Source organism: Hippocampus comes, unplaced genomic scaffold, assembly GCF_001891065.2.
Source record: "Hippocampus comes isolate QL1 unplaced genomic scaffold, H_comes_QL1_v1.1 scaffold82, whole genome shotgun sequence".
NCBI lineage: Eukaryota > Metazoa > Chordata > Actinopteri > Syngnathiformes > Syngnathidae > Hippocampus > Hippocampus comes.
The window spans coordinates 3,297,183-3,368,839 of record NW_017805135.1 but is presented as its reverse complement, the minus strand read 5'-3'; the positions used below and the strand labels follow the sequence as shown (position 1 = coordinate 3,368,839).

Genomic DNA, 71,657 nt, shown 5'->3' with positions numbered 1-71,657 from the left:
TTTTCCCTTGGTGACCTGTTTTTCATATATATATATATATATATATATATATATATGTGTGTGTGTGTGTGTGTGTGTGTGTGTGTGTGTGTGTGTGGGTGCTGCGGCTTCCTGAGTCAATAAGGTTCATTTTGACAATTTTTTTTTAACCGCTCCCCGAAAAGTACTACAGAAAATAAACGGAGTGTCTCGCTCGATTAAGGCACAGATAAGCCAAAACAAACAAACAAACAATCTAGCAAATATGATCATTTAAATAAGAACAACAATAACATTCATAAGGCCAAAAAAGGTAACAAATAAGTCTGTCGCGTGTCAACTTTTGGTTTTGATTCAGTGCCTTGCGGGAGATAACAGTCGACGTTGCTGAAGTCAAATGAATGCAAATACGAAACATCGTCTACTGGTACATGTATCTAATGATGTGAAACGACTTGCGGACTAATTTGATATCAAGTACTTGCCCCCCCAAAAAAGCCTTGCTAAGTAACAAGAGTGATGCAACAGGGTTTAAAAAAATAAAAAAAACCCGTCATGTCTTGGGAATGGCGATAATTGCTGAAAGATTCTTGGGAGTATTCATCAGATAGCCAACCAGTGCCTGAGCTGAGAGATGAGAAAAAGAAAACAGAAAATGTTGGTCATGTTTGCAAGAATATTGGAAAGAACAGCAGCCACTTTTTGGCAAAAAACAAAAAAAACCCAACTTACTTTAAACTGCCGTATGTTTCCCTCGGCCACTAAGTGATGCTCGTGTTCAGGAGTGATGCAATAGGCTATTTTCTGCAAAACAATCCGATGACATGGTTGTCAACAATCACAGCATGTACAGTATATAGTACACAGTGAAACCTCTTGGAACTCAGGAGGCTGTTCAACAATGAGATCAAAATTGGAACATTCTTATCCAAGTGTAAAATTATATTCACTGCTATTTCTGTTTTTCATAAATAATACAACAAAAAAGAAAGAGGTTAACCACTGTAAACCATAAAAACAACAAAACATTCTATCTACTATGTAGCTATCTTTAACCCCCCCCTTTTTTTTTTTTAGAAACAAGTCATACTATAAATTAAGAATCACAGACTCTACATAAATAAAGCTGTATTGTTTTGTATTTCCTTAGCGTAGCTCCATCTAGTGGACACATACTGCAACCGCAGCCACTATTGTGGCTTCGGTGATTCATAATGTGGTGCGCCCTATATATGAAAAGTTTTAAAACAAGCCATTCATTGAAGGTGTGCCTTATACTCTGAAGTACCTTATAAAATACGGTACTTGGACACTGATGATTCTCGTTCGTGCAACCACTTGAGGAAATAAATCTGAGTAAATTCAAAAAAGCATTTTTTTTGTCAAGTTTTAAAAAAATGCTTTATCCTTGTATGAATGTAAAAATGTGACTTTTTATGATGAAAAAAAAAAAACAAAGTTAATGATGGATTTTTTCATTCATTCATTCATTTTCCGAACCGCTTGATCCTCACTAGGGTCGCGGGGGGTGCTGGAGCCTATCCCAGCCGTCTTCGGGCAGTAGGCGGGGGACACCCTGAATCGGTTGCCAGCCCATCGCAGGGCACACAGAGACGAACAACCATCCACGCTCACATTCACACCTAGGGACAATTTAGAGCAGTCAATCAGCCTACCATGCATGTTTTTGGAATGTGGGAGGAAACCGGAGTACCCGGAGAAAACCCACGCAGGCCCGGGGAGAACATGCAAACTCCACACAGGGAGGCCGGAGCTGGATTCGAACCCGGTACCTCTGCACTGTGAAGTCGACGTGCTAACCACTGGACTACCGGGCCGCCCCATGATGGATTTTTGCTTGGGAAAAAAAAATAAGGCCAAGAGCATGAAGGAGACAATCAACCCCCATAGATCTACTACAAAGTACAATCATAGATCTTTTGTTTATGTTTCAAAGGATATCCATAGGGTTGATTGTCAGGGCAGGATGGGGTGACACACAAGTTTCTCTCCTTTTATGCCCGTAGCAGCTCATGACGCAGGGGAATTTCTTGCAGCATAAGATGGTGCATTGTCATGCAAATAGATGACTTTGTTTCGCAAAGTTCCGTTCTTAATTTTGCAAGAAAGTAATCAGGCAGAAACTCCACATAGTTTTCTGAAGTTATTTGCACACCGAAAAGGGTCGACCAGCTCTTGCCCTATGATTCCTGCTCAAAACATGACTCCGCAACTTCCCTGCTCACGTTGCAGCCTCGTTGGGACATGGTGGCAATCCAGCGACCGACCATCCACTATGCCATCCATCTTGACCATCCTCATCAGTGAAAAAAAATCTCACGTTGCAAGGAATCCGTCTGCATCACTGACTGTGAGACGCTCAAAAGTGGACACACACTTGGGGTGTGGCCCGCCATCCTCCCATGACCTCACCCTCAAAGATCTATGAGAGTGGGAGGCAATTCACATTTGCAGAGACGAACAACCATCTACGCTCACACTCACACCTAGGGACAATTTTGGGTGTTCAATCAGCCTGCCATACATGTTTTTGGAATGTGGGAGGAAACCAGAGTACCAGGAGAAAACCCACGCAGGCCCGGGGAGACCATGCAAACTGCACACAGGAAGGCAGGAGCCGGGATCAAACCCATGACTTCTGCACTGTGAGGTCGACGCGGTAACCACTGGACTACCAGGCCACCCATGCAAAAATAAACAACGCTAAATTGCAATTAATACGTTTCATTATTTCTCATGGAGAAGATTTATTTGAAATTAAATCAAACTGACGGCCAAACAGACTTCTGAAGCTTTCTTTTTTTTTTTTAATCACACCAAGTTGCCTTGTGTATGAAATATGCTGTAGATATAAAGCTTCTTTGCCTTGCCTTGGTGGAAAAGGAATGCAATCAATCCTTCAAATGCAAGCTTGATGCTCCCATCTTCAAACACTCCCATTATCACAAACGGCGGATGTATTTAAAAGCTGATAGCGGGTGATAGTGGGAGGAAATGACACCTCTGACAACCGGAGAAGCAACCTTTGAGTGCAACAGGAAGTGCCAATGAGGATATTACCGGGATGCGGGCGCTGTTACGGCAGAGTGACGTTGACACAGAAGGGATGAAAACAAGCCTCCAGTACTTTGATGATTGCCATCGTAAATTCTTGTGGGCTTCATTCCGAAAGCGAAGTGGTTATTTTGGACATGTTTTTAAGGGGAAAACATCCCCTTTCCAGCTTCAAAGCATAGCCACAACAGCAATTACGCTAGCTGCCATTATCTAACTTCTTTTGTAATGTGTTCCGTCACAATTGGCATCTATAAACATCACATTGGCTGCCCTCAAATGAGTCCCTTACTCTTTACCTTACTCAAATGAGTTTCACTGACCTCTCTGAAGGTTCCAGGGACGCTGCAGAACTTGTACACGGCGTAGACGGGTACAAACAGCATCGACGACATGGCCACGCCCCATCCCAAGACGTTGGACCAATGGGGGAAGACGTAATCGTCGTACTTGAGGCCCGAAGAGGTCACCGTGCTGGCGACCACCACAAACTGCCAAGGGAAGTACAAGGAGAAAAAGACTTGAGTCAATGCGGAATGCAGAATTAAGGGTAGACTGAAAGTGCTGCCATCAGTAGAATCGAAATGTCTAAATGCTTCAAATCTCAGCGTTTATTGTACTCTTTGCAGCACAAACCATCCCAGATGGGTTTCAAAGTGTGTTGCAGAGTCAAAGTTTGAGCTAGAGCCAGAATTCGTACTTCCAGGAAATGATATGCCATGTTGAGCTTTGATAATATCCTAAATCGCACATTCCAAATCTGTATGGGAGCCAAAAGTGGAATCGTCAACAAATCGTCGCTGTGTATTTCTTTCATCTTCATTTACCCACGTAAGACAATTGAAAACAGATTCTCATTTGCAATTTCAACACGGCTGCTCAGAGCAGAGTAAAGGAAAGTCAAATAAAAGAAAATACAAATACTGTACATCGATTTTAGTCATACACTTACATATGACAATGAAACAATCAAAAATATAATTGGATTACCAAATGTTTACGGGACGCTGCGGTTGATGACTCATCTTAAAGTATAGAGAGTCCAAAATAAATAAACCTGCTCGTGAGGTGTGCTCTCATTGGCTCTCTCAAATTGGTGCATGAATTGCTAGTAATTAATTTGGATGAGAAAAGCACCTAGAAGCTAGAATAACACACCTCGATGTTGATTTAGTGCACTTTTATAGCCAAACTTTGGATTGTGTGGGGTTCTCCATATTGGCCGCTAATTGGACGTGACGTTATGCTCCGCTAATCATCACGCTAAGATTAAGGTTTCAGGTATCCAAGTTGATATTATCCTTTTTCTCAGTGCTTCAATAACTGTCCACTTGCTACTAAGTGCTTTTGTTTCCCAGTAGTTTGATCCTTCGAAGGACGCGGCCGATAAATGAGTTATGAAAGCGCTGGAGCCGTGCTGTGTCAGCCTGAGGCAAGTTGGCTTGGCGACAGAGGTGGCGGCTGTCATGTTGGTGTGTGTTGACCTGGGCATTGTCAAGGTGTTAAGTACATTCGACAGATGGGATGGCTGGCAAGAGCCTTCCTGGCGTGTCCATTAGCGTCGGCTACGGTTTGCTCCCAATGACATTGTTCATATCAAAGAGGAGCGTGAATGTCATACGGAATGCATTTTGTTTCGTGTGAGACGCATCGGGCCGCTGGAGAATGGACCAAATCACCTGTACACCATCGCCATCTGATAAAAGTTAAAATAAAGGGCAAATTGAGAGCTGCAAGCAGCAATGAGGCGGCACCTGGATGTTGTGGGTGACCGTGAGACTAAGTGAAAATGACAAACATTTGAAGCATAAATTGCTGTTACACTCCTGTGAGGGAAATGAAAAAAAAAAAACTAAAAAAAACAAACAAAAAAAAAAAAAAAACAGTGGCCCATGTTCAGGAATGAATGAAAACTAGTTGCGCAACAGTTCCGATAGTTTAGTCCGTGTCACTCAGTGTGCGGCGTGACTAAAGATATCTTAAAGTCATGGATGGAGATTGTCTTCCAATGTTGAATGATAGTTTTCCTGACCTCTCAGTAGAAAAAAAAGGGGATGTTTGAGAGCGGTCCAAAATAAATAAATAAAAATAAATTTCCAAATTTTCAACTTCTACTCTTAGGTAAAAACTTTTGACAAAATGCTGAAGAATGTCTGGGAATTTCTGGCCATCTGATTCAAAAAATAATTCAGATCGGACATTGACATTGCACCAGAGACCCATGCTTGTAAAGTGCATTCTAGCCTTTTTTTAATTTTATTTATTTTTTTAAGTCCTTGGCCATTTGAGTGGGGGTCGTAACTTTTGGAGCCCACTCGGTTCGAGATCCTAAAAGCACAAAACCGAAAACATTCAAGCCAAGTCATCATGACATTCATCTCTGGACAATGACTGAAGGAGGTAACCTGATGAGCTTCATCATTTTTTTTTAACATCTGCTACAACGCTTTCATTATATTATGCCCGACATAACTTTTTCATTTGACAACCAGTGAAAATGTCAGGAACCACTGACATTTATCCTAACAGTCAAGTGACTCCAACGGGCGCTAACAAATGAAACGGTGGTTAAATATTTCTCAGTATTCCTCCATCCATCCATTTTCTGTAGCGCCTGTCTTCACGAGGGTCACAAGTGACCCGGAGCCATATTTCCAGTGAGAGGCGCAGTTCTTTAGATTCTAAAAGTCATCTTAAAAAATATCAACATCACAAGTATGTTTTGCCTTTGGTGTGAGTTTTGCTGTGATTTCCACACCAGAATGAATGGAAAAAAATGTGGGCACACCAAAAATCGTTTAGCAGTACTCCAGTTCTGGCTGCACCGTACAATATAGCAGCAGGTAAAAAAAGATCTCCCTGAAACTGAAAAGAGTCCTTCTGAAAGCGCTCCATGATGTGATGAGAGTGGCTGCTTTTACAGCAGCTCCGATACTTTTTGTTCTTCTACTTTCTTCCTTTCATAACTTTGCTGCTGTAAATTAATGTCTCCAGTGTAAGATGAATAACGGGTTTCTTATTCTTATTCTTATGATGTTGGACGATCTCTGAAACAAAGAGGTGGCGGTGGTCAAATGTGAAGCACTGTTTAAACAAGGTCCATCTACTCCATGTGTTGTATATCCACATGTCGTGTATGTAACACAGGTGTGTGTATCCATTGTATGCAGTGTACGGTATTTCCCTTACCAAAAGAAAAGCAGGGCTGACAAACTTCCAGCACAGTCTCCAGTAAAGTCCTGGCTTGAAGCCCATCATCCGCTCAATATCTTCACTGAAGCGGTCCACGCCTGAAAGAAGACGATACGTTTTTCAAGCCAACTTGCATGTGCTCCCATAAGACAATGCTCACCGACCGACTTGTGCCAGATATCTCGAAGAAAATCACCAATTCATAAGAAACACAATTTTATTGGCCAATTCTAATACAGTCATACCTTGGTTTTCGACCATAATCCGTTCCAGAAGGCTGTTCGAAAACCGATTTGTTTGAAAACCGAAACCACGCTCTTTAAAAAAAAAAAAAAAATCTTTATTGAACACGTCTGGTCACAATGGAACGCTACACGAGGAAGCGTCACTTCCTCGTGTAAGGAAGGCGAGAGGAGTCAAGTGGCGCATTCAAATGCGCTCAGTTTGTTCGAGAACCGATTTTCGGTCATCATCCGAGGCATAAAAAACTCGAAATTTTTACACTGTTTATTTACTCCATACTTTATGTTTTTGAACAGTTGAGTATTTTCTTTGAATAATCCCCCCCAAAAAATAATGACTTGCATTTTTCCATCTGGGAAAACTTTTTCAATCCACTGTGTTCGTCAAACTCAACTATCCGGAGAAAAAGAACTTTGAGTGAATTCCCAAATCGTATTAAAGAACGCAGATTTCTTATCTGGCAATGGAAAATGGCAATTTCCTATCCAATCTCCACGAAGGGTCTCCATTAAGCCCTTGCATGTGTACTGCCGGGCCACACCCGGAGGGTCACACAAAGGTGACCAATCTAATATGCTGCAAAAAGAAAGCGGATTAGGCAAATCCAATAGCCAATTGGAAAAACAGCAAAAGAAGCAGGTTTAAAAAGGCTGATTAGATTGAATCGTTATTTAATTACAGAATCTACCCAAGTTCGCCAATAAAAGCCGCATCTGTTTCTGAAATCCTCGGTAATTCATTACAGTTATGGACATCCGGCATCAAATCATCGCAATCACGTCTACTCAATGGGAGGTAAAACGCATTTCACGCGGCTCTTTCATGTCACCTTCCATTCAAAGGACAAAACGCTTTGTTGTTGTTTCCATCGACACTTGCGCTCGGCTTTTCCATCGTTACGTTTCAATTAACAAGACGGAGGACGTGGTGAGGTTGTTTCAAAGGCGGGGACACGGGGTCACAGAAATTCCATACCATAAAACCACGACACGCCGATGGCCTCAATCAGCACGGCGAAAAGAATGGATGTCCCGGCGGCGTACTTGTCCAACAGAGTCAGCACGTAGATTCCCCCCTGAAGAGGCAAGGACATGTCTTTAGGGTTTTTTTGTTGTTGTTTGTTTGATAGCGAAATCAAAACGTTGATTCGATGGTCTCCCTTTGAAAGATTTAATTATTCACCAGCGGATAAGTGAGTCCTCAGCGGTGCATGTCAGCGGTCATTTTAGTGAGTAGGCTCTTTGACTTGTACTGTATCTCGCATTCCAAATCTCATGTGAGGGAGGAAGCAGGCGGAGGACATTAGTCCACTTTTCTAATCATTTTACAAATTTCTTTAACAGAAGGCAAACAATTCATTTTGCTACCATCGGGAAGGCTTGCAGAAGTTGGGGAGAAGGGAGCAGATCTCGCATCCTGGAGGCCTTTTTCATGACATGCTAATCGGTTAATCTCACTTCGGCTTTTGATCGCTCGATTTAAAGGAGCGTCTTTGATGTTTCCAGGCAGCAGGAGATATGACGAGTTCCTTGGAGGCAGCGACACCTTTGATGCTATTCCACCGTGTTTTGATACGCGCTAGCAGATCTTAACGCATCATCGATGACTGAATAGGTCAATGTTGAATTTTGATTCTTCATTTAAGGATTCGATGATGGGCGGGGAAAGAAAAACAAAAACAAATGGACATTTTGGGTGCTCATAGTGTACAAACAAGGCATGAGCTGAGTCTAAATTTGTAGGCTGGGTCCTTCAAAGGCTCCTCCTCATGTAGCCTCCTCAGTTTTTTTTTTTTTTTTTTTAAATATCTAATGGCCGCTTCGTTTTATTAGCCAAAGATTTGTTATAAGTGCGACCTCAGACAGTGTCTGGCCAATTTCATTGGTCAGATTTGATGAGACTGTCGGTCAACATTTTGACGTCAGGAAGCTTGTTAGGAAAAATCCATCAATTAATCAATCGTGTGACATTTAAAGTCGCAGGGTCCAAATCGTGGAAAAAAAAGAAGCGGTTTGTAGTCTGAAAATTAGGGAATATATTTCCTCAGATAATGGTTAAAAAAAAGTCAGGGTTAGGGTTTTAATTTCGGGTTCAGGTTTTTAATTTAAATACACCTTTTAACCCTCAGGATTTCAAAGGAGGGTTTCAAAATAGAGTTTGAGTTTCAAATTAGGGTTACCAAACTTGATTTGGGATTCAAGCCAGGCTGAGGGCTTTCAATTCGGGTTTCTAACTGGGGTGAGGGCTTCACTATTGGTGTTCCAACCTGGGTCAAAATTTCAAGAGAGGATTTCAATGTACTGTTGGGCTAGGGATTGAAAATATGCCTTCAAGGACAAGATTAGGGTTTTAAAATAGAGTTTTAAAACATGGTTAGGGTTTTACCCTTGAGTTACAAGACAGGGTTAGAGTTTCAAGTCAGCCCAGGCCATCGTGGTTCAAGTCTGGGTGAGGATTTCAAATTACGAAATGAACGAAATAAAAAATTGTTTTGAAACAGTAGTATGACTTCAAGAATAAGCATCAAATTAGAGTGTGCAACAAGGCTTGTGGTTTGTGGTTGTGAGTCTGAATTGAAGCCTTGACTTTTGAAGTTCCCCTCTCAGTAATCGCAACAATTAAAGCTTGTTATAAAAACAAGACAAGCACGTGTTTATTTAGGTAGTGAAGCCCAGATCATGGGCGAACCTTGTGATACTCACATTCGTCACACAGAGCAGCGCGAACAGGAAGGTGCCAAAGGCTGTGGCGAAGGTGAAAAGCTTCCTGTTCCTCTTGAGAATCTTGAAGTCGTCTGTCAGGCCTGTGATGACGGCCTCCATGCCGCCCATCTGATGGACAAAACACACACAGATGGATTGCTGCATGACTTTCATCTGCACTTTATAGGGATGAAGAACAGATCCTGGGTCAGTTTTTATTGGGTTGTGGATTGTCACTCACAAATAAAAGAGGGAAACAAAATGGAATGATATTTTTGTTCTTTTTGCGTTTTTGTTTTTTTATTTTAACATATTTAATTTTGAATTGAGAATTTGTTTTTGTATTAAAATCTTTAGCAATAGCTCACACCATTTGTAAAATAATTATTGTTCATTGTTTTATCAATAAAAGTCATATGACAATAGCTCAAAGCATTGTATAAATAACGTTTGGCTAATTCAATTGTTATTTAAATATGATATTTTAAATATGATGACATATTCCTTTGGAAGCTGTGACGTTTGAGTTTGTGACTTACCGAACTGTCAATGCCGAGCGTTAGCAGCATGATGAAGAACACAATAGCCCAAAACGTGGAACCCGGGAGGGTAGAAATGGCCTCCGGGTAGATGATGAATACCAATCCTGCCCCTGTGTGCGCACAAACAAACATGTAAAGACATGGTGTATGGATCCAGATGTTCATTTTCTTTCTCATACTGGGCTTCGGGGGTCTGCAAGTCGTAATTTATGCCTCGGCAAAATAATTTGCATCATTTAGTCACTTTTTTGGGGTGCTTAAAGAAGTCACGGCGTTTATGAGAATAGCCACCTCCAGGAACAGCTACTCCATAACATATGACAAACCCTGGCATAGAAGACGAAGTTCAGAACATTCCAAGGGAAATGTAAACAATCCCTTAAAAAAAAAAAAAAAATCAGTTGTGCATTTTGACACATGCCCAACACGAAGTAGATCATTACTGAATTCTAAAAATTAGCCAAATAGCAATTCGCGATTCTTTGGCTACATTGAACACACAATCAGTGTTCAATGTAGCCAATTTCTGCTCCGGGAAGTTCATCGTTAATTCGCATCCCTCCGATTATACTGTTGGTGACAAATGCAATTGAGAGGAAACGATGTATTGATTCACCCTCAGTCGCCACGTCTTCTATTTTCACTCCGTGTTTGTAAGCCATGTAGCCCAGCACGGAGAAGATGGCAAACCCTGAGAAGAAACTGGTGACGCAGTTCACAGTGCTGGTCAACAGAGCATCCCTGGAGAGACAAAAAAAAAACACATTATTGTCAATATTGTTTGTTAACAAGTGGGTGAGTCAGTTCAGTGTGGTGAGAGATCATCACGAGTGACACAGGAAATCATCCGTTGTCATTGCAGTTGTATATATTAAGTCGGTTTCAAAGCAAAGCGCAATTTCACAACACTCTTGACTCAGACGCACTCGGTAAGCCTCAGAGATGATTGGAGTAGCACCTTTTTTTCTTCTTCTATTGTGACGTCAGGTGAGAGCTTGCTGGCGACATCTTGGAGCTGTCGCCGCTGCCATGAGTGTTTTCGAAACACTGAGATAGCGTATTAGTAAGTCAGTCAAATCTCCCTCGCCAAAGATGACGCTGTCCTGCATTAGACTCACTTCACAACATCTGTCGCTGACAAGAGTGTGAATAGTGGTTACTTATTTCGAACGCCCCCTTGAAACTTGACCAGCGAGTCTTCATATCATTTTTTTATCTGCGATATCAAATGACACTGTCCACATAACGATGTCATCGAAAAATTCTGTTTGGACATTTCTTCTCTTGAATCGCCTCTCGTTCTATTGGTTAGGTGTCCCTACTCAAGCGTCCTCGTGGTGTATTTTGGAAACGTAAAATTCTATCTTCGTCAACTGTTTTGGTGGGCAGCTGGCAGCAGACATTGGACTCCAGGAGCTGCAACTGTCTAACGGTCCCATGACACAGGCTTAAACATGTAAAGAACGTCAATCCCACTTCTCAAAAATCAGTCTCTCAAGAATGAAATTCCCCTCCTGTGACACCATGTGCAAATGTTTATAGCTCATATAGTGTCATAATACCACCCCCACCCCCCCAACAGATTTTTCCGACCATGGCTTGTTGTACGTCTGCAGTACAACTGTAACACTATGTCAAATCCCAAAGGTATGCAGAGCTGCATTTACTTTTTTTGGATGCACATTTTCGGCTTAGCGAACAGCATTTCCATCTTGGCATCTGATAAGTGCCGCGTACTGAAACGCTCGGCCAAGTTGTCGACGTGGGGGAGGAGTGTATTTGTGTTTGGTGATGTGGCCCCTACATGCGCCACATGCATGGATCCAATGTACTAATTGACAGGGGCAGTCAACTTCAAATTCATTTTACAATCGTTGCTGAACAAGTCGCCCCCTCTAACTTCTTACACGGACATCATGACAGTGTAAATTGGATCAGCCCCATCCAAATCAAGATTTCAACCAGGATGTTAAAATTGAATGTGAAATGCGACTAATTATGCGGCTATTTTGAGATTGAGTTGATATCGGGTTAGAGGCCGGTCGCCAGTCAATCACAGGACACATTTGGCAAACACCCACTGACACTCATATTCACACTTTTGGGTAATTTAAGAGGTGTCAATCAACCTAATGTTCATGTTTTGGGCATATGGGAGGAAGACGAGGAACCCGGTCAAGACTCAAACCAGCTCAGGGTGGAACAAACAAACTCCAGACAGGATGACCTGAGCCGAAATTCAAACCCAGAGCCTTTAAGATCTTTAGGAAGTATGTAGGTGTACAGGACGCTTACCTGTAACAGTTATTGTCAAATTTGTTGTAGCTAGCAAAGGCAATGAGCACCCCGAATCCTGCTCCAAGGGAGTAAAATATCTGCGTGGCTGCATCGATCCACACCTGTTGGCAAAAACAACCCAAGACAGCTTTTTATTGGTTCGGCCAATAAAATAAATAACACAGTTTTACAAAATCCATTCCAAAAAAAAAGTAAAAAATCACCAAGAAAATACACCTCAGAAGCCATTTCCCCTCAATAAGCACACCGAAAGAATTATTGTAACTCCACAGTTTCCTTTCGGGTTTTTTTGTAACGTTACCGCAGGAAGGTGCTGGTCATGGCAAAGGTGTAAACGATGATGGCCATCTTGAAAATGGAACTTCTTAGAGACATAGCGATCGAGTAGCAATAAAAGTACTGCTGGCGTCGCTGTGCTAGCTGCTAAGTACAATATGGCTAGGGCAAAAGTGGAAGCTTACTCGCAGAAAACCCACGCGAACAACAAATTCTGGAACATTTACACCACACGGCCTCCCAACCACATGCGTTTATCTGCCCCGTGCATGTTAATTGCTCTTTACACTTGATGATTTGAATCAAATGTCCAAATACCACTTTGAAATGAAATGTCCACTATTTCCAACTAGAAAATCAAGAGCATTCTAAATTTGACCAAATGAACACGCAACTATTCTTCTGCTTATGAACCTTCATAATACGAACATTCATAATATCAAGTTGTCCCACAAGTCAATTCTATTTATTCCCACAAGATTCTTTTTTTTTCCTCAAGTTAACCCAGCTAGCAAGAGATGTTATCTTCACGATGTAATTGGAAATACGCTTGTATTATCCCGAGGTCCTGATTCATTACCAAACAACTTTGATTAAGTCAGACAGAAAGAAAATGTCTCGACAGACTCTATTCACAAATGACATTACATAAGTAAATGAGAAAGAAGCTTGTGTGCAAATAAGAAACAATTGCACAATCAAGTCTGTGTCGAGGCTCCCTGACAGTTTTCTGTTCAAGCTTGTAAAATGTGTGTTTGACCACCTGTTGATTAGCTGCACATTTTGAAGACTAAAAAGTGACATATTATGGAAAATGTAATTGTTTGTACGGGTCTCTGGAGTGCCTGCTCAACGATTAAGGGTGAAATTTAACCACTCGGTCAATCTTTTATCTGCCTGATTTGGAGAATGTGTCTATGACGGAGCGGTCTGCATGTCTGCCGCACTTTTAAGGAAGGGGGTGGGGGGGTTATGTATGGTTAAATTAGCCAGTGGTGGCTTTGTTCATGTGCCATTCATTTGCAGTTTGGACATCCAGGAATTAAGATCCCCTGCTCTGAAAGACGTCTCTGAGTATCTTGAAACCTCAAATGACATCTTAAGTTGCAAACTGATGGGAATTTTCCATTTCGGAAACTGGATTTATGTCTGCTTGTCTGCTTATGATGAAGCAATATAATTGTATTTCTTCTTGAATGTGATAGCCTTCCATTCAATTACTCTCAATTTCCAGTTCATTCCTTCAATTCCCATGGGAAGCTGAGAATGTGGAAAATTTCCCAAATTCCCTATTTGAACATATATTTACTGAAAATTTTTTTGAATTTGACCGGAAATATTTCATTTCTTCCCAACCCTAATAACGCATCCAAAAGTCGCGACATTTTTTTTTTTTTTGGGGGGTGTGCTAGTGGTGGGGTGATGAAAGTGTTTGATGGGTTAGAAATGTGCTCAATATCGCAACAAAGCTGAGCCGATTTAGCGGATCTTAAGTGTGTGGTGATTCTATGCGTTTCTGTATTTTGACTGAAAAATCTCTCAAATCTTTTATTAGGACCCCTGGGAACAGTTTCAAAATGTGAAAAAAAAATTACTAATTAGAGGAATGTGTAGTGCTGCTCCAGATATGAACAAAGGAGTTTGATTTGAATCTTCAGTGACTGGCGTGGTGTATTGAGTCCAAACGTTCCCTTTGGGCACATGTCCAGCAGAATGAAGATGAAGACTTCTCCGTTAGCTTCTCACATTAGCCGTCGGCTGGCTAGAGGCCACATGCTTGTCACCATTGATCACAATATTTGTCATTAATGTGGAGAACACGTATAAATCAGGGAGGGGCAAAGTACGAACCACTTTGTTTTTCAAAACCGGCCCGCCGAGCATTTACATGATCAAGACTGTGAGAATAGAGCTTGCATTCATTCAGCTGTTTTATTTTTTTTAATGTGTACAATAAAATGCCTTTTGAACTTTTTTTATTCATCTTCTATAAAAATCTGAAATAATTGTTTAATTATATTTGTCTTAAATCATGATAGAGTGTCAAAATCAGTATTTTCTGCTTAAAATTAAGTATTTTACATTTATATTTCAACTATTTTAACCTCATCTACAAATGACCTGGCCCAAATGTACATTTAAAAAAAAAATCATTCTTGTCATTGAATACAAAAGATTGCCTACCCTTTGTTTAAAAGGTTTATTGTTTTCTTTTCCATTAAGGGGAGAAAGAATGGTTAAATTATGATTCTACTTCTATGGATGACAAATGGCCGGGGCCTAAACTCAGCCTGGATAGGAAAAAAAAAATGAAAACAATCAGACTGCTGCATCTGGAAGTGTAAAAACGGTGTCAAACAAATCATGCCAGTGAGTCACTGTGTCATTCCAAGACGAGATAAGCCTAAAGTCTCAACAACAACTGCAGAACAAAATCCGACAAAATTCCAACAAAAACACATTCTAACTGATCTCAGTAGGAAAATGACATTAGTATTCAATTAGTGCATTTAGCTGGTGTGTCTTTTTGCTGACCTCCAGATTGTTGAGCCTCTTAAAGTCGATGTGCAGGTAGGCCCGGATGCCATCCATGGACCCCGGCAGCGTGATTCCTCGAATGAGCAGCACAAAGAGGACCACGTAGGGCATGGTGGCTGTGATGTACACCACCTGAGGGGAAAACCAGACCCATTTGAAACGGAACCGTGCGCTAGTAGAGCAAGAGCAAGGTGTGGGCGGGCTCCCACCTTCCCTGAGGACTTGACGCCTTTCCACAGGCTGAAGTAGAGGATGAAAACCACCACCACCAGGCACAACGACAGCTCCAAGCGGGGGAGGCCCAGGTCCTCGATGCCTCTGCTCTCGTGGAGGTGCAGCACGCCGCGTCTGCATTGGCACAAATGCACACAGGACGAACTGCGATCAAGCAATCCAGTCTTTCAGCAATAATTGTCCCCGTCAAGTGAGAACTGGTTTTGAATGAGACTCGGCACAAAATGACGAAGACGTCGAATGTCAAATACAAAATCAGTAGAGGCTTGCAATTTTCCACCAATCGTCAAGTTGTCATGTATCATTGGACCATGTCAGAGAAGAATCCTATTTATTTTGAATGAGATATGACACAAGATGTCGTGACGTGGCATAAAGTTGTCTGGGACATATTCCAAATCCATGTATAAATTCTTTCCAGAAGGAAGCTATCAAAACCACCTCTTGGCTTCTTTAACTTCTCACGTGCGCAAGTGCCAGATTTCCTGTTTGGAGAGTCGCTGGAAAGCTGAACAAGAAGAAAGAATGTACACATGGCGAGATATAGAAATTGAAACGAGATGGGTGATAACACTGTCCAGTTTTGTCAAGATACATCATGACAGTATGCTATTGAGTTTGTATGCAACGACGACAGAATATTAATCTGAACACACTATAAATACGTTAAATGGGACATATGGACTTCATAGAAAAATGGCAGATACTTGGAATATAATGGCAGGTAATCTGTTTTGTCCATGGGGTTGGCCCGTGATAACAATTCCAGCAGGAAATATAGTAGATCACCGTGGGAGGGGTTGGGGGGGTGGGAGTGTGGGGGGTTAGGTGATGGAATTCAGCTGAGAAAAATAGATTCATATCAGACAATAACTGTCGTAGAAGTATTGAAACAAGGGTTTATTTGCCAGCGGTGCACATATGTATCTTTATTATAGACTGTCTGCTCCAAGAGTTGGTTGTGGGAAGATGACCAAAGTAGGATGTTTTACAATGACATGTATCTTCTTTGACTTTTTTTTTTTTTTTTGGTGAGGTCATTATTGCCAGAGAATGGCTTCATGCGACTTGTCCTCCATCAAAAGTATTTGAGAGAATTTGGAAAGACACTTGGATACCTATCTACCTATCACCTGCTCACGGTTGAAGGAGAGTTAGAGTCTCACGCTGAGTTTTTAACATGACTGTGAATTTTGCAGGGCCACTATCTAAATTACAACTCAATTCTATAGCCATTTTTTCCCCCAAAATGCTTTTTTTTTCTCATAATGTAGAAACCTATAAAATGGAGAAGCTGGCATTTTTGGCTATAACAGACAATACGATACACTCCTCCATGTTCTCTACTCGCTCTCTCTCTCTCTCTCTCTCTCTCTCTCTCTCTCTCTCTCTCTCTCTCTCTCTCTCTCTCTGTTTCTATATATGATATATACCCTGAAATCCTAAATTGTACTTAAGTACAAAGGCAAAACAGTTTTTTACTCTCAGTTAAGTATTATTTGTTGGGAAAAAAATGGCAAAATTTAATTGTGTGTGTGTGTGTGTGTGTGTGTGTGTGTGTGTGTGTGTGTGTGTGTGTGTGTGTGTGTGTGTGTGTGTGTGTGTGTGTGTGTTTTTTCCACGGCTGGCACAAGACAATGGGTCTTATTTTCGTTCTTGGCGCAAGTCTAGCGCAAAGCGCAGTCTAATCGTGCGCATGGAAGGGATTTCTCTTTCTTTTTGTATGTTGCTTGACTTTGCGCCAGGGAAAATGGGTGGAAACGTGGCGTTTGCGGTATTGTGGGATGGAAGGTTGTGTTTTCCGGACCAACTCTCGCGACGTCTATCATTTTATTTGTTTATTTGAGAGGGACAGTTAAAAAAAAAAAAAAAAAAAAAACACAAACTGTCACACAACTGTCTTGTGAGTGCATCGTAGTGCTAAAAGCAAAAGCTAATTTGCAGCATGTGTCCCTGGATGGGATTTTATTTGCATCGAAATCAGGGCGGTACAGAATGCATGCAAATGAGACTCACTGGAGTTCGTGCATGAAAACGTAAACTTCAGTAGCCCCCTTTCAGATGATGTGTGTGTGTGATGTGCAATTGGGGACCGCCTTAATTGCACCCCGCGCTCGTGCATCCATGTGTGCCTCCTTGGGGGGTGAGGCAGAAATGGCCAGCGAGGCTAAGCGTGTCTACCAAAATTACAAACACACTGAATTAGACCATTGACCCGGCAGAAAAATGATGTTTTTACTCCGAGCGCAGACTACTTTCTGCCACCGAGCTATCAGGTGTGTTGTCGGCGAGGCTGCTTCATGCGCAGTCACACTCCATACAGGTGCAATATCGTCCCAAAAATGCAAGCCTGGATTCACAGTGGCACGAAACGGAATTTTCGGGGCCCAATGTCTTCGGCAGGACAACATTTCTCAAAAATAAAGCCGTGGATTAGAAATGTCATATTTTATGTTTTATAAGGTGTTGCGTCATTGTAGTCTACATTTCGCTTGTCAGTCATTAATCAAATCACTGACCAATCAATCATCAATTAATAATTCAATCAGTAAAGACCTCAACTGCAGTGATTCTACCGTTCTTGATTTACTTTTTTTTTTGCATGATGTCATCATCTGTGGAGGATCAAAAAAGTAACAAGCCTATTAATTCATATAGTAGCCAGTAGAAAGGAAAGCTATGGTCCATATTTTCAAGCACAGGGAGTACAAATAAAAAGTGATCTGAAGAATAAAGGATCAAGTGGAGGACAAATACCCCGCAAAATCTACTTAAGTACGGTAAAGAAAAATTTGTACCCCACCCCCAAAAAAAGTTTGACACTCATCGACAATGACCCTTTCTGATGGTCCAAATGAGAATGTAAAGCACCAAGGACCGACTGTGTTTGACTTCAGTCTCTTTTTCTGTCTGTTTCCTGTCCTCTAGATTTAATTGAGGCGGCATGTGATGCTGTCCTGATAAACGGTGAAACACAACACAACATCCAAGCACAAACAAGACATGCAAAGCAGAACCACATCCAGGCAAAGGGATCTGCGAATGGCCACTTTTATGTGGCCTTATCTGAGGGCTGATAATATATTCAAAGGGGTTTTTTTTTTGTTTTTTGTTTTTTTCGGGGGACTTCTGGGAGCCAGATAGCCACTGGAGGACACAGACTCATTTGGAATGAAAAATGTACAGCCAACGCTCTGACCTGGACGCTGTGTGTCGGTGTTGCAGTGCCCTTAGGCCTCCTTGTCCAGCTGATAGCGTTTGATAGCGTGCAGCCTGTAAACGCTCGCTGGTAACATCAATCCAAGTCCCTTTGGCCCAGTTACTCTAAGCACATTTTCCCTTAAACAGCGAGCTTGTTCTGCTGCTGTGCTCGCTCCCCGATGATGGCAGTGAGTCGGGTGTATGCAGGCTTGTCTCGGCGGTGATTAAAAGAGCAATGAAACAAGAAGAGCACCTTCAAATGAAACGCTGAATGGAGTTACATGAAAACACGAATGAGACATTCGATCCGATCTGACTGGCATGATTCAATTGCTGATTTATTTGTCAATCGAGTGTGTCTAATCCCTCTAATCTCTGAAAACGAATCCTGTCTTTGGTAATCGGGTCAGACTTGTTTAGTTATGCCACCACCACGAGTGAAAACGGTAACCTTTTCAAAAGGTCAACCAGAAAGTATCTCGCTGAAGTTGACATCAAGTTGCTTCAAGCTATCAAATATGTATGGGATGTGTTTTCAATGCACTAATCTTTGCTACCTTTATCTGAATCTAAACATTTCCTTTGTCACCGGTATTTTGTCATAAATTTAGCATACCCTTGGAGGACTTAATGCTGGGGTGGAGCTAAAAGAACTATCGGCTTGGAGAGTCACCAGTGTAAGTTGAACTTCCACTGAGTTCCCATCACGGCAGCACCAGCACACTTAGCAAAGCCCCCTCTAATTTTCCATGTGTCTGAGCAATCACACAAACTTGCTGAGCATTCCTTGGACCATGGTGAGGAACATCAGAAATGCACACCGCAGACAAACCAGTACCACAAACAGTAAGTACCAAAACCTAAGCTCAAAATACATTACATCATGCGGGTATGTTACAAAATAAAAAGTCAAACCACCACTATATTGAAATTGAGCATGTCATTGAATAGAGATTTGTGGGACGATTAAAATTTGCCTGAGACTGTAAAAATGGATAAGATATAAGCCACTTTTGATGTCGTGACATTATGCTATCTTGGAATATCAAAACTATGTGCATACGTGATGTCACTAGCCGTTCTGTGTTTATTGTTCTTGAATAAACTCGTGACTCGGGATTAGTCATTCAAGTAAAAAACGATGTCAACTCCTAGGTTGCCAGTCTGAGTTTTATAAACGCTTGCAAAAACAATTTCATTTGTTATATATACAAGTGAGGTCTCCATGAAACAGTGACATAATGAAAGGACACAGAATTGAATTGTTGATGAACAAGCTCGTTCAGAAGAATGAATTCGGTCTACTCAAAATGGTGTACGAAAAACGGACTTACTCGTAATACTCTGCTGCTGGGGTGATCTTGTACTTGGCGTACGAGGTACCATTGCCCAAGACCGAGCCATTGATGGCCTGGGGGTTGGTGCAGTTGGGGCTGTTCCAGGGGTTGTCACATTTCAGCCACGGCAGCTCGCGGGTCATGGAGGAGAACAGGTAGTGGAGTGACCAGGCGATGATGACATTGTAGTAGAAGCCCACGTAAAGGGCGATGACGATCACTGTGTAGCCAACGCCTGTGGGGCAAGGATATATGCAATAACTACAGTTTTACCTGCATTAATATTACATTTTATTGCATTTATTGTCTTTTTACTGTTACTTGTATATTCCTTTGACATTAGGGACTCTATTTTCCATGACCTGCAAAAGTCCGGCACAAAGTACAGTCTCAATCTGCGCAGGGGCGGGCTAGACTTTGTTTTGGTATTTTCACACAGCTTGGCGGAGTTTAAAACGGCACCCAATGTGGCTGTGAACACAGCCTAAGTGATTCGCCGCCAATGGAAACGGCTCCTCTCATTCCCTGTAAAATCAATTCCCCTAGAGGTGGACGGTTCTTGACATGGTGGAGAGAGAAAAAAAACAACAACTATGAACTAACATAATTATGTTGCACCACAATTTTTTTTCCCATTGGAAGCTCGATAGAGTCTTTCGCCTTTCTCAAGAGAAAAATTTGGGACACTCCTGTTGTCTTATTGCCATCTTCCATGAATCAGGAAGTAACCTGATGACTGAGAAAACGATGGACAAACACAGGTTGCACTGCAAATTTTTCACTTTCGTTCATTTCTCACTTTTTTTCTTATGCATCACGGTAGAACCTTTTGCCTTTCTCAAAGTGAATAATATGGTACAGTCGAGCCAGCCCAGCCCATCATCATATTTCCACATTGGCGGAGGTCAGTGTTCTGATCAGGGAGTAATGTATACTTTACTGTTACTGAAATTATCTTTCAAAAGGCAAAGTTTGGTATCATCAACATTGTTTTTTGTTGTTGTTGTTTTTTTTTTTTTTGTGAGCAGTGTGCGGTGCAAATTAGAGTTCACCTTTAAAGATGGGGCAGATCTTCCACACGGTGGCCGCCCCCTCCCTAGTGTACTGGCCCAGAGCCAGTTCCATGTAGAACAATGGCATCCCCGCGATGACCAAGAAAAGAATGTAGGGGATCAAAAAAGCTCCTGAAAAAGAGAAATAATTGCGTTTGGGAAAAAAACAAGACAATCAAGTGAGCGTAAGCACCCTGTGGATGTGTGACATAACGATGTGGAAATGTCACAGTGATTTGGTGGACAATAGAATTAAGTAACTAACGGAACAAGACCATTAATGATAATTACAGGCAACAGGTTGACGGTAGAACGAGCCTGAGGACTTTTATGTTGAAGAGAGGCGGCCATCTTGACATTCGAGGAACGCTAACACGTGCATGCGCGCATGAAGGGAAGACTGGCACGCGGCACGAGGAAATGATCTCCAGTAATTGGATTTTCCCTCATTTTGCAAACGACACATTATGTACAGTAATAAATAGCTTTTTGCCCTGGGCTAATATGATTGGCAGGCCAGTGCAGTAGCGGAGCGACGACATCTGTCCATCCATCGACCAGGTCTACCCGTACATCAATTGATCATGTGACCAATTTGCCTTCTTTTTGTCATTCTATTCAGAAATCCATCATACTATCTGTCCAACCGTTCATCCATCTGTCTGTCTGACCATCGATTGAAACTATTGTGCATCTACTTCAGGGTTCACCAATGAATTCCAATTTTCACTCATCACTCACACTGACTAAGTGAGCTATATTTAGAACAGGCCGTCAGGTTACTCAAGTAGTCCTGGTGGTCATAACCTGGTTCCTCTGGATACCAGGTTGGTGACCCAGAACCAAAGCCAATCTGTCCGTCTAGTTCCAACCATCCATCAGTTTGTCTGTCCATCCATACATCAGTTCCAAAGTGTTTTTTTTTTCTCTGCCAGAACATGAAAATCCACCATCTATCTGTGTCAAACCACCTTTCATGGAACCCCATTTCAACTTTTATTGTCCAGACAAAGTTTTTTGCTTTCACTAGAAGGGGATGTTCGTATAAGAAAACAGCTGAGTTGTAAAGCTGTCTCTCTCATGGAGCCCAGGGGAACAAATCCTCCAGAGCATTTGAAGCCAACCAAAACAAAGCCCGGTGTTCAAAAGGAGGCACATGTTGCCGGTTAAAAATCTTTCAAGACATAAGACATAAGCCTGAATAAAAGCAGCTGTTAAATCCCTCAGGTGAATCTGTCCACCGTTTGTTATCTCGAACCTGCTGAGTGAACCACCGGCTTTATGGGACCTTCAAACATTACAAACTCATAAAATCAATCCCAAACTTTCCACGAACCATCACACTGTCCTGTATTGATACAGAACATGTTGTAAGCCTCATCCTTTATTTTCCAAGTGATTTGAAATGTGGACGTTCCCATTTTAAGCAGAAGTACAAGACTTAGACTTGGAAGGCAAGAATCTGTTTGCCTCTCACGTGCAGCACTTGTTGCTTTTTTTGTACTTTATCATGAGTGAGGTATAGTATTCGTAAGGATGTGTCGAATACTGCACCACACTGAAGGCAACCACGCGCTTGTCTTATTGGTGCGCGGTTGGCCTACTTAGTGGTTTTAAAGACTTGTCACACCCACTGACATGAGCATGACCATGACATTGGCATGTTTGGTGAAATCCAGTGTATAATAACTCCTCCTTCGAAGACATAATCGTCTTCTACAGGTCCTGCAGCTGTATAGTAAACTGTATACCGAACCATCTCAGGACCAATCCAGAGAAATGAACAACCCCGACAAAGTGCAACCGAGAATCTAACGGGGATTTTTTTGTTAAACACTGATAAAACTAAAAAATTAAACTTCCTCTGCCCGTGCCACTGCTCATCAATGTCCAGTCCCTCAAAATGAAAACCAACAAGCTGACTGTCACAAGTACATGAGCGCCTGCATGGTGGCACAGAAACATGATTGGAAAACATCTTGTCAAGTGAGGTGGGACACCTTCAGCTTTTCTGGACTAACCCGGACACAACAATCGCAAAGAAGCCTAATGGGGTTAGGGTCTGTCTACTCAATCGGGACAAGTGGTGTTGGACAATGGAGGTGAGAGTTTGCGTATCCCTGATACTGAAATTCTCCGCATCTCCCATTAGCCTTTCGATCTGCCCAGAGAGCTCCGTGAGATATCTTTTCCTGTCAAATATGTACACCTTTCAAAGACAAATTTTGACAGGGCACTGGTTACTATTTTGAAATTCTTCCTCAAAACTTGAGTCACCGTTTCCTATGCCCCGAATTTTATCTTCGCAGAAGTGAATAACTGTCCTGTGAAAATGTTCTGGCGCACGTTATCACTCTGTAGACTGTTTTTCGACTTATGCTACAAAACTGTCAAAAAAGACAACCTTCTCTTCAACATTGCTCTCGCCACTCAGGGGCATCTGGCCATAATGTGGTTTATCTCTTACGATAATGTTTTAGAGGCTCCTGAAAAAAAAAAAAAAAAACAAGCCCCAGGAGTGTGCAGTTAAAGGATGGCATAATGACAGTATCATGGCCTTGCAGGTTTCTTTTATCTACACAAACTGGAACGACGCAGTCAGACACACATAACCCCCCCCCCTCCGCCCCCCCAAAAAAAAACCCAAAACACCAGTCTTTTCAAACGACAAGCCCTTACCCTCCAACAAATTGAAGCATCTTTAAAATATATGTGCATATTGGAATCAGGATGACACAACCAAAAGGAACAGGCAAAGTACAAGGAGAGTTACAAGCTGGATAAATACAGCTACACACAGACGATTGAGGCAACCTTGGTGTCGGGGCAACTCCCGTGAGAAATGTCAGGGGATCAAGGCCATGACCAGGGTCCCACACAAGGACAGAAGGAAACCATCCTCGATCCCGTCTGGAGATAAGGAACTCTGAGAAGAGCAACAAGGCGGAATCATGCTGCCACCCCTTCATCTGTCCTAAACACCACACAGAGTCAGATAGATGTCTTTCACCATTTTTAATTGCTGTCAGAGAAGGCCTTGGCAAAATCTGTGAAAATATACTATAAGCAGTGTGCAGAACAGTAGGCCGCTCCATTCACTGACATAATTAACACCTTTCTTTAAATCTCCAGGGAGTCACTCGCCTGTGTAAATCATCCACAATTGCATCAGTGCCAAAACTGCCAAGACCCAGCGAGTTCATTGACTTCTGACGATTAGCGCCGACATAACTGGCCATGAAGTGCTTGGAGCGTATCCCAAACTCACAATCTTATGGCCCGCCTGGAATTTGCTTGTCAAGGCTCCTCCATCGGCGGTGGATAATGCAATTCTGACATGTACCTTTTGCACCATCGCCATGAGAAACCACAGCCTCGTTCTAAGATTGCAGCTGGCTCATATCTATCTGTTGTGAGAATAACAGCCTCCACAAGAATGTTTTATGTCCATTACTATAAATTCAAGCATCAGCAATTCACAAAACACCCATGAAATTAAATACGGGGGTGACACAACTCTCATGATCCTTCTCAAGAGCTTGGGGAGGGAGATCATGCATCAGTTTCAGTCTCCTTTACAATATGGTTCCAAAAGTCACACTCTATTTTCAATACCAATACAAGCAAAGAAATTAGTTACGCAATACGAAAATCTCGGCATTGCACTGGACAACCATCTTGAATGGAACTCGTGGTCTGATACTTTGGGCACTACAAGAATAAAGAATGAACTTTTTAAAGAAATGTCCAGTTTCAAATGTCCGATTTCAGTCAATTTGTCCAAAAATGATTTGGAATTGGGTGCTTTCAGAAATTCACTCGGATGCCCTGACGCCACGATGAGAGCCATAGCGCGCTCCCCTCCCATTAATTTCTGAACACGGCTGATGTTATAAACCAATCAGTATCTCGTGCTTGAACTGTTTCCATCACAAGTGCCTGACCGTGTCACCACCATGTCCCCATTGGGTGCGCCGAGAGCATATGCCGGCATTGCTTTTTTTGGGGGGTGGGGGCACTCTTACATTTCTCTGAGTTTCCGAACAGTCGAATTGAAGCGGTGTGTGTTCAGAGCGCATTTCCGGATTCACCCGATATCTGCGTTCAGCTACCTATGCCAGTGACATATCCTAACAGAAGGTAGAATAACTCTCCACATCCACCTGTTGCTCTTCATGCAAAAAAACGTCATGGCTTCTTGCAAGTACTGTATATCTTTACTTTCAATGAAGTCAAGATTTCACACCGAGTTAGTCAATTTGTGAGTGAATAGAGACACGATCGTCACGATTTCAGAATGCCTTTTCAGATTTTTTTTTTTTTTTGGGGGAGGGGATGGTGTGCTGTGAGATTTTCCTAGTGTAAAATGAATGCTGTAGCTCAATAAAGGTTAGGAAACAGTGTTTGTAAGGGCCGTTACACCAGAATGTAGTAAGCACTTGGTGCTAAACAGTATGCATGATTGTTTCCAATGTTCATGTTTTCCAAAAAAAAAAAGAAAAATGCACAACACATTGTAGTATTAAGATGCAAGACTCTAATTATGCGCTTACGTCCCTGAACAAAAGTTAGTGTTAACTTGCTGAAATTGAAAAATTCCGTATCTGGCAAAACAAAGTACTGTAAAGCACATTATTTCTTGATCAAGATGTCGAATGATATCACTTGCATTCCTGACGAGATATATTCATTTTAGCTCACTGAAACTGAAAGAGTGTGCATCAAAGCCAAATGGTCTCACCTCCATTTGATGACAGGTGCTCTCATGCGTTTTTTTTAATGCACTGTGCATGCAAACACATCATTCTAAAATGAACATTTCTGGACCAAATCATTTTTTTGTTCATGAATTGCACGCATTGAAAGAGTATGGTACGCACCCCCGCCATTTTTGTAGCACAGGTAAGGGAATCTCCAAACATTCGCCAAGTCGACGGCAAAGCCAATGACTGAGAGCAGAAAGTCAATTTTCTTGCCCCACAACTCCCGCTCCTCCTCGGAGTTGGACCCGGGCGGCCCCATGTATCGGCTGGGCGCGGGAACGATGGACGAGCTGGTGTACTGCACGCCATTCTGGTCCTTGACCAACAAGAGCTCGACCTCCTTTTTTTCCACATTGCATTGTTTGAGCGGGGCCACCGACGAGAGCTTGTTCTCGGGCACAACTTGGATGTTCATCTTTGGAAAGGTGCGCTCTCACGGTCCACTCGGCGCGGTGTGCGGGCGGTGTGCGAGCGGGCGGGTGCTCTCCGCGGGAAAAAGAGCCGGCGACACCTTCGCGTACATGGGCTGCGAAGTGCAAAGGAGGTGGGGTAAGGTTAAGTGATCGTGCGTAAAAGTTGCGCCTTTACGCACGGAGAGAAATACACTTGGCGAGTGTGGCAATGTCATTTTTTTTTCGTGTGCCACCAACAAATGCATACTTTTGACAAGACACAAACGAATCAAGACTCGAGAAAGAAGTTTTTAAACGCACCAAACAAGCTCACTCAATTTAGAAAATCATCGAGAAAATACATTGTAAAGAAAGTAACAGAGCGTCACGGCTTGTTGGACGATATAAGGTGAGGACGGCGTAAAAACACGTACTTGGTAACTTAAGTACAAGTCTCCATGACCCGGTGCCGCTCTGCTCTGGATGCGTCTGAAGGGAGCTGGCCCATCCTGAAGAAACTTTTAAGACTCGCCTTCCTCCAACCAGAGACGCTATTAAAAGAGGACTTTTTTTTTCTACCGGGTTTCCCACCCACGTGATCGATGCACCATAATTGGCCACTTTGTCTCCACTTTCGACTGGACGTGCTTTTTCCTGTATTTATTTATTTTGTCGTTGTGCATGAGGAGCCCAAGTTCTCATAAATGCTTCATGGGCATGCATTCTGTCAAGATTTATTTCGGAGAATAAAAGTCCTTCCCAAACGCAGTCATGTTAATTGTGGTTTTGATTTGGTTAAAACAGTCATGTCGCACAGCCCTCCCCATCACACATGTTGGTGCACCCACTGTCACCTGCACACAACCTTAAAACATCAAAAGAAAGCCAAAAACATCATTTTTTTTTTGTCATGCAAACATGATTTATATTTTAAATATACCATGGTCATCAGGACACTTCAACCTCAAACACCCCCTGGAATATGCCCCCCCAACCCTCTTTCGTGTCACTGCTCCCATGAGATATGTATATAAATAACATTTTATATTGAAATATTTCCATTTATTTTTTTCAATCAGTTGTCAATTAATTGGTGACTCATTCGACTTTTACTTTTTATAAAGTACAATTGTCACACTCTCCCAACTTTGGTTCTAAACACAACAGATCTTAATTTATCACAACAAACACAAGCCACCAATTGTGCTTCTGCTCGATGATTGATTAGAGATGAAAATCCTCCGGATTTTCCCGGGATTCCAGATTTTCACATTTTCATGAAATTTCCTCCGGAAAATTGAGGAAAAATGTCCTAAAATTAATCCGGATATTAGTTGACAACATTGAACCAACACGCATTTGAGTTCGTTGTTTTGCTTTCATGAGCGTAACCATGTTGAGGCATGAACACTAGTCACAGTAACACCCCTCGTCTCGCATTCTCATGGCCTCGCCATACTGTATCTCGGAGATTTCGAAATTTCGGCGAGAACGGAAGCCACAAAGGGTGCACGTGTGCACACAAAAGGCAGATTAATCATTGAATGTCGAGTATTTGAATAGCGTTTTGTGTAAACTAATTCATGCGTGATCGGCCAGATACGGCCCCAGCGCAATGTTCAAACAGGTAGACAGGCAAGCTGACCTATGTGCAATTGACGCGAGTGTTAGGAACACGTTCAAGTGGTCATGGCTTGAGGAAAAGGACTTGAACGGAGATTTTTTTGTCCGACTACATTAGAAAGGTCCACTTTCCACTACATGAGAAAAGTCCACTTTCATCTCAAATTGATAAAATAGATTATATATTAATATGTATTAATTATGTGAATTGGTTCGAGATGAAAACACAAACATACAGCCTTTGCAAAATATTTGATGGAGCCATTTGAATATTGAGTTTGAGTCGTTACTTGGCAGGAAAACAAAAAAAAAACAACAAAAATTATTTTCTGTAACTTACAAAAATATTGTTTACATTATGGACTCGATCTGTTTCTTCTCTGCACTAAAGTGATCAAATTAGGGTTTTTCTAAGAAGCAGTAAAAGCATTGTGTTCCACACGTAATTCAATTGCACATCAGCTTTTGCCAGGGGGAATGATTTCTATTAGATATGGTTGATCAGTTCATCCCATTAAAGTCAATGACTGTCCTCTTTGCTCTTCGGGGGTTTGTTTTATAAAAGCCTAATAGGCTCGGTTGTTGTGTTGTGTGGAGATTGATTAACTGCAGTGAAGGGAGCAGGTAACAAGAAAAGATTATATTCCTGATGTTATTTTTGTTTTTTTCCCTGAGTGACTTCTGTTTGTTTGGTCTGTTGTGCATCTGCCTTATCAGGCACCAGGAACCAGGTGCAACTCGGACGACGACAGGCGCACACAGCGGCTGACTGAACCGGTAACATTTGCAGTTGTAACATTACCGCTTTAAAAGTCACGTTGATTTCAGTCCTCCTTTACCTCGATCGCACTTGCCCTCGCCGCCCCTTTCTGAATGTTTAGTCGCTCCGGTTGTTGACCTTCAAGACAAGAAGGTAATGAAACAAGACGTAGCCTCTCAGCAGTCACACCATGAACCTCTGGAGCATCCAGCTGAAGTCACAACCTTCTGCCTTTTACCTTTGTTGACCCACATGCGTGAGTATTATCCGTACTTGCACGCAGAAGATTTTGAACTCTCAGTGGGATTTTATAGTCCATATATGCATTTCCTCTCATCTTCCGAGATCCTTCCCCAGACTGTTCACAACAAGTTGGATAATTGGCGGAAAATTCCTTAATTAAATGAAGAATGAAGATTGAGAGGGCATGAAGGGGTCTTTTCCAATCCTTGGTTGCTTTGAATGATGAGCTGCATGCTTTGAACGCGAGATCCAAATTTTCCACCGAGCTAATTTTAGGCTTCTTTGGATGTCTGTGCTGATCAGGTCCAGATCTTGGTCATGGTAATCCACCAAAGTTCACTAAAATTTTCCTTGGTCAATGAAGATGAGCATTAAGATAAAGATGGAATTTAATTTCACTTTGTGCATCACTTTGACGTCAGTGAAAGGGTCCAACCGCCGAGAATCATCATGGTATCGCGTTCCATGAGCCTGATAACTAACCACATGAAAAAAAAATGGTGTGTTCAAATGATTCTATTTTATTTTGTCAGGTGGCTGCACACAACCGAATAATATGGATTGAGCCATTCTTTTAAATTAGATGTATTGTCTACTTCAAAAAAATGTTTCAAAAAACACCAGTGTGTTGAAAATGTACAATTCCAGTTAAGATATCTCACTGTAGTATCTGCAAACATGTAAGTTCTTTCATATTGTTAAGCCTTATTCCATGTGTTGCGTGATGTGAAAATATCACGATTCAGGTGTTTGCAGAGTAGGAGGACTATGGCACATCTGCAAAAACGGTGGTTTCAGCACAGCGAGTGTGCGAAAATGCTGTTCAAATTAATGGCACGTCCTTTATCTACAGGTTCTCAGATGCTTAGGTGAAGAGCACAATGGCGGGGTGAACCCAAACTGGTTCGTATGAATAGTAGGTTGCAATTAGAGGGAGGTACAAAAAAAAAGTGTGGCTTGGCAGCAGGAGGACTGGCATATTTGTGTAGCAGGAGTGAGGGAAGATCAAGGAAGGTTGGACCATCATTTTAAGTTAGTCCTGCATGTAAAATAATGTTTTTATTTGAAATAAATTGTGAGATATCACTTTTCAAAGTTGTTGTTTAATGTGGCCTGGAAATAATGCCGCAAATATCTTCCACTAGTTTTATTTGGGCTCTGATGTCAAAACTAGGCAACCAAATAGCTTGTAGAGAAAATCATGAAAGAATAAAAAATCATAATAATACATCATCTCTCTGAGGGCAACAATAAGTTTGACGGCGCCAAATGTCAAAATGAACTTGACACGATGCAATTCGGATGATTCACTAAATCCAGATCAAATTTGCAGGAACAGCTGCAATCGAAGCGAACAAACTACAAGTTGCCAATGAATCAAAAACAAATAATGCAATGCTATGAACTAACTTAATCTGTGAATGAATTCCTTTTAAAATGACAGTAAGCACAATTTAGACAAAACGAGATGATGATTTTTACAATATACAGTATTAAAGTATTTTTCTCACAACGCTTGCCACTGACTGGTCAGTCACTTGCCGCCCTTCGTCCAAAGAACACCATCTGCAAGCACACAATTGTGAACCACCCAAAGCACAGGGACAAGAAAATAAACCTGTTGTGCAGATAGCCACCATCACACCACTGACGTTTCATGCGGACCTGCCCAAGCCCGGACTTCACTGTTTGGACAAGCTATCATGCAGGAAATGGGGAACAATCACTTCGCTGAGAGAATAATGTCGGGAGAGAATCAACAAGGTGTCAGTCATCTGGTGCGATAAGGAAACGTAACAATGAGGTCTGGAGGAACTCCCTGATGAGCCCAACCAGACAGTTTGCCAGAAAGCAAGACCTCAGGAGTCAGGGGGATTTTCATGAAGCCTGTTCCAAAGCCGCCGCAAAAAATTGAAAGAATAATAAAACACGGCGCACAAACACCTGGCTTTTGTCTTTGGGGACACATTTCTTTTTTTTTTAATAAAGTGGCCTTAATTCCAGGTTGAGAAGATCCCTGGAAGTCGTGGACATATATTGACAAAGGAGACATGTCGCTTGAGTTGACACAATGCTGAAATTCATATATACAGTATGGCCTATTGTACTTTTATAGCTGGTGTGGAACCAGAAAACACTGTATTTGTGCATCAGCTACTGTATATGTACAACAAAGTAAGCTAATGAGGTATGCTAAGTTGCTAGCGCTTATCATAACCTGCTAACAGAGCACGACGGTGTGTATGTACGACTTACCTTAAAAAAAAAGTCGATATTTGCTTGCCATTTTCAGGCTACGTACAGAAAAGTTAAGCTAATCTACCATGCTAACAAGCTGCTACGCTTTTCGATGTTATTTACAAATTATCCTGAAAAAAAAATTTGCCCTAATTCTTGGTCAAAACACAAATTGTATGACATCAGGGGAAATTGACTGTTCAGGTTTGAGTGTGCATCAGATTTTCAAATCAAGGAAAACGTTGACTTAAAGACCCATGAAACACAACTAGAATTTCAATTCAAATCAGAAAAGCTACAAGGAGCAACTGCCTCAAACCATTTCATTAACATCTGTCCAATCGTCACATCGTATTTTTTCACAACTTTTGTATGGCCCTTGGAGGACTTTAGAAAAGCTGAAATGCTCAGGGAAAAAAGCTTCCCCGCCCCTGACTTAATGTAGAGCCCCAGATGGCTTGCAATAATCAGTATGTTCCGATACTGTATACACTACAGTACATCACATTGTAAGACCTTGAGCTACACGACAATGACAAAATATGCTCAGTAAATGCACATCTTTTGGATGGATTTCCTCGGAATGTTTTGTATACACAAGTGTGTGTGTGTGTGTGTGTGTGTGTGTGTGTGTGTGTGTGTGTGTGTGTGTGTGTGTGTGTTTGAATCTCAATCCCGTTGTCATAAACAGGAACGATCCATCCCAGGAACATAAAGCACAAATAATAACAATTTGTTCCTCTTACGCAACATTCCAAGAAAATACCCACCCTGGTGGAATGCAATGTTTTCAGCATGATATCCTGATTTTGAATCATAATACAGTTAATCGTCCCAAAAAGAACACTTCAAAGTTGGTTGAATTCCAAGGGAAAATAACATAAAGTGAATGAATTCCTTCTGCCACGATGATACGTGAAAAAAGTTGTTCAAAAACACAAATAAGTCAACCATTGCATAATACAGCGAACATACAGGAAAACGACTTCATGCTTGAAAACTCCTTAAAGACAGGAATATGTCAGAGGGAGCGGAGCGCCGCTGTCCTCTGAATAGCAATGAGCAAAGTTAACCGTTGTGTCATCCACAGGTGTCATGATTAAACTTTTGGCGCTACTGGCAAGCTAACCGACTGGATGCTAATCATCATGACAAAGGAGACAGAGAGAGGGAGGAGAAAAGAGAGTTTTTTTTATACTATATATTAATTTTCAAAGTACAATTTTAGCAATTTTAGTTAGTATTATTTTTTTTGTTCTCACAAAAAGGACTTTGTTTACCCTCGAGAAAATGCATACTGTAATGCGTAAGAAGGTGCCGTTTTATCAGAATGAGTTGTCATTCCCCAGAAATGAGAAGGGTTACAATTTGTTTGTTTTATAAATCCAATTAATTCCTATTTGCTGTGGATCAACATTCATCATCCATTACCATTACTTGACCTTCATCAGATTAAGCGCCTTAGTCACAGACGCGACCAAAAAGTGTTTTGCTTCTCTTTCATAAACAAGGGAATGAAATTGAATTAAAATGGGCAGATAGTTTAAACGTATCTTCTCTGAGTGGGTGCTCGCTCAGCACCTACAAACCTCGGATCCGAGAATCACCCCTGCTTAAATTCGAAGCGGAACACTGTGGCGCAAGAATAAACAGAAGCTAACCACCATATAATAAAACTACAATGGAGAAAAAGGATTCACTGGATGAAGACAGCCATGTGAAAGGGACTAATGGAGAGTCAAACTGCAACATCGCTTCCATCCTTCTGGGGTGGCATCACAAAAAATGCATCATGACTACGTAAAAAGAAATACACTGCATAAATCCTGAAAATCAGCCTTTCCCTCCCCTGTGACATCACGGCAGAGACCTGGCACACTGACTTGAGACGGCTCACTGATCTGAAGTCTTACGATGTGAGTTTATGCAACTCTTGAGCCCTATTTTTTTCCAGAGCATTTTGGTTGCATTCCAAATTGTACCACTTTTAAGATTCCGCTAGGTATTCAACACCAATGAATACTACCTGAGGCAGTACGGTGGGCTAGTGGTTAGCATGTCGACCTCACATCCACTTAATAGCAAGCCCCATCCCTTTTGACCTCCCTGAGCCGGGGCCCGTTGTCCTCACCATGCGTTCGATGCCCGTGCGCGGCGCGCGCTCCTAACTGAGACTGCGTGCTGGCTCAGCCAGGTCCTGCCACCAAATCACATTAGGGGGTGTGTATCTCCCACAATCTGCTGCGACAAGATCAGCCCCCAGGCGCTGCTGAAATGGATACAGCAATATATACAATGCAAGAAGAGCAAGGCTGGCTCAGGGTGTGCGAAAGTGCGTGTGCATGTGTTAGTGAGGTTGGTGGGTGGGGAGCACACAGGAAGAAGTCCCAGCGTCTTTAAAAGGGACGAGGGGCACGTGCCTCCATTGATCCCATCAGCTTGGATCCAAATGAAATGAGACGTTTTGCAAAGGTTAAACCCGATTGAAAGGTGGAATTCACAAGTTTGTTTTCACGGTGGAGCTTTTAATAAAGCCGCCAGCCCGAGAATCATTTATCTCAACATCGCACGTGCAAAGGGCAAGAGGGCACAGTTAAAAGCGAGCATGGACCGATTCATGCATAAATCCAACATCATACCTAGGATCAATAGATTTAAACCGTACACAGGATGAAATAACTTTGCAGTGCATAAAAGTGTGCAAAAGATAAAAGAGCTGAGTGGACAGCTTGATGTTAAAGGTACGAAAAAAAGTAATGGTGACGGGTGATGACCATAACGCACTACAACCTGATTATGTTTTATCCATGTCTTTAGAAGTGTTGAAAAAAAAAAAAACACTTGTCACACATGGTTGGCGTTTTTATTTTTAGTTCAATCACAACGACACGTCACAATTGCCCATTTTCTTGTGTTCACTATAGAAACATTTGTTGTAACGTTTATGGAATAAAGTTCATTGAAATGTTGTCGTTCAGAGTACAGTACGAACATGCAGGGGGGGGTTAACCACTTTTGAAAGTAAAAACATTTCCATAAGATTGCTGCCCCCATGTGGTGGCTCAGTGAATGACACAGCGGTGGCCCATTCAGTCGGAGGTGCCTCATCATAAAATAAACACGTTTTTTTTCACTGCAAAACAATGTTAATTAAACATATCTTCTTGTTTTACTTTCAAAATTTGCCGAGTCGACAAAACAACAAACAAAACTGCTTGTTTGTGTGAACGCCCTCTGGAATACACTGTTTGGCTTTTTGCTCACAAATTGCCCTATTTTATTTGCGCTGGAGTTGACTTTCGTGCTGTCTCAGCATGTCGAGTTGGGATGCAAATAGATAGAACATGCAAAGCAAAAGCTCTGGCTAATTATACAGCTGTCTGACAAAGGTCCATGTCCCTGAGTACACACATAACGCCGACAACATCTGCTTGCTTGGAATCCTAATAAAGCGGACTGTACACTAATTACACTGGCACACTGAAACCCTTTGCCTCTATGTGGAACAAATGAAGGTGTTAGCGTGGTAAACTCAAAGAAAGTCACATGAGGTGGAAAGCACACAAGGTATAATGCACACAGCAAGTCCAAGCACAAGAATTAGTAGTTGAAAAACACCGAAAACGGAATGTTTATTTGTCTTTTGGGGGTGAACACGGCTACCGCACATATGAAATCATTTGACTTTTTATTTTATATATGTAATTATTTTCTATTTATTGTGACACAACCTATGCAATTGTTTGCAAAAAGAAGCCTCCCCCCTTTCAGTGCAATGTTTTGCGAAATTAAAATCAAATTTGCATCTATATTTACATCGCTTCCTCAATGATTCTAGTTGGATTAAACCAATTTTGGGGAAAATGATGTTGCTCAAAAGCCTTACAAAAACTCCATTATCAAGTGAGTTATGCCTGTCAAATTTCCTGTGGATAGGTAAAGCTGTCTTAATTAAAAAAAAAAAAAAACAACTCAATTTTGGCAGCAATCTGATAATCAAATCGGTGGGAAGAGATCGTCTATCAAAAATGGCCACCATGACACTAAGATGACCCCTTCAAACCAGAATGGTTGACTTCCTATGTCTTTCCGGTCATAAGTTCTTGACTTTATTGTCTGAGTAGAGATCTCCACTAACTTTCATGTTGCCAAGTGGCCATTGCCAGGCGTCAGTGGATACAATTCTGAAAGTAAAGTAACATAATACCTGTGTTTATGTATGAAGAAATTTAACAAGGAACACACAAAAGAAGTACCGTACAAAAAAAAGCGAGGGTGTTGTATGACCAAACTGCAACGATGACAGGTGCTCCAAAATCCACAGAATTAGTGCCTGCCCCATAAGGCACGAACGACTAAGCCTCAAAAGAAAAACATTTTTAAAAATGTCCATATAAAAGGCAAGCAACATGACCTACAACATGGTTGTGATGACTAAACGGGAGTGAGAGGACCGCGTATGGGGTTAGTCATCCTTTTTGTCCGAGGTGCTGTCTTCCTGGTTCTCCCCAGAACCGCTGAGCTCCAGATCCCCGGGCGTTGCTTCCTGGATGGCCTGATACCTCTGCAGCTCCAGATAAGTGGTGAAGAGCTTGGCGTACTCCGGGTGTGTTGTGGCAAAGGCTTGAAACTCACCTGAGGGATCCCCAACACACGGAATATTTTCAAACGTTTACTTGTCAGGAAGGTTTAAAAAAAAAAAAAAAAAGTTTGCGTAGACTGGAAATTTTGATTTTGGTGGACATTGCTGCCACTCGCAGGACACAAGTGGTATTGACAGAGGATTGCGTTTTCCTTTTTGTTTTATGAACTTCATATTCATATTCAAGTGGTCCAACACAATAAGTGATTTTTTCTTTTACAAAATATGAGCGGATGAAAGAAATTAATTTTTTTGCATTCAACTAACAACAATTCTTTGTCTTCTTTTATTGCACTTTTTCCGGGAAATTCCTTTCAACTGGCTTCTTGGCTCAAATTGCCTTAGAGTCAGTTGCAGTTGGGGATTATAGCACCACCTGCTGCTTTGCCTTTCCAGGCTGCAGCAATTGTGTTTTCAGGGCGACTATTCACCCAGAGAAATGCCATTCATCCATTTTCTATCCTACTTATCCTGACTTTGGCCGCAGGTCAGCTGGAGTCAATCCCAGACAAACAATCATTCACACCTCAGGACAATTAGATTTTTTCCCAAAACATAAAATTATACATGCAACAAAAAACAGTACAAGTGTCGCGATGTTCTAACGCTTTCACCAACGGATATTTGAACACAAACGGTGCAGTAACACAGGTAGACAGACAATAGAACAACAAAACAAAACGCAACTAATATTACGGCAGTTTGCCGAGTCACTTGCAGTAGTTGTGAGACTCTTGTTCGGTTGTGTCTGCATGATGGCATTATACTGCCCCCGGTGGTCAATTCCCAGACACCAGAAAGTGCAGCAAAGGCTTAATCATGATGCATTAACTTAATTTTTTTCCATTCCCATCTAGCCATTTAATTACTGTATGTTTTTATAAACTAACATTTTCTACAGTGCTATTTTACTTATTACAAGAATTGTTGAACGTCCTAATGGCATTTCCATTGACTAAAATGGTGAATGATGGCTTGAGATATGAGTGTTTTGAGTCACGCGCACGGTAACGGAATGAATTCACCTCGTATCTCAATGCGCCACTGTACATTTGAAAGGCAAGAAAAGGATAAAAAGGTAGATACAAGTTTTATACTCACTGAAGGTGATAAAACCGGAGCCGTCAGCGTCAATTTCCTTGAAAAGTTTGACCATGTTGAGATCGGAGACTCCCAGAGCGGAGCGCAGCAGTGCTGTGAACTCCTCACGGGTGATTTTCTCATCTTCGTCTGTGTCAAACAGCTAAAACAAGAAGAAATATTTGGATGATAAGCCTGTATTTGGTGGACATAGACAGACCACAAAATTTCTCTGGTGAGAGGTCACCCTGAAAGTGAAACTTTATAATAGGATTCTTTTTTTTTTTTCTTCCAGTCCTTGTCCAAAACCACATTTGTTGTCCTGGTCGGGGGAAATTGACTCCGAGACTGACTCCAGGACTCCCACAGCACTCGGCAACAGACACAAATTATTACCGTGACATGATCCAAATGTCTCTGAATGCAGCTGTCTGCTTCCATTTCACAGCAGAGCCACACACTCAGCTTTCAGCCTTGTTCAGTATTACTCAAACCAAAGAAAGCCAAGTCCGAAGTAACGCTAAATCTATGCTATTCAAATATTTTACTCATGTGCCTGTAACATTAGTCGAATGGCATTAATTAGTCATTTCAAAAATGCAAAGTGAACATACCCGGAAAGCCAGACGAAGCACTTCTTCTGTGTTAGCAGGTCGACACAAGATGGTCACGCCGATGACATACTCTCTGAAATCTATGGTGCCATCGCCATTCTGGGCAAGAGCCATTAAACATGCAAGTAGAGACGAGAGAGTGATTTATTTGAACCCTTGCCTGAACAATGAGTACAGCTTTACTTAAAGGAGGAAATATGAGGTAAACTTGAATCTACTTGCTTGCAAAGAAGCAGCTGTCTACCTGGCTTTTGTACAATTGAACAACAAAGAAAATCTGAGCTGCCAATTTATTGGGAGCGCGCCATTCTGAATTTTGATACATTGTTAGGTCACAATTTGGCAAACTTACATTACACCCCACTCTGTGTTTCTCACCCCATGACGGCTAGGCTGAGTGAAAATCTGACATTTTCAAGCATGATCGTCATGCTAAAGCCAAAAGGGTAAGCAGAGCTGCAATGTCAGCCTTACATTTTAATCGGCGGCATATATTCGTGTTTGGTCAAGTTGTCAATGTCAAGGGGATAATTTCAGTTTTGCCATGAACTAAAAGTATGGCTCCGCACACTAATTTATTTACAAGTGTAATTTGGCAGCTTGATGATGAAGTGCTGCCACAAGGGGTGAAATTACCATCGATGCCTTTACCGTCTTGCAGTTTACACTTTCTGGATTGCTAACTGTCACTTAAACTTATTGCAACTGCTAAAATGTTACTAAAAGGTAAGCAGAGCTGCAGTTCTAGCAAAGATTAGTATTAGCTAAACAATATTTGCTTCTAATAAGCGTCCCATACTCAAATGTTTGGCCAAGTCACCAACGTGGGTGAGGCACATTCGTGTTTGGCAAGATCTGCCGCATGCATCACTTGCACAGATCCACGATCGAAATTTGTAAGTGAAGTAAGGCAGCTAAGTTCACAATTTATGCGCTTACAGTCTTAACACTCTGGATTAGTAGTCGCCACTAGCCTTGTCACTCGCCACTGTAAACTGTACTCAGTACTGCCTCTGCAGTCGAGGGAGAGCAGATGCTCACTTTGTGACATGGAAAAGAGCAGTCTCTCAAAAAGGGGTTAAAAGAATCGGTTCAAGTCGAAAGCATTCTGTAATTCTTGATCCTTGGCTTATTTTGACCAAGTCTTGAAAATCCTGATTATCTTGTAAACAATATTAAAAAAAAAAAAAAAAAAAACGGAATGGTTTCGAAACGAACTGTGTGTTTAGATAAGTAAAGACGTGTATTGTTGTACCCGGTCAAAGAGCGCAAAGAGTTCCTCCAGGGCAGGGTTGACGGGGAGCTTTAGGAAGCTGGCAAACTCCTTGATGCTGATACGTCCGCCTTTACAGGAAGTGGCCATGGCGGCGAAACCGTCCAACTCCTTCCTCACATTGTCCCATTTGATACTAAAGAAGAGACGGCGGGTTCATACCACGTCATCTTAAAGCCAAGTTGTTATTCGTCCTACTTGAGCTTGCGACTGATTTTGGTGAATTCAACCAGGCCGGCCTCCATCGGCAGCGTCAACTCGCCGGCAGAGATCATCAGCCGGCAGTCTTCGTACGTGTGGTCCGTCACCGGAACACCCAAGGCCCTGCAGGCGTCGTTGAGCACATCGTACACAGAGAAGCCAGGTTTGAGTCTTCGCACGCGTTTCCTTTACTCACTTGGCCATGATGTCTCTCACTTTGCTGGCGAGCAAAGCGGGACTTTTCTTCTCCTCCTCTGTGGGGATGTGAGGCGGCAGAAACTGAAGAACAATATGAGGAAGGTCACATCAGTGACATTCAGCAGCCATTTTGACAGTGGTCAAATGCGTATTTATTTCAACATATTGGACACGAAAGGCCGCCATCTTGCAGATTTTCCTGTTCAACGTGACGGTGCATATATTTCGTGTCTCGAAAGATGTCGACGATGTGTTTGAAAACTGTGTTGAAATATTTTTTAATGTGATTACAGTGTGCGGGAGCGGGATTTTAAGGTTGAAATTGTCAGATGTTTGTAAACGTGCAGTGTCTATCATAACCATGCATGATTTATTGACTTCTAAGCATTATACAGCAATTCTGGTATTTCACAAACCTTCAGAAGGCAACATCGAGACCAAAAAAAATTGTAAAGCCAAGCAGGTTAGCAGGTTACCTCAATCTCGACTGTGGTGTAGAGCTGACACAGCGTTAGCAGTAGCAGGGTCCTCCTACACACAATTTCATTAAGGGCAGTTGGTGACATATAAATGTATTAAAACAGCAGAAAAGCAGCAAAACAAGGGAGCCATTTATGTGTTTGGTTGTGTTAATCTGTGAAGGAAAAAACAATTCTTAGAATGAGGACACTTACGAACTAAAACCTTGCCAAGTCCATGTTACTGTGTCCTGGATGGAAGGAAATGGGACAAATACAAATCTGATGCACACGGAAAGGGCGTATACAGTTTGTTCCGGAGCCACATCATTATGTACACATGCAGAATGCGAGGGAATCAAATTCAAGTGCTGCATTCAAGAAAGATGTCTTTGTGTATATTTATTGTGAAGACAAAACTTACTATTTTATTCGGATATCTCAGAATCACAGGCTGCACAGGTACGCCTGGAATAAAGGCACCTTTTGGACAGAATGCAAGCAAATAAAGAAAGTCATGATTCCTGGAGATATTTTCCCTGCCCCATCTTTTACTTTGAACAAGGAGAACAGTGTTCCCTGCATATTCATAATTCACAGCTTCACTATCTTGACGAACCTTGGTGCAAAGGAACTATGTTGAAGTGACCTGAGTCACCCGTGACCTAACCAAGACAAGTAAAAGGATGGATGGATGGATGGCTTTTTATACTTTACCTTGCTTGAATGTGATGAGACAAGAGCGATTTGTACACGTCCCCTCAGGAAATATCAAAACCTGAAGAATAAACCGGTAAAAAAACAAACAACAAAAAAAAACAATATAAAAACCTGCTTCCAAAAACAAAACAAAACAAACAAAAAAAACAATAGAAAAACCTGCTTCAAGGGAAGTGATGCACATCTAGCACTTAAAAATCAACTCTGAAATTCTTTTTTTTTTTTTTTAAGTAACAAGCGGTTGTTTATTTATGTGTGTATTTTCCTTTTTTATACCTGTGGCCAGCGGCCTCCTGACTTGGCTCTGCCAACAATCTCTTGGATGGTGTTCTTCCTTGAGTCGGGGTCTTTTCTGGACACCAGTACTGGCTGGAGGCAGCGTACAAACCCTGCGAGGAAAAATATTCAAATTAAAAAAAAAAAAAAAAAATTGTCAATACATCAAAACATGGAGTCCAGTGAAGCATATGACAGGAATTATCTAAAAGATGGGATAAGGTAACCATCATAAATTGGCAAAATGACATACTGAAACTAACCAGTGTAAAATTACATCTTAATATCAACCTCAACTTTTTAAAAATAAAGACAGAAATGTTTTATCTTGAGTCGCCTTCAGCTCCCAAAAAATGTCTAATGCAAATGTTTCCTTTTCACATAAAGTGCTCGAATGAATGAACAGATTAAAAAAAAAAAAAGTGTCTCACTGCCAAATATGGGCGTGGCCAGGTTCTCCACACGAGACACGGTCGAGGGCAGGCCCGCCACGATGCACACGATGCCGTCAAAGAAAGTGGAGTGGGGGGCCACGGCCAGGATGGGGGCCTCGCCACTGCCCACCTGTTTGCCCTTGACCACCACCCGGAAGCCCATGCAGAAGTAGTAGGCTCTCCCCAGGGCAGCCATCACACTCTGACACATGAGCCTGCAGGTGGCACCAGTTTTCGTTAGACATGTCAATGTACTCAGCGTTGGTTGAGCCCATAAGGGCATTTATTTTTATTTTTTTAGAATTTCCAATGAGTTGTGGGTGGGTTTAGTAAAATTAGAACAACTTGGAAGTCAACCAGTATCACTGAACAACTTGTAAGTTGTTCTATTGTGTTATACTGTGATGATAATATGTCTCTTGCTGTCCAAAAAAAAAAAGAAAAAAGGAATTATCTTTAGTTGCTTCACTACTTGTGCAAGTCTAGCAAAAGTCGTGTTGTATTTTAGATTTATTTAAACACCCGTATCGTGCCACTTGTTCAGACTCGTTGGCTTTAAGTCTTTGCAGTGAGGATTGCAAAACATTTTACAACTTTGGCTGCAACCATTATCGACTTCCGCCACTGACTTCCTCATTGTTGAAGTTGTCCCTTTCCACAACTATTCCGACAGCAGACACTCATTTTGATTTCAGCAATTAGATCGGCAGATAATGGAGGAATTAAAGCAGAACAACCCAAAGAGTCTTAGTGTTATGGGAAGAGAACCGAAGTAACGCTGCTGTTGAGATACCATCTCAAAAAAAAAGCACTTAACACAAACAATGTCAATATCTATTTGTTTTGACAATACACTGCTTTGGCTGGCGGGCATTTTTGTTTTTGAACGCAAATCCGAGAACATGCTGCAGCAGAGCCACGCTCACAGGACAGACAATGGAGTACACCATGATATGATTACAGCCCTGTGGGTTTTTTTTTTCCCCACAGTAAAACTTTTGCATTTTATATGACCATATGACGAGGACTTTTTACATATTCCAAAGACTAACTCAACAACTGTGTTTCGCTTTTGCATGTATTTTTGTGTAAAAAAAAAAAAAAAAATCATTACAAGCAAAAACATGACAATTACAATCAAACCAATGACGGAACTCATTTTGATGGATGTCAATCTCCTCATCATTTGTGCTGTCCGTAATGGTGTAATGGATCACTCCCCAGACTTCCGTGCAGAAAGCAGGCATTCACTTCCCACTCAGTGATGGTGTGAATGTGAGGGCGGAAGGTTGTTTGTCTCTACAGTGCCGGGAAATGTGACTGCTGATCAGCTCAGGGGGTTACCAGAGTCTGCCTTTTCTCAACGTTAAATGGGATAGCTTCCAGCTTCCCACAATTCTGAACAGGATGTGCGGTACAGAAAATGCATCTGTTTGTATTGTTATTGCACAGTACAGTAGTGTCTGTTTAAAGGTTATTGAACGTTATGTGAGTCGCTGATGGTATAGTGGTACACTTGCCTGACTTGTGTGCGAGCACCGTGGGATCGGTTCCACTCAGTTACGGTGTGGATGTGTGTGTGTGAATGGTTGTTCGTCTTTTTAATGTGCCCTGCGACTGACTGGCGACCAGTTCAGGGTGGACCCGGATAGGCTCCAGCAGCCCCGAGAACTTGGCCAAGATTGGCGGTATTAGAAATGCATGGTTGGGTGTATGATAGCTGTCTAGTCGTATATTGAATTAAATATAGGATAAACATGATTTGCAAATCTTATTCTATATTCAGCAACACCTTAACTTCATTTGAACTGGGTTTTGACTTCAGTGTGTGCATCTGTAAGCTTGAGTGTTTTCCTGTTAAATGGCTGAAAAGTGCATCAGCAACTATGGCAATTTTTCCCCACATGCAAGGACATTCCAATCAGCAAGTTTACGCTGAACATTAAACATTAAACATTAAACATTTACGCTACAGTAAGGTTGTTCTGACTTTCGGCTTGTTCCATAGTATAGTATTGACACTTTATAAAATCGTTTATTTACATTAACTTTTATTGTGTAGTACTGTGTATTTATACAATACAGTGCTATTTTTTCTTGAACAAAAAAGTCAATTTTGTGGGTTGATTAATTACATTTCAATGGGAAATATTGATTTGCTGAATGAGTAAAAAGTTTGTAAGTGAAAGTAGTGTTTTTCTCCCTTCGAGGAATGTCAATGAGAAAGGTTACCTTCTCCATCCTGTCATTGGTGCCACAGCTCCTTTGAGAGGATGTTTGAAGGTGATGATGACAGCCACTGGCCAGGTTACCATGAGGACCAACGAGATAAGGATTGCTCGAAGAGGCACCAGGAAAATTCCCTGGAGGATACACTGGACACACGCATAGTTATTGTAATGTTCGGAAAACACACAATCCATGTTTACATTCCTTCCGTGCGTCAAATCCAAATCAGTAGGTAGCCGCACACAGGGGCTCTTATTGTTCTTGCAGCACACACCATTGCAAAGCAGATTACATGTCCAGAGGCCGGGGGATCGTGCGCCTAATCGCACACATGTCGACGTGCATTTATCCCTTCTATGCATTGATATTAATTCGCCATTGTGACTCACTTTGATTATGGTGGCCTTGGAGAGTTCGGTGTCCTGCACAAATGGGTTAATGACGGCAGGCAGGAGCAGCGATTGCTGCCTTGGCAGAGCGAAGACGCGTTGAGACGGCATCGCGAGGCAGGAAATCGACGCAGGATGCAGTTAGAGCAGCAGCTTCATGTTATCATTTCACTTCCTCTACCCTTTTCTCTTTTCTTCCTTCACGGGGTAAGGCGCAGCGTTCATGCTAGCAAAACAGTCAGCCGAAACCATCCCGGAAGTGACCCATATCAAGCTCCGCCTCCCTTGCTTCACCGTGTGCGTGTTTTGGAAAGACTTTACAGGTACTTTCATTCATATACATGTGAGTTTTGACACATTGTCATAGTCGTAGTGTTAGCCTCTTACAGCCTTCTTTGTTCAATTAAACTTGATCTTAATATGAGCTCTGTCTTCTGTGACTTCCCTTCTGAGACTGTTATTCATCTATTTTGGAAATGTTCACATTGCCGTAAACTGGGTCAGTGCGTCTGTAGATTTTTTTGGAGGGATAATGTATTAAAATGACTTTGCAGAATGGTTTTTTTTTTTTTTTGCTTGTTAAAGTAATAACTATATATTTTCTTTAACGGTGCCTTTCTTGGCACTCACTGATGGCGTTCAATGTATTAGATGGCATTAAATAAAAAAAGTACAATGAAGGGAATGCATCAAAAACAACAGGACGGGGAGAAAAGTGTGACATGTCACTGGAAAAACAATACCTTATAATATCTAATTACTGTCATTATATTTCTTGCGTAGGTTCATATTCGCAAATGTAAATTTGCTAAGGTAAAACCTCGTGTGTGCGTGTGTGTGCGCGTGTGTGTGCGCGTGCGTGTGTTTAATTATTAAACATAGTTTGAACAATTACGCAAAACGAAATATAATTGGATAGACCAAGTGAACGAAATGTCGTTTCCAGCCAACATTTTAATGATTCTGAGTTTGAAGATGACAGGTTTTGGTCGGACTTTGGAATGAAGTGGTTAACATTAACAAGGATCCATCGCGTGGACCGTGGACAGACTCCGGAGCAATGGCTTCTTTTCGGCTTGGTACTGCCGTTAAATTCCATGCGACTCGATTACTGGACACCTCCATCATCGTCTCACTACAAGGACTGTGGCCTTCATCCCTATCCCGCGGTACAGCCAATGGGGCTCCCCGATACATGATTTGGATTTTATGGTCATTCAGCCTTTTCTCTGTAGTGAACTGTGGTCAGTTTGTATTTTTAGACCCCCCCCCCCCACACACACACACACACACAATCAGATTCCAAAAACATTACTGCTATAATACGCTGCAATAACTAAGAAATGATTGCAGTGATTTTACTGTTCTTTACTAGAATTTTCACAAGGTGGCGCAGTTTTATATGCATTAAAAAAAAGTCCAGGACATAATGGTCTGGTCAAAAGGATGAGGACAGGTTTTCACTCTGAGCCTTGCTTTGTGCACTTGGGGAAAGCCTTGCTGGGGCAGTAACTTATCATTGTTATTTACTGTTTGGTTGAATTCATGCGTAAATCACACTCGTTTCACATTATTACTTTATAATACCATTTTTATTGATGTCAGTAACAAAGTGCACAAGCGTGGCAACCAAGACAAAAAACTACAACTGTATCGACAAGTTGAGGGAAAAACAAACGAAAAGATTTTGGGGTTTTTTTTGCAATACTACTGGGGTACTCTTGTCATGATTTCATCATGCAGCAAACCTACACGACCTAAATAGGCAACCTGTGCCTTCAATCCCTCCATACCAAACTAAAACAACAAAGCTCTTCCAAAGTGCTAACCAAAAGGAAAATAATGTGTGCCTAAACATATTACTCCTGGAAATTCCCCCACATCAGACATTACACAGAATATAAAAATGCACGTATATACAAATGAGGGTCAAATAAAAAGATCGCACCTACATTTGTGTAAGCCTTTCCTTTAGATTTGACACTCCATTGTGTACATTTTCTTAAGAAAGTTTCTAAAGCACCATATTCGGTCACAGAGATCGTGCAAAAGTCATTTATGTATTGCACAACCAAGAGCACATCAACTTCAGTTAAAACGGATACATTTCTTCTAAAACCACATGACACGCATTGGCTTCATCTCAGCCAAACGTGGACTCCTTATGCCGTTCACAACAAGCTCATCTCACAGCACGCTAAAAGCACTGCGTTCAGTGCAGTGTGGACATACCTGATGTCTCTATTAAAAACTAAAGTAAAAACAAAGAACAATACAAAAGAAAGAGTACATGATATAGTAAATGTGCATCAGTGTGACACGTGAAATGTCACATGTAAAAAAAACACAAAAAAAACAAACAAAGGCTGTGTTTCGCTGTGTAGAAAGTCCAATGGAGGCTTCCAATGCAGGATTAAAACATAACGTGCACCGCAGCGGCCTCGGGTCGAATATGATTGCGGCATTGTCCTTGTCACTGGAATTAGCCAAAATGGCAGGTTATCATCATCACTGTGGGGTTTCTCCCTCTACCCCAGTTTTGTTCTCCCCAACAAAATCTAAATTCTAAATTGTCATACAACTTGTTTCTCAGTTGAAGTGTATCACTTCAACATCCTTCCTTGACACAAATTACTCTAAGACTTTTCTTCAGAGCCTTGGAAAGAGCATAAAAATACACAAATAGGTGAATGAATATGCAGGAGATTACTGTAATAAAACGTCATATGTCAGACAAGTGAGCCTGGCTTGTTTACACACATTCATTCTGAAACTCTGTTCAATATTATACTTGGACAAAAGAATACAATTGAGGGCAACAGTGCCTTCTGATGGATCTGTTATGACACTACTCCACTTTACCCCTTCACGTAGTGGGCCCTTCATGCACTAGTTCAGGTTTCTCCAAATGTTGCAAACAGAGGCTCCTCTGTCTAGCGGCACCGACTCACTTCATTATAAAGACGCCCACTCTGAAATGCTGAATCTGCCACACATCTTAGCAGAGCCGCAATGGAGAAAAAAACCTTGCTTAAATGCTACTAGCAAAATATTCCCATTCAGAAAGAGACCCGTCGTGGTTTTCACCGACGTGCATTCCGAAAATTTGTCCTACTTGGACTGTTCTTTTATGCTGTCCGAAGCAAAGTTAGCACGACATGTACAATTGATTTCTATGTTGTCGACTGCTTTAAGTAATCAACATTACACATACAAACAAATAACTTGACTCAATAGGTTAATGTGCTATCTTGGTCATGACACTTGCTAGAATGCTTGTCTTTTTGTTACCTTAAGGCCACCATACATTCTCTAGTATCTGACAATAGCAGTAATATAACTCAATTGTGATTTTTGGTCCAATTAAAACTTATATATATTTTTGCAAGTGCCTGTATTGTAATGAAAACAGACAATATGCATTTTAGCGTTCCGAAACAGAGACCCCTCAAAACTCAGTCAGTAGAGCCCGGGCAGAAAGTTAGAAAAAAAAAAGCCCACAACAATACACAAGATTCTCCCATCAACTCAGTATTCAGTGAACATATTTTATGGGCTGCTCAAAAAAGGCTCAAGGGCCCATGGAACAAACTGAAAAGAAATTTGCCTGTTTTGTTTGAAACTGCTGAATTACAGGACTTCTACTTGTGCATGTCACTTCTACTTGACCTGGACTGTGCCAAATAAGCCCAATCCGAAGCAGGTACCGTCCACTGGATAAATGGGTGATGCTAAATTGCCATTTTTTTCCATATACATGGTCTTAACGATAAGAAATACCTCACAATATAATGCGATGCACATTATTAATTTTGGAAAGCAGTATCTTGGATGTAGCTCCACCCACACATTTTCAATAGCATTTATCCTCATAAGGCTTGAACCTATCGCAGCTGACTTTGGGCAAGAGGCGCTGTTCACTCTGGATTAGTCACCCGCCCGTTGTTTGGATGCAGTTTATTGTACTGGATGTCATCAGAGTGGAAAAAGGTACTTCATGTTCAACAAAAATAGGAAATTACCAATTCCGCTGAGACTGAAGGCAGCATCAACACCATCAGGGATGCCATTCCAAGCTTCAGCAATGAGTTTGGGGAAACCGCTGTCCATTGTCTTTGTATTTTCATCGTATCTGCAAGCCACACATACCAAAGTTACTTTAGCAAATTAATGACACAATCAAGGTTCTTTGACAGGTAAACACATTTTTGTCTCACCTCCAGAATTGCTCCCCTGCAAAGAGGTACGTCTTCCTGTTCTTCCTGAAGCTGAAAGCGGCGTCAATCTGTTCCAGGTCGCTTGGCAGGCCGAGGCTGTCGAGGCTCTTGGGGTAGCCTCTCTCCAATTCATCAGCCTTGTACACCCACATCTCGTTGCCTGTATGACATAAGGTCATCACGCATTCAACTTCCCAAGTGGATGAAAACACAACATGGGTGGAGCTGCTCTACTGTGTGGGATTACGGAGTGCGCCACCGCTATGACGGAATGAAATCATTTCTCCAAAGTGAAGAAGTGATGCCATTTCGAGTGTGTGTTGTGATGTCAGTTACTGATCAATTCCAATACTGACAAATTCCCATGATGTGTGGCATGATGAGAACATTAGAACAAGAATTCTAACCTGTTGTGTACAAATGAATATTCGATATCATGTAATCGATACCATTGTCCAGACCCACTGAGGATATTCAATCACCAAAAAAATAACAATTAATATTGTTGACCATAACCATTTCGACAAAAACCCTTCCCTAGTTGAGCTCTAATGCACACTATAAACACAAAACAAACTATTTATTTCGTTCTGAGTTGAGTGCAAATTCGAGTGAAATTAGGCATGTTTTTACAACTGGCACGTATTATGTAAAGCTCATCCCAGTCCAGGAACATCATTACTTAATTTAGTTTAGTCAAGAGCAAAGAATGTTTGAAGAACCAGTAATAAGTGCAAATTGGAATACGGGACATCCCCATCGACAGTTCCAGGAGGTGGAGATGGCTGACCGTTAAAAGCAAAGTCATCCAAGCGGTTAAGGAGCATAGACAACTATTTGTTTCTGATGCAAAAATAAATACATAAAATGACAGCAATCAGCACTTTTATTCATCCAACCTGAGAAGAAGACTGTTTTCTCCTCCACTGGGTTTTCATAGACGGCGTCTATCTTGCTGGGCAGGTCAGGCCAGTAGGTGGCCACCAGCATTGGTCCATTGGGCTTGCTTCTGAAGTTTACTGACCTGAACAGGAACCTGGCACAAAGATAGAAGAGAGGTAAAAAAAAAAGGAGGTGGGGGTGGGCTTAGAGGATGGCGTTTGAAGGGGGCTGGGTGGCCAGTTCGACTTCTCCACTGGCCGAGTCAGCCCACAAAGGCGTGATTCATGAGCATCTGGTTCTCGTTAAGACCAGAGACTGCGCCAGTGGAACAAGACCTTTCTTGCCTGTATTCGCAATCCAGCTACGCAATAACGACGACGACGAAGGCTGCTTCCCAAACTCTTTTCCACTGACCCAGTTTTCAAAAGGCAGATGTTACGCAAGTTTAAAAGTAGAGCAAGAATGGAGTCCAATCAAATCGACAAATACAACCGTCAGCGCTAATTTCATTTTGTTGTTCTTGAATCCTTCTGCAAGATCTTCATTTGCATTTCCATTTACAACGAGAAGCATTTTCCAAATTTCAGATTCTTTCACACTGACTACCCGCAAAATAGCCACCTTTTTCATTTATACAGTACTCAGCAAAGGTAGGACACAACTGTGTCCACTCTCACCACCCAGCATGCCACAATCTGCCAGTTATCTCCAAGGCAACATAATACCAAATTGTAATTTGATTAGATAACTCACACATAACCCAGCAAAGGTGGGATATTGTTGCAACTGCAACTAAGTAGTAACTCGGCATTGGGCATGAGTGTTTTTGCTCATCAGATTATTTTCGGGGCATCGAATTTCAAGTGATGTCCTCAAATGGTTGTACTGTAGTAGTGGCTATCTTGCGTAATATTTCAACTTGACTCTTATCCGGTCCTTGTTTTTTTTTTTTCGTAATAGTATCACTTTTATTTTTTTTTTTCAGTATGGTAGTACGACTCGGTGCTTTCCCGTCCTTTAAAACCTAAATATAAAACCCAAAAATGGCTTCAAATACCCTTAGGGACTGTGCACGAAACAAGCACAAATTACCCCATAACAGCAAGGAATGACCATAAAACGAGTAGAGGAGTTACACCAGAGAATGTGTAAACACACGGGTTGAGTGGCCGGCTAAAAGTCATTTCACTGCACTTTGAAGAATAAACTTGTTGGGACTGCAATAGATCAGCTCTTTATATGTATAATGGCTGCCATTGTCGCTGGGTATGAGAGACAAATGCAGAAACGGCTTATGTAAACTTGAGACCAAAAATATGGTTTGGCTATCAGACTGTTAAACCTTAAGTATCCACTTGGACTCCTCAAGCATGATGAGTCACAGGGAATCATGTTGCAGCACAGCTTGATTTCCAAACAACGAGCCAAAGTTTTTGAGGCCGACAACGAATTTGATCCTTCCAAATGTAGTGAAATAAAAGCGTACTTTGCGAGTTGGATTCTGGTTTGATTCAAACTCTAGCTTGTCCAGGAGAAACACTTCATTTCTTGGTCAGGTTATCCTATTTCCTTTGGATACACTCCTCCAGAGAGTAAGCATCAAAGCTTGTATTTACTTTTACATTCTATTAAAAAAAAAAAAAACAAAAAAAAAAAAAACAATGTAGTCAGCAAAATGCTCAACCGCTTGCACAATTTTCAAGAAGACCGACTCACAAACGCAGCATTTCACTGCCGCATGAGTAATTGCTTACACACCAGTGCGTGTCAAGCAATGTACACCCCCTAATAGCTGTTTGTATTGTCGACTGTTTTTCGTCCAAAAAAAAAAAAAGTGGTTCAATTTCTGGAAAACAGGAAACCGAAGGAAACAAAGTCTTAGCATTAGTGTTAACCCTTTAGGCGCCAGTGGTTACTACAGTGGACAGCTGATCATGTTATCAGGTTACAGGGTGCATGGAAGGGTGAAGGTAGCAAAGAGGACAGAAGCAAATGAATCACAAGACACAACAATCTAAAATCCCCAAAATAGCTGTGTATCTATTCAAAATATCAGGGATGATATTAGACGGAGCAGAATGAGGATGAGCAGTGTGTGCGGCAACTCTACGTGAATGAATAGATCCGTCGTTGTAACGTTAGCAGCATTTAATGGAGGAAATCCTCTGGCATAAAAATTGTTATTGAGATCTAATTGATCCAAAACAACGTTACAGCTTTGATTTCATTTACCTGTCCTTGAAGAAGAACGTCTCTCCTCTAATTTGGGCAACAGCATCAAAAGTAATGGGCTCCGTACAGATGTCCATGGGGGTCACGGGTCCCTCGGTTGGAGGTAGAGGCTTGTCTGTGGGAATGCCTGTCAATACGAGGGAACATTGTCATTCCCTGGACTGTAATTGAACCAAATCTGTGATGGTATGATCATTCCCTCCTACCGTAGAGCTCCTGGATGCCCTTGATATCATCGCTAGAGAGTCTGAAATCCTTGGTGAAGGTGTAGATGGGGGCCATGAGTGCGCCAGGGTCATCGGAGTGCTCCAACCCAAGGGCATGGCCAAACTCATGAGCAGCCACCAGGAATAAACTGTAGCCTGAAAACAATCCATGATGAAACATGCAGTACAGTATTTCCTTAGCAGTGATAGATTATGCATTCGATGGTCGCTACCTTGGTCTGGGCAGAAACCCCACTTGCGGTCGTCATCGTAACTTTTGGTCGTGCCGCACCACTTCTTGCCATCACTGCGTCCGGCCGTGGTGCAGGAGTCGTAAGTGTCTCCCAGGAAGGTGAAGGGGAAGACGCAGGGGCCGCCTTCACTGTTCCCTCCCACGGTTGTCATAGCTGCAAAGGAATAAGTCCCAGATATTAGACCCTAAACGAGTGTGTGGTGACACTTTTGCCTCCTTCATTTTTATGCCACTTGTCCTCATTAGGATTGAGGGTGAATTGGAGCCTCTCACAACTGACTTAGGATGAGAGGCAGAGTACACCCTGGACTGGTCTCTTATCAACTGCATATAGACAAACAAAAATTAACATTCACATTCACACCAATGGACAATATATAGTTCTTTACTGACGTAACATGCATGTTTATAGAATGTAAGAGGAAGTCAGAAGAACCAATGCAGATGACCCACACTAGCAGGAGAACACACAAAAAAAAAAAAAAAAATACGGAGAAGGATCCAGAGCCGGGATTCAAACCGGGATCTATAGAACTGTGAGGCAGACATACTAACCAAAGCTGACATATAGATACACGTCTTCACCTAGTGACAATTTACAGTCTTCAATGAACCTACTATAAATGATTTTGTGGAGCACTTTGAGATAGACCAAACAAGTTTGCAACCCAGGAGCTTCTCGCTATGAGGCAAAAGCGCAAACCACACGGAAACCCCAGTGAGCATTCAATTTCTATTACTTTGATTCTCCCACAACTTTAAAACGGGCCGACTTGTCCGAGTGGAAAATAAGCACATTAAAATACTTTCACATGCCTTTGGCAGACCATGACCAAGACCGGAAAAAACCCAAATGAAACTTCCCTGGAGAGGATAACACCCATCCGGGCGGTCAAGGCTTCACAGTCCTGTAAAAAAATAAAAACGCCCAGAAAAAGTCCAAAAGAAGAAGGCACCACTAACCGGTTTCAGGGCAGAAGCCGTAGGTTTTGTCCTGGTCATAATTCTCAGTAGTTGCACACCAGCGATAGCCGTCATCTCTGCCCGTGGTGGTGCAGCTGTCATACTTCTCACCCTGGAAGGTGAAGGGAAATTTACAAGGGGCGCCATCGCCGTTTCCACCCAGGGTGAAGAGCACTGCAATGCAAAAGTCGAGAGAAACAATGCATTAAGCAGGGCACAAACGACTCGACAATCGGCCCAAATTTGAGCATTTTTCCTCCCTTTGCGATCAAAATCAGCAATGGCCCAATTCTCAGACATCTCTGAAAGATTATCCTGAAGGATTGTTCTGTGATGTGGGTGTATTTAAAGCGATTTCATCGTCCGATCTGCTTGAAAATATCACGGTTCCACTGGGAAAAAGAATGTGATTGATGTTTCGGACATAACAAAATATTCAAATTCACAATGTATGTACCTATTTTCGATGAAAAAGCAAAAGTCCAAAGGGAAGCCAAGCCCAAAAAATATCAGAAAGCTCCAGAACCAATTGCACCCCTCAAGTTGACATCCTTTCAAACCAATTCGGCATGTACTGAAGCTGTGACAGGCATAGTCAAACGAGCAAAGCAGATAAACAAGACGTTTAACAAAGACCAATTTCCTAAAGTAGGGCAAAACCTTTGGAAAGAAATCCACAATTTTCCCCCCTCAAAACCAAGAGAAAAAATGTGCTTTCCTGGCAAAGCCCCCCAGCCTACTTTCTGTCAGTACAACGCAATAAAGTTAATTCAATATGATTTGTTCTCTCATGCCAAGCAAGGCCATGACTTACATTCATGAGGACAGAAGCCGTATTTGCCATCGTCATCAAAGTTGTAACTGGTGGAGCACCACAAGAAGCCGTCGTCGCGGCCCTGGGATGTGCAGCTGTTGTACTCGGTACCCTGGAACAGGAAGGGGAATTTGCAGAACTCTCCATCCGCGTTGCCGAATTTCACCTTCACCACTGTTGAAAAAGAGAACCAATAGATTTCAACCGTCTGAAACTCATCTTGGTCGACTCTTGCAAAAAAGGGGATTTTTGTCTTCTGTTCACCTACCAGATTGGTGAAGGATTTATGCATGCAGCAGAGCCAGAAAGGTCATACTTTGTACAATTACATTTGTGGACGTTGAATGGGATGCTGTGGTTATGTGCATGTCAGTGGTACTTTGCTGAAAATGAGATGCAGCACTTTGGCGAGGTTTTACCTTGGCCCTCTCCCAGTGTCCACTGCTCGTCGTCGTCAAAGTGTGAGTCGCCGCCTATTCCTGGACCGGGGGCAAAGGCGTGAGCCAAGAGGCCATCTTTGCCATCAAATGGGTAACCATCGCCGTGCTCTGTTGATGACACAGTTCATAAAACAACACTGCCGGCAGCTTTTTGGGGCGCTGCTGTCATTTATTTCAGTGGATGATTAATTAATTGAGCCACAATATCTATTAAAGCGAGGGCCACTTGTTTATTGAGGTAAGGCGCTTATTTTTACAAACGTGGTTGTTATCAGTCAGGGTAAAACTAACTGAGGTCGTGGCGCCCTATTATTTGTTTCCCTGAAGCTGACAAAGGATCTATTTGAGGTGTGGCATACAGTGTATTCACTCATACACCTGATAATTATTTGGGAGCCAGTGGCTCTTAAAGCGGAGGTACTCATATTTACAGTATTGCTGAGATTGTGTCTATTACGACTGGAGGCATTAATTTTTTTCAAGAGAGGGAGCGGAGCTGGAGATTATAGTTTTTCCAAACATTTTGTCAAACAATTTATGATCTGGAGCAGAGGCAATGATTTAAATAAGTTCAAGGTGCAGTATTCGATTAATTGGGGGTATTGCATCTATTAAGACTGGAAGCATTTATTTTTTGGTAAATTCAGGGGATGGCGTCAATTGGAGCCAGGAAAACACTGGACTGCGTATCACATTGACGTACCGTTACGGCCAAAATTGATCATAATGTCAGCCTCGCCGTCCATGAGGCGATTGAATGAGAGCGGCGTGACATCACTCCACACTTTGAAGGCTCTGAAGAAAGCATCATTGATAACTTCCTCATCCAGATCCGGAGAGTAGCCGAGGATTCTGTGGGGAGAGTGTGAAGTCATTTCAAGAAGAAACAACGACGGCCTCAAAGCAACAGGGATTGTATAAGAATTTGGCTGCAGGGTGGAGTGCGGTGCTGACCAACAACATGGCTCTGAATCATGTGGCAAAAAATGCAGCAGACAGCAGATGATCTGGGACATAAAAGCACTCATCTGGATAAAACAACTGACCATTGAACATTTTTGTAAACTTCTGAACACAACATCTGACAGCACTGCATGAGAATGCTGTTTTTAGGAAGAAAAACAGTGTCATGGCCCAGTGGGTGATGGTGGTGGTGTTGGTAGGGGGGGGGGGTGTTGGTTGGGAATGTTGAGGGAGGGGCTGTTGAAGTGGGAGTTGGGAGGTGTGGGTTTTGGTGGGGTTCAAAAAGGGCCAGCTTGAAGTCTGCTTGAAAATGTGAACAGATTCTAGAACAGACAAATTTTGTGTTAAAGAACCTCTTCAGGGGCTGCTGACATGCCAGCGTGGTTTTGGATGTTTGTACTCACCATCCTTCTGTGTGTTTGCATCAACGGCTAGTATGTTAGCATTTATCATTTATTATTATAAATAGTAAAGAAGAAGCACTTTTGTCACTCAGGTTGCCATTTTGCCTTACAGTACGTTAGCATACCAACTGTTAACATTTTATCAATTGCATTTTTAAATGATATTTGACTACAGTTTCATCATTATTGTCGTGTGTTTTACAATATCTGTATCTGAGCATACAAACTCTTAGCATGTCAGCATTTCATCAATTCTCTTTATAATAATCATAATAATAATACATTTTATTTGTGGGCGCCTTTGAAATAGATCTTCAATATAGGACAAGATGAGAATTTATCAATCTGTCTTGTCACTTCATTTGCCCTGACTGTTGTGATATGTTGGCATACAAACTGTTAACATGTTCGCGTTTTTTTCCATTCATCCATTAACTGAACCACATATTCCCCCACCACCCCATACCCCCAATTTTAGCCATTTTTATTATGTTAGGAATCCATTTGAAAAGTTTTACATTCTACATTTCAACATTTAAAGATGTTATTAAATGAAAAAAAGTCCACGGTCTTACCTATAGGTGATGTCTTTCTTCTGCCACAAAGGTTTTCTATGGAAGAAGTTGTAGTTGGCCACATCTGGCACACCACAGCGGGGCTTCTTCATGATCTCCACAGTCTTGGCATCAATCTCGCCCGTCTCTTGCAGGGAGAAGAACTTTTGCATTTTCTTCAAGGTGTCCTTGAGCACCATCAGGTTGCATCTGTCTTGCGGGCACCCATAGAACGTGTTCAGGTAGCGCTACAAAAAGTGGGGGAAATGGGTGGAAAATGGATTGAAATTTGTGAAAATAAAGTGAGATTTGTATTGCAAAAATAAAGCTTACCAGTGCAACTTCTTTGTCTGTCCTGGGAGTGTCATCGCCGGGAAACTTGATGATAGGAGAAGGGGCAGCTGATGTTGATTTAAAGTGGCTGAAATGGAGCAAAAACACACTCACAAAAATGGACACTAAACCCATTTTGAAAGCCCGCGGATGTCTTCAAAACTTGCTCAAAGTTTCTCAAAGGTCCTCCTGTGTGTGTTGCTTCTGCTCGTCTGCAGTTTTTTCCCCTTCTTTCTTTTTCCTTTCACCCCAAGCTCTCACAACTTTCTCATTTTTTGCTTACACAGGCACTTTTTTTTCTTCCTCCTTTGTGCGCAGCCTTGGAGCCGTGAAAAAAGCAGAGCTGAAAGTGGGAGTCGTGATGATTGCAGGGGTGGACAAAGTATGCCCCGAGGGCCACATATGGCCCTTTGCATTCTTTAATCCTGCCCATGGAGCATTTATCCAGTCTTCGAATACTTCTCATTTAAAATTGTTGAATTGCTTTTGTTTTGTTTGCACAAGTATTAATTCATTATAATTATAATTGTAATTGTAATTACGGTAAAATGTCAATAATATATTCATTACAATATGATTGCGTACTATTCTGAAGCTAGTAACAAACTGGTTGTGACACTAGGCTCTTGTTACAATGATTGAACCACATAACATTACATTGTATTGCATAAATTGATTTTGTTAATTTGTAGTTGCAAAACAAGGCACATTTGTTTGTTCTTTCCATTATGATTGTGAGCTCTTCTCAAAGGAAAAGTGCAAGTAACGCCATTAATAGTATTCATAAAAAAATATAGCAATAAAGCATCAACACAAAAATGTCATTATGACTATCTCACATACTTTTGTGTATTTAATGTCCTTTTTAGAAATAAATATTTTGTTACAGTCCTGACAATGACGTGAGTCAAAATATTGATTTTAATCTTTATCAAACCGTCCATTAGAATCATGTACTGTATATACACCTTTAACGTCACGTAATTCAATTGCATGAAAAGTTGAGTTGATGCTCCATACGAACCCCAGTTCAGCGCCAGACGTTTTTTAAGCAACACTGACACCTGACGGCGTAAAGGAGTAACTACGTTTTAGTGTTCAAAGAGGGACACCTGGTGGCGGAGAAATTAAAAACGAATCCTGAAATGACAAGCAAAATACCGGGAATAAAATCGATATTTAATGAATGTAATTTCTTTTTCTTCTTCTTCTTCTCGTAGTAGTCGTAGGAGTACAGGTAGTCATATACTGTTGCCGTACCATCGTGCAAAAATGTATATTTTTCCCATTACTTTATGTTAAGCTCACTGTGGTAATCAACACAATTAACTTTCCCTTTTCTAAAATAATCAGTTCATAGTACAATCTCTGTTTTTGACATTTAATGAAAATACGTGCATTTCTTAACTGTTACAGTAAATCAATGTAGTATCTATACGTCAAGTCAGAAGTGTGGACACCGTTATGCATTTAATGGCTGAAGAATGTGTGCCGAAAATTTTTAATTGGTCGTGTACTGACTGATGTTAATGTTTCTTAAGCAAATACAGTTCGGTGACATTTCTGCAATGCATCGACCAGCGCAATTTGGAATCAGTGCCACATGTTATGAGATTCACCATGAATGAAAAATTAAATTCTATCATATTAAATTATTTAAAGTAATGGCGGTGTTTGTCATGGCAGAAATGCAAAAATATGTTTTGCAGATCAAGATTTATTGTGAAGCAATTTGAAACGTGACTTCACTGGCCTCTGGTGGTCAAAATCTACCTTGCACCTCCATATCCAGGCCCCTGGAGTGTGGCTCTGCCACTGAAGTCGTGATCCCTGGCACAGGATTCTAATGAAGGCCACCTCCATTTGACATCCCTTTGTTTCCGCTCTGGCAAATTACTGCCAACACACCACAGCACGTTCGGATTCTCTCACAGATCGAAATGAAGCACTTTTGACAGACAGATGATTCTCAAACAGGATTTGATGGTCTATCACACAAATCAATTCACCCTTCAGCCAATAGCCATGCTACATGCAGTTAATTTTGCGGAGTGAATTTGGAGTGAGTTTGTTGAACGGACAACATCCAGACTGTCTCTTATTCCATGTGTGCCGTCTTCTCTTAAGTGACACGTGATACCAAGCAGAGCCTGGAATGTCAGAATGGCTATCTGTTAAATGGACATGGCTCCGCCCGCCTCTTCCAATAAAAACTGTGAGAGAAGTTGGGCCTAACTGTAACTGAACGCCTCTGTGCACATGAGTGCAATTCCGCGGACAAAAGGGAGATGGTACGGTTTTGATTTACATGTAAATTGTTTTCTTCAGGTTGGAACCCACAATCTCTGTGCTTTGATTAACTGTTGTTGTTTTTGTGTTGAGATTGAATTGAAATTCAGTTTCTTTGCTGTTCAGATGGCAGACTCAAGTGGAAGCTGATCTGTACTGAACACTAAATTTAGTATCCGGTCCCAGGTAGTCATTATGTCATGCCGCTGTTCTGTATAATTGCGACAAACCGACACTGAATGAGGTCGACCTGTCAATTTTCTGCCTTCAGAGGTAATATGTTGCTTCCCAACATTCTAAGCTTGCAACTCATTTCAAATGTATCACTTTAAAACTGTAGTATCTACCTATTTAGACATGGCTTTCACACCATCTTATGCTGTTTTAGAAAGAGCACAACAACGTAAGTAGGGACATTTTTCAGGAAATATTTGGCGATAAATTCAGCGTAACAAAAATGCAAATACGTGTATTGGGATCTGAGAAGATGTGGATTACTGTAAATACATGGATACTTGATTTATAAAGAAATAAAACCTAAGCGAAATAGTGCTATCATGTTTTGAGTAAATTTAGTGTAAATCATGCAATGAAAACATTGGAAGTTATTTTGTTATTTAAATTTTAAATGTACAATTTTCACAGTCATAGTCAAATGTTTGCCCATTTGCCCACCCTTGGTTAATTCTTAACCACGTGCATATATTTTGCGGGGCATTTTCACCATATTTGTTAATCTGCCATATGGACTGATCAGCACCGGTTTGATGGCCCCATCACAGAATCCGTCCCAGTCTTCGCTGAAGCCAAAGGGCTGGAGTGAGCCAGGGACAAGGGTAGCGGGGTGGGGATCTGACATGCAGGCCTGAGGTCTGTTCAGCTGGACGGGTGTCAAACAGGCGGCCCTGAAGATACCGAGCCAGCTGGAGCCCAATGACTTGACCCGACATTACTTCCAGAATGTCCCATTTGTGGCCACCCCGCTGGTATTCCTGGAAGAAGCCACCCCTTCCTTTTTATTAATGACCTGAGTTGTTGATGTGACGGATGACCCTGAACGAGTCATCATACACTCACTGGAAAGGACAGGACGCCTCTCCACATTCAGTTTCGGGGGCGCTCGTTCTGCAGTTTCTAAACAGACCTGGTCCATGTTTAAAAAGAACCAGGATGGCCACCAAAAAAAAAATTTGCTTTGTCACTCCATCATAGGTCACCCAATTGGTGCGGTTAATACAGAACGGTGTCATGGAAAATTTGTAAAAATTGTCCGGTGAACTTTTTACTCTTATTTCAGGTTGCATCTGTCTGGGGTCTCCTCGACACAATACAGAAAGAAAAAAGAGCGTGCGGTGTACAGTTCGTTTCCTCGATCCACGTCACTGTTGTTATGCAGAACAGTGGAAAAAAGGGAGAAAATTAGCAAGTTAACTCCCCCCTCCCCATTCTATGTCAATCTCATTAACTGACATTGAAAAATGTTTGAACATTTCGGGGTTGACTTTGTTCTTACACAGCGTACAAATCATTCAGAACACGAAACATCAACTCCCATGTTTTTTTTGTTGTTGTTGCATTTTCCAAATGCATAAAATTGCTCGTCCAACTTCATGCCCACATTCAATTTCAGTGCCGTTTATACAGAATAATGATGTTTAAAAAAAAAAAAAAAAAAAAAGGAAGATCACTACTAGGTTCTTCGCCCCGTTGCCATGTCAGTACCACTTATGTTGCGCACTTTTCTTGCCGGGTTGACTTTGTCCCCAAATTAAGTGTTGGTGTCATTTATATATAACAGAGGCTGCCGTGCCGCTTCGGTATTGACTTTAGTATCAGTGCAGTTTGACTAGAACAATAAGATGAAGAATTGGTGTCAAACTGTCAGATGTAAATACAAAAAATTCCGGGTCAACTTCATCCTTCAATCCTTGTCGATGGCAATGATACAAAACGGAGACGTAGAAAAAAAAAAGGCAGAAAAATGCAATGCTTTCTAGAGTCTCCTGACACTGAGTAGTTTAGAAATCCTTCTGTCGGCATTGTTTGTTTCTGCATTCGCGGGAGTAATTAAGCAATGGCTGCTGAGTAAATGAACTCTGCAACGAGCTGTCAATAAATCTGTTTCATGATAACTTAATTTGGCTAAGCGCTGTGTTACAGAACCCGGCGACACACACTATATCACTGAGTGATGAATTATTGAGTGTAAATCCATTATCTCGGGCATATTTTATTTATGATGGCAGCGAGACACAGGAGGAGTTTAACACTGCGGGGTAATCATTGTTTCGCGTTGTGTCGCCAAATCAAAGAATGGCGCCATTTGACTGACAATTTTATTTATTTATTTATTTTTTGCGCGCCAGGCCCGCAGCGACATTAGCCCGATTGCCTCGTTTAACGGGAGCATTCTGTTTCCCCTCAAGCGCGCCTTGTAAACACTGATGCATCTAACGCACAGCCTTCTACAGAAATGAGGGAGCACTGGGGGTCTCTGGTGGCATTGCGATAATAGGTCAACAGCTGTTTAAAAAAAAAAAAAAAAAAATGCATCGCATCTTTGACACCGGTGGAAGTTCATAGAAAAGCGCTGGGGGACGTCGACTTGGAAGCTCTTCGTCAGGCCTCAGTGGGGACGAGGGAAAAGTTGCCTTTGATGAGTACAGCGTGTAAATGATTTGTGTGTGTTTGTAGGACACAGAGGCTGGCCTGCGCTCACTGCCAGGAACTCAAGATGCTCAACTTTATCGGAACGTCTAGTTTGTAGAACATCGCGAGAACGGTAATGCCTCACTGTTGAGAAAAGTGAAAGATTAATTATGAATTCATTTTCTAGAGTACATGTCCTCATTTGGGTGAGCTGGGGACTATCCGAGTTGAATTTGGGCTGACTTTTCACCAGTGAATGGCAAGTCCCTGTTCCATATAAACAAACAACCAGTCACACTCACATTCACACAGATGGATAATTTGAATTTGGAAGCTCCGGCACACTCGTGACCCTACCGAGGAAAAGCAATTTGGGAAATAAGAATAAGAATAGAATAGAATTTTGCACACTTGAAAACTGGGCGGCTTCAAACAAAAGTTGCTCTCTCATATCGAGATGTAAATACCAAGAAAATAAAACCTGGGTTTATGAACTTGTCTCACATTCACCTTTTAATCCGAAATCCACATGTCTTCAGTCGACAAAATACAACAAAAACAAAGGAATTGACCTCGCTGTACCAATACTTCTGGAGGTACAAGGCAAAATAATTCAAAATGTGACCAAAGCAAAAGCCACGATCAAAAAAAGATCTTGTGATATCAACGGTGGCATCGCTTGTGCTCGGGGGGAAAAAGTATTTAACTGTTTCAAATCTGGTTGGATTTTGTTCAAGCGCTTCCTGTTTCGCTTCTCCTTTCATTGTCACCTATACTTCTTCCGAGATTTATTTGCAGTGTAAAAAGAGGATTGTCCCTGTCAAGGACAAGCAAATGGTCTGTTTGTACGTGGTTTCCCCGGGGAAGACATCATGGGCTTTGCTTGTGCAATCTTTAAAGAAATTCAAATATTCATGTCTCACAAATTAGCCTCGGAGAAACATCGAGATGGTTAGGACGCCTGCATGAAATATGAATTGCTACCTGGGATTGCTTTTAGTAATTGTGAAATATTCAAAATGTTTCAGCCTATCATTTCCGCCGGATGCCTCGGATACATTTTAAGTAATTCAATTTGGTCGTCACGTGGAAGGTTTCCACGAGGATGGAAATGGAACGCTGCGTGACGCAAGGCGCTGACAGCAGCTTGAGAAAAAAACAAAAAAACAAAAGAAAAATGGGCCGGCCTCCTGTTCGTGGGGGAGCGCCTGTTTGTTGTGAGGCTTTCATAGTTACGCCTTGTTAATTCTTAATTGAGGAAATGTATTTGGGGGCCATACATTGACAAACAGATGGATGGATGAGACATTTCCGAAATGATAACCATGAATCCGCGGGGGAAATCTTTTTCCTGTTACTCATAAAAGATGATGAGCAGGCCTCGCGATTATTATCCGAGCCTCCCTGGGCTCTAAAAATCTTTTCGAGAATGAGTCCTCGATTTCCTCTACACAAAAACAACAGCTGGATTCACTTTGTTGTCATCTTCCCGGTTTTGTTGACAGCATCTCAAACAAAAAGCAAATTTGTGGAAGACAAATATGATGCCTTTGAGGGCCGAGCGAGTCAACGGCGCAGTTCGTAACAATCAAGGGAATTTCGCTTTCTGTTTCAAGTTTTGTGTCACCTCTGGAAATGAGAGCACAGGATTGAATAAAGGTTAGTGCGAAGGTGACTTGGAATCGCATCATTACTTTTTAGAGGGACAATGTCTGGGGTCACAGTTTTCCTCAGCCCTAGTGGGGGCGGAGACAAACTACCTACAGAGTGACAAAACAATGAGGCACTCCTGGACAAGACACAGGTCGCTTGATTGGATGACATGACTAACTGGGCTGATGGGAACAGGACAGGCCATGATTAACGGACACACGAAAATACCATAACATGAAACAAAACAAAAATCGAAACAGTCTTCATAAAAACAAATCTCATGAAAAAAAATACCATGCGATTGCATGGTACCCAGTCCAGAATGAAATGCTTTACGAAATGAATAAAAATAATGTCTGTTTGAGGCAGCACAGAGGAGGATCGTTTAAGCACAGCTGCTTCACAGATATAGGTTCTGTGTTTAAATCCTGGCTTGGACCTTTGTGTGTGACATAACAGTTGTTCTCAATGCGTTTGTGCGAGCAATTTTAGTTATTAACCCTTTCATGCACCAATAATGCGAACCTGTAACTTGATAACATGATAAGCTGTCCACTGTCGTAACCGCTGTACCTGAAAGGGTTCAAGGTAAAACAGAAGTGGCACAAACCAGCCAGAGACAGTTGCGTCTTTAAGGGTTGGGTAGACTCGGATAGAGTTGCCGGACAGCGTTGGTGTCGAGAGAACTTGACACGTACGCATGCATGGGTGCGCACACGCAATTTCCTTCCCTCCTTTACCCGCTCCTGTTAATAGTGGTCTCTTGTTGAACTGCGTGTCAATAACTCTGCTGTGAGTTACTGTCAAAGCCTTCGTGCTTGTCACCCATTGCTGTGTCAGATGGCGTGCCCATAGACCACTCGCAGGAAATAGGGGGAGTGCCCTCCACTGGCCTTTGGGAAATGCCTGTGGCCTAGATTAGAATTTCACCTTTCTCACTTACTAAAGTCTGACGATGATGCTACATGCAAAGGACTCTTTCATTTGAATGTGCATAATGGGCAAGGAAGCCAGTTTCCGCTTTATATTTTCAAAATAAATGCTATAGTTGAACGCTGGGCATTACGGTAGTATTTGGAGAGTATTTTACGAGGTGGTACTTGGGGTAACTATTTTTAGAACCATTGAGATAAGCCTTATAAAAAAATGGCTGGCGGGATGGATGGTTATCCTCTGGTTACCTTTACATTTTTTCCACTTGTATGACAGCTCGGGCTGTGAACAATCAACGCAGTTAAAACGTCCACACGGGAACTGTTTTTACATTGTTTGAAAAATGTCTTGTCCCATTTAAGCCTATTACCGCTCAAGTCATTCGTCACAAAAATGCAGTTGCCTCATCGAAGACAAAACAAACGGATGCGAGGTACCGTTCTTGACTTTGCATGAATGCAAACGTACGGTATGTATTCCTGTATGCAACCATATATAACGTGTCAAGTGCTCCCCGAGTGCTGCACACAAATGAATTAATGCACAGGGGCTGCTTTGCTCACTAGATAGATGGCTTTCATTTAATTTACGTAATATTCCCAGAAGAATCGTTTATGCTGCAGCACGCAATATCAATGGGAATGTTGGGCCTATAAAGAAATTAACTTTGTCTCATTGCTAAGTACACCAATGCATCAAGCCATTACATCCCCAGGATAGATGAATCACGGTTGGTATTATGCGGGACAAATATATTCATATTGCATATTTTTCTAATTTTGCCTGTCTGACCATCTGTGTGTGTCTCACTGTGATTAATCCGGTGATCCTGTTGATATCAAGGGCGGGTGCTTTCCACACACACACACACACACACACACACACACACACACACACACACACACACACACACACACACACACACGAGCTGATATGGAGCCATAATCCAACATATTATTATGATTATTATATTTGAGATATTCCTCAGTATCTGGGGCACAATGAGACCTGATTTCATTATCTCCTTGTGTGCATGCACACGTGTGTGTGTGTGTGTGTGTGTGTGTGTGTGTGTGTGTGTGTGTGTGTGTGTGTGTGTGCGCGCACGCGTGTGTGAGTGTGTTCCTGCCTTTACTTACAGTTCATTAAAAAAAATAAAAAATAAAACTGGGGCCCGCAATTTCGATTTATCACAGCATGCATTATTGCAAGGCATTTTTCATCTGGAAATGGTTCAAAACCACACGCTAACAATTTCAATGAATCCCTCATGAGTTAACAGTGTCATTGTAAAAAACTCACATCAACAGGGTATGACAATCATACAAGTCATAAATCAAACGTAACAAAACAAAACCAATTCTATGTACCGGGAGAGAGAACAGAAACAACAAAATAAAAATATCCAGTGGACGATGCGAACCCTGAGAGACACGAAAATGACACTTCTTGTATGCTTTTTTTTTTTTTTCAATCGGTTAATAAAATGAAGCACATGCAATTTGACATACTGACTGGAAATGAACAAAACTGAAATTTCAAACTAATTTTCCCTTCATCTGCAATACCCATGACCCTGGTGATGAGAAGTGGTATACGTACATAATGAATGGATGGATAATAATACTGTAATTGCATGCTATTTGTTATTTGCCCTGCAATTTGATGGCGAATTGTTCAGTGTGCAATCTGTCTTTCATTCTATATCAACGGAGATAGCTCACCCACAACCATAATGAGGTATAGACAGTGGATGGATAATAACAACACTCTGTAATAAAACTAACCTCCTACAGGGTGTTACTTTTTCCAAAAGTCATTAAAAATAACTATTGATGTAAAAATAATGTAGTACATAACCTGATGATATACTGTATTTTTCTTTCATTCTGTCTAACGAGAAGTGAATTAATTGAAATGCAAAATTTGTTGTGGTCATTCTCATTCATGATTCACGTTTGATGTTTGAAAAAAAGATGACAGTAAACGTAAGGTATTTGGTATGTCCTATTTTGCTGGCTATGAGAAATCACATGGTTCTGCTGCCTATAGTGAGGTGTGTGGCTCCTCACCCTAAAAAGGCTGACTGTGAGGGTCATGGTAGGATTTCACCCATTTATGATTAAAAGTAATTCTTCCACATATGACAAAACTTCATGTAATGGGTCAGGGGTGGGGTAAGGCGCAAACGCATTTGTGTGTGTGTTTGTGCGTGTGTGTGTGTGTGTGTGTGTGTGTGTGTGAGGTCACGTTGAAAACGCCGAACAACATTGTAGGACGTGTCCTTGTATGTCCAAGAGGGTCAATGTGTTAAATTAAGGGCAAAGGTTGCCCCTCCCGACATGCTCACCGCTGACCCAAATTTCATCAATCCTGCCCTTACACAAAGCCCATGATTATTTCTCTGGCTAAACAAAGTGAGGTCCCAATTGAACTCCTTTCATGACGTATCCCCACATGCAAGTAAAAATTCACAGTCGTAAACCTTGAGAGGGATGATGAATGGGCACTCACACCCCCCTTGTTCAACGCAAATACTCAAAATGATAGAATAGCATGGCCAAAATAAAGTTCAGCGAGTCGCAAATACCAATTGTGTGGTTCTTGACTGAAGATCATCGAGGAATTCCGCTTATGCACATGTACAGTCATTTATCCTGGTTGTTAGTAATCCACTTGAGTCTGCCCATGCTTTGAAAGAACTGCTTTAATCATTAACAGCAACAAAACAAAACAAAACAAGTAAATAAACTTACACAAAGACATCATAAGTGAACCGTGTGTCTCCGCAACTGCGATCGTTGGCATTAGTGGTCAACCAATATCGTAATGTCTTTCTATTAACCTGGTGGACTGCGACACACACCGCATGAACTGAACGTCTTCTCTTCACATTGACTGCTGTTCTTTCCGACTGGCTTCAAGAATGTCATAATCGAGCTGTCGATTCCAGAGTTCGTCCAGTCTGTCCACAGATACCGTTTGATAGAACACTTTCTAGACCACCTCTTTACGTTTCCCGGTTGCGCCTCCCTGAGTGGTCCATTCACTGTCCACCCAAGGAAAGTTTTTTTCTTCAAGCGTGTGGTTTATCATTCACGCTCCTGATGAATCTTTTTCGATTCCACTGCTTCAGGGCACATTTGTCCCAATCAAAACACCTATTTCCGCATCGATGTGAGGAATTCACACTCACTCCAGATGAGCCCATCTGTCCATGTCCTTTTGGTGTGTGATGATACCTCTTATTAGTTGGATAGTCTATAGTGAAAACAATTCATGGAGCTCTATTGATGTTGCGGCTCTCCGGGAAGCTCACTTCCAAGCCTGTTACGACAAGTCTTGCGAACTGTCTTTTGTTCTCCACCAGTTATGAGAAGAAGGTCTCCTTTCCTGCCACGCAGACTGAGGAACAGGGCAAGTGAATACAAAGCTTTGCCATCCTTTGCCTTGATTGAAGAACTCTTCAAAGCCTGATCGATGTATGCTGCAGCGATAGCGTAAGCATTTTCGAAATGTTCCACCAAGAGCCTTTTTTCACCATATCCCTTCCGAAGGTGTGTTGCATCATTGAGTATGGACGGTCCTCGTAGCGCTCAGTTTTTCTCTCCACACGATACTCTAAACGCCAATATAAAGCTTGCACTTTGGATATTCCAAGGGATGCTTTGAAGACAGGAATGTTACGCGGTGACAAAGTGGAAAGCCTTTGTTGTCTTACCAAGAACTCTATAATATCATTTCGACGTTGCAAGTGGGTGATGTACCATGATTTCCTGCTACATCTGTAGCTGAGCAGTTTGGGTCTTCAGTACTTGCATTGTTCTGAGTCTTAGTATCCTTATTTTGGATTGTAATTAAAGGAACCGCTCCTCCAGGGTTGTTGAGCTCGTTCTCCACATTTGGCTGTCTCTCATGTGATACGACACCTTTGTCATCAATTTGCGACGCATCGGATTCCTCATGAAAATGCAACACTTTGAGCATTGTGTCAGCAGCGGCTAACGCAGTCTGAATATCAATCTCTTCCTTCTCTGCTTTAATCTTAGCTTCCTGTTCCAGTGCTGTCACTTCCAGTGATAGTGCTTTAAGCTTAGCTTTCTGTTCCAGCGCTGCTGCTTTTGCTGCTTTAAATGTAGCCTCCCATTCCAGTGTTGCTGCTTCAAGCTTAGCTTCTTGCTCCGTTGCTGCTGCTTTAGCCGCTTCAATCCTAGCTTCCCATTCCAGTGCTGCGGCTTTGAGCTTAGCTTCCTGTTCCATTGCGGCTACTTTAGCTGCTTCGATCTTAGCTTCCCGGTGCAGTGCTTCGGTTTTAATCTTAAGATTCCTGTTCCACGATAAAACTCTCCTCAGAGCTCCTCAATGTAGCTTTGACATCTTACACTTTGCAATATGTGTCCATCAAATCAAGTATTTTGTTCTTTTGCCAAATGACTTAGCTTTCCTCAAATCAATTTTTCTTTGTGGATCAGAATACAACATAGCTTCCATACCTTCCTCTGTAGGTTCCACTGTTATTAGTCTTTATGATGAAAGATGAAAGCCTTTCCATTTGCCATTATTATCTCCACAGCAAAACACTTACAGTGCCTCTTGTGATGATGGTCTAAATCATAAATTCTGGGCTCAAAAACATATTTTCAATTCCAGTGTGTCTGTCAAGAGAAAGATTCCCTTACTAACATCAGTGCAAGATGCTGCAAGTGACGGTTTATGTGCAGCTACTTTAATTTCTCCTGATTGTTAGTACTGTAATCCACTTGAGTCTGTCCATGCTTTGAAACCACCTTTGCAACCAGTAACAGAAAAAAATAACTTATAGACACGGAAAGACAGGGTAAATGAGGAGTCTACACACCAACTGAACTGAGCCTCTTTCCCACTGTGACCAAATTGGAAAGCCCCCCCCACTGGACACTATATGCAATTACATAAACAGAGCAAATTCTTAACTCATGAATCCTGTTCTGGGTCATTTACACTTTTTCATGTGTCCTATTATGATAGACTTGTCCACCTAATTTGATGATACATGTTAAAATGGTGGTCAGGGCTTTTTTTTTCTTATTTACTTTCCAGGGAGGACCACAGTATTTGTTTTAATTTTTTGGCTTTGTGTTCAGTTCCCCTAGAATACAAACATATTCACCAGGATAGTATGTGATTAATTCATCAGAAATTCTAAAACTGAACGGCGATCCTAATAGAGCCTTCATACTGCCTAGTGCTCTGTGCCGAATAATGCGACGAGCAATTACAACTAGCTGCAGGTCCTCGGGCCTTTACTGAAAATAGTAACAAAAACATTTAGTGGGCTGAGCACTAAACCCTGTGGGAGGCATCTACGTTTCTTTTGTTCTTTCTTTCTACTTTTTGACTTTTTGCATCACCTTGCATGGTGTTCATCCTGTTCATCTGCTAACACGCTCTTACAATGCGCCCTCCTAAACAGGCCAATGTAGAACACTTGTCTTTCCTAAGGCATTAGACAAGTGAGAGTGCTGGCGGCTCACGGACGAGTGTTAACGATCAACCCGTCGGTAGTAATCTTGATCTGTGGCTCTTTCCGTGCGCCATCAAAGCCATGCAAATGGCAGAAAGTATTGATTTCTGCCACATTCTTCGACTCCATTCCCAGAACTCATATTAATAGTCTAGTCATTTCTATGTCCTCCTAATGAAGGCAAGCAATGCTTTTCTCCTTGCCAATCCCAAGACAATAACATGAGAATTTTCTTTTTTATTCAAATGCTTTTTTTCAAATCTGTATATCTCGTTGCAGATCTAAAACTTGTCAATGGCAGATCAAGGGATTTGAAAGGGTTTAGAGCTGTAACAGATGGTTTTTCTATCATTTGTCCTAAATGCTAATCCTGTCAATGCCAGAGCAGCTGTGATTGATGCATTATAACACGGGCTATTGGGGGGTGGGAGGAAAGGAGGGACGGGGGGGGGGGGGCGATGTTGGCAGACTGAGAAAGTATCCCTCAATTTTGGAATTGTGATTGGCTGTCCTCTAAAACATTTCTTCAGCAGCGGCTCAACACAAATGTGCTTAATTTGGCAAGAGCCGGTGTTGAAGAACAATATTTCTCTTATCATCTGCTTCCACATTATATTCTTGTACCATAAACACCAGCACAACCATTAATTCAATCTTTGGTGGTTTAATTTTTGTGAATAGTCAACTGTAAAATGTGATGCACAATAAACATCTTAAACATTAGATAAGACTCAAATTCATAAAACAATTAAAAGAAAAATAATTATAATACTACAAACACACTTTATTGGGTTGTGGTTAACTTATATTTTTGATGACAAATGCTTCAAATTTAGAATTCAGACACTTCATATCCTTGCAATACTTTTTGCTGGCCACTTGAGGACACAACCTACAAACATAAGGCAATCTCTTAATATTGCTGTCCAATGAAAAAGATGCAGACTTACTTTGCTGTTTTTATAAATAAATAAATAAAGTATATTATAGAATAGTGATAATTCAAATGTATTTTAGATGTTCGATACTAAATATATTTACGAACATGAAATAGAGTTGACAAAATCGAATACAATGTATATTAAATGTTATACAAAATGATGTTCAAAATATAATATGCGTTGTGAAACACATCCAAAACAAAACGTAAAAAAAGGAAAGAAAAAATGTTTTTTTTTTTTTAAGCCTGTGGCTTTAGAAAGACCTCAATATTACTGTTCAGCCCTGCATGATTGTTTTTCAGCAACTTCCCACCCATCCAAATGCCGCATGTGTTTGCAAGTGAGTGGATGGCACCCTTCCGCGTTCTAATTGATGCCTACTGACGCAGTCCGACAGAAGCTGTCTGCTGGCAGCCACATGGGAGGAAACCACTGCCAAGGCAGCTTTCCTATCAGATTGCTCTTTGAACCGGAGGCTTATGAGATTCTGACGAGCTCAGACTCCGCGTGGTGGCACACAGCACTGACTCTTTGCCTTCCTTCCTCCACTCGATCCTACAGACCGAGCAGGAATCTACAAAGTCAACACGGTTGGCTAAAGACGGGAAATGCCCCGCCGCTTATCTGTCACAAACCTTTGCGATCTCTGGCACGCAGTGATTCCGACTTAACTCTAAATGGAAACAGTGTTGTTTCTTTTCTTTTCACGCAGCAGAACAGCGTGTCAGAGCGTTTCCCTGCGGATAATTTCAGACATGAGAGGCCCCGCTCTTAGGCCCCCTCTTGCCCTCTTTCGCCCTCGCCGCCTGGCATTCATTAGGCCTGACTTATTGCTCGCACATGGCCCACAGTGGGCCGAGTGTTATCCTCACACGAAAGGTGCTGAGGAAATTGCAGAGTCTCGTGTCAAAAAGACAACTCCCGAGGGGGATTTCCTCGACCTGCTTCGCACGCGTGGCTTGGCGTCAGCCTGGTGGCAAGGAGCTATAATGAGGCTTAAGGCGAGCCGACCAACAAAAAAACATGGCAGGTCGTCCTTGCGTCTCGCTGAAAACTAATATCCAGAGTGGGCCGGACACCCAGCCCTGAGGGATCTCTAATTCAGTCCTATGGGAGATTACCAGTGTATGTTTCCTTTTTTTTTAGGCTAATCACAAGCACACATCAGAGAGAAACAGAGACTGAAGCTCATGAAATGGTTTACTCAAAGTTTGTCCATAGACTGGTCTGCTTTGACATTTACGAACTACTTTGCTGGCTTCTATCGACGAGTGCACAGAGAAAAAAATTAAATAAAATCCTTCATCCTATTGCGTGAATGGTAAATACTAGCACAATGGCAGATTTTAGGTATTTTGTCACTGCTCACTTCAGTTTTAGTGTAGTGTTTCAGAAACTACATACCGCAAATTCTGTGATAAAACATTTTTCATTGGATAATGAATGCTGTAAAGCACACGGGTTTTACAGCGCATGTTGATGATGATTTGTCCTGAAGTGTGTATCCCAGTTTAGTGTCCTGCTATACGTTGTTTTTGAAAAATGGCGTCCTTTTGGTCGTTTGTTTGGACACATCAACCGGCATTTGCTGGCTTCATGACTAACAAAACAATCAAAACAAAAATATTATTTTATTGTCTTTATGGTACAATCACATTTAGCACATCTTTTTTTTGTGTAGCTTGTCAATAAAGGACAAAATGCTCGGATTTGGCATGATTGTCTGGATCCTGCTTGAACGTATCAAATGTAAAATGAACCCTGGCCTTAAAACCATCCTCGATATTAAATTGTGATTTTTTTTTTTTTGATTTGTGACTCTTGACCTATATTGGATTGATATTCGCAGGTGAATGACATCAAAGTGACTCCCGCATCTTTCAAGTATTGAGTTATACGCGCGCTCATATAATAGTCTTATTAGCAATGCTCGATATTGGCTTTCACTGTGGCATAAAGCACATCGCAAAAGGTGAAAAGTGCTGTACCCAGCTAAAAATATGGAGCATATTAATAAAGCCAGCAAGCGCTCATGCTATTTCTAATACTGTTCTATGTCTTTCCATGCGTGCGCGCCTGTGCCTGTGCCAAGGGTGAAGATGAAAAGTTTTTTTGGACTTGTAACCCTTCTTCCCCCTGCCGGTAATCACGCCGGAGCCCTGTAATCCGCCGCACATGCAGTTGCCACGGGGGGAATATTACTGTTCATAATATTAATCTGCTCTC

At 41.7% G+C, this 71,657-nt stretch overlaps 3 protein-coding genes across 4 annotated transcripts; all 3 read right to left on the bottom strand.

Annotated features, from left to right (window-relative positions):
- Nucleotides 1–149: 149 nt before the first annotated feature.
- On the bottom strand, nt 150–28,579 carry slc6a2 (solute carrier family 6 member 2). 2 transcript variants are annotated; one of them, XM_019866816.1, is made up of 16 exons: nt 28,446–28,579; nt 28,250–28,345; nt 25,550–25,958; nt 20,670–20,801; nt 19,615–19,852; nt 15,055–15,193; nt 14,843–14,977; nt 12,029–12,132; nt 10,350–10,474; nt 9,731–9,843; nt 9,192–9,320; nt 7,465–7,564; nt 6,244–6,344; nt 3,378–3,545; nt 712–783; nt 150–606 (listed from the first exon to the last, which is right to left on the bottom strand). In XM_019866816.1, exons 3-16 carry the CDS (start codon nt 25,845–25,847, stop codon nt 583–585), a joined length of 1,878 nt encoding a protein of 625 aa, XP_019722375.1. In that variant the 5' UTR covers nt 25,848–25,958; nt 28,250–28,345; nt 28,446–28,579; the 3' UTR covers nt 150–582. The 2 variants fall into 2 exon arrangements, with proteins under 2 accessions (XP_019722375.1, XP_019722374.1); XM_019866815.1 differs by lacking the exons at nt 28,250–28,345; nt 28,446–28,579 and adding an exon at nt 26,259–26,485.
- Nucleotides 28,580–33,534: 4,955 nt separating this feature from the next.
- lpcat2 (lysophosphatidylcholine acyltransferase 2) lies at nt 33,535–43,448 on the bottom strand. The gene is made up of 14 exons (XM_019866651.1): nt 43,203–43,448; nt 42,817–42,959; nt 40,582–40,799; nt 40,151–40,263; nt 39,872–39,932; nt 39,579–39,637; nt 39,371–39,405; nt 39,173–39,227; nt 38,695–38,777; nt 38,496–38,621; nt 38,280–38,433; nt 37,025–37,123; nt 36,432–36,573; nt 33,535–35,323 (listed from the first exon to the last, which is right to left on the bottom strand). Exons 1-14 carry the CDS (start codon nt 43,311–43,313, stop codon nt 35,154–35,156), a joined length of 1,569 nt encoding a protein of 522 aa, XP_019722210.1. The 5' UTR covers nt 43,314–43,448; the 3' UTR covers nt 33,535–35,153.
- mmp2 (matrix metallopeptidase 2) lies at nt 37,224–55,795 on the bottom strand. Its single transcript, XM_019866650.1, has 14 exons — nt 55,464–55,795; nt 55,152–55,378; nt 53,913–54,061; nt 53,189–53,317; nt 52,770–52,943; nt 51,956–52,129; nt 50,973–51,146; nt 50,740–50,895; nt 50,534–50,660; nt 48,319–48,455; nt 47,420–47,579; nt 47,225–47,334; nt 40,187–40,189; nt 37,224–37,264 (listed from the first exon to the last, which is right to left on the bottom strand). Exons 1-14 carry the CDS (start codon nt 55,596–55,598, stop codon nt 37,239–37,241), a joined length of 1,881 nt encoding a protein of 626 aa, XP_019722209.1. The 5' UTR covers nt 55,599–55,795; the 3' UTR covers nt 37,224–37,238.
- Nucleotides 55,796–71,657: the final 15,862 nt, after the last annotated feature.

Excerpts from the sequence above, each read along its gene's own strand:
- lpcat2 (XM_019866651.1), bottom strand. The coding sequence starts at position 43,313 with ATGCCGTCTCAACGCGTCTTCGCTCTGCCAAGGCAGCAATCGCTGCTC. Across the intron at positions 39,406-39,578 it reads TGAGATATCCGAATAAAATA|GACACAGTAACATGGACTTG; the intron begins GTAAGTTTTGTC and ends CCTTCCATCCAG. Across the intron at positions 39,228-39,370 it reads ACTTGGCAAGGTTTTAGTTC|GAGGACCCTGCTACTGCTAA; the intron begins GTAAGTGTCCTC and ends AATTGTGTGTAG.
- mmp2 (XM_019866650.1), bottom strand. The coding sequence starts at position 55,598 with ATGGGTTTAGTGTCCATTTTTGTGAGTGTGTTTTTGCTCCATTTCAGC. Across the intron at positions 51,147-51,955 it reads CGGCTTCTGCCCTGAAACCG|CTATGACAACCGTGGGAGGG; the intron begins GTTAGTGGTGCC and ends ATTCCTTTGCAG. Across the intron at positions 48,456-50,533 it reads ACGTTCTTCTTCAAGGACAG|GTTCCTGTTCAGGTCAGTAA; the intron begins GTAAATGAAATC and ends TCTTTGTGCCAG.
- slc6a2 (XM_019866816.1), bottom strand. The coding sequence starts at position 25,847 with ATGAACATCCAAGTTGTGCCCGAGAACAAGCTCTCGTCGGTGGCCCCG. Across the intron at positions 12,133-14,842 it reads AGAGGCTCAACAATCTGGAG|GTGTGGATCGATGCAGCCAC; the intron begins GTCAGCAAAAAG and ends TTTTGCCAACAG. Across the intron at positions 3,546-6,243 it reads TCAGCCCTGCTTTTCTTTTG|TTTGTGGTGGTCGCCAGCAC; the intron begins GTAAGGGAAATA and ends TTCCCTTGGCAG.